At 41.5% G+C, this 72,089-nt stretch overlaps 1 protein-coding gene across 1 annotated transcript; it reads right to left on the minus strand.

Moving 5' to 3' along the window:
- Positions 1 to 20,669: 20,669 nt before the first annotated feature.
- Ccn3 (cellular communication network factor 3) lies at positions 20,670 to 29,247 on the minus strand. Its single transcript, XM_075961018.1, has 5 exons — positions 28,061 to 29,247; positions 27,706 to 27,931; positions 26,285 to 26,536; positions 24,963 to 25,177; positions 20,670 to 22,152 (listed from the first exon to the last, which is right to left on the minus strand). The coding sequence occupies exons 1-5, from the start codon at positions 28,142 to 28,144 to the stop codon at positions 21,856 to 21,858; spliced, it is 1,074 nt and encodes a 357-aa protein (XP_075817133.1). The 5' UTR covers positions 28,145 to 29,247; the 3' UTR covers positions 20,670 to 21,855.
- Between the last annotated feature and the right edge of the window lie 42,842 nt (positions 29,248 to 72,089).

A 72,089-nucleotide genomic window follows, 5' to 3' on the forward strand; every position in this document is an offset into this window, starting at 1 on the left:
ATTGCTCACTACCCGTGCTCAAAAAGAGCTTGGGGGAGGGTGGATATAGATTCATAAGCAAAAACTATTCCTTGTTGGGATAAACGTGAGCTTCTACAATACCGACAAGGAGTGCGTGCAGACAAAGAAGAAGATTAACTAAAGTGTGTCTCACCAGTGGTGTATGGACAGTGTGGCCCTGTGTAGCCAAGGATAGCTATGAAGGCAGCCCAGCACAAAGCCCTAAACTTGTTTAAAACATTGTGAGATGCTCTCTCTCTCTCTCTCTCTCTCTCTCTCTCTCTCTCTCTCTCTCTCTCTGTCTCTCTCTGTCTCTCTCTCTCTCTCTCTCTCTCTCTCTCTCTCTCTCTCTCTCTCTCTCTGTGTGTGTGTGTGTGTGTGTGTGTGACTTGATTGTATGGTTCAATGGCTCACTAGCATGAACTTTGTAGATGCCAAAACTTATGTAGTAATGTCTAAAGGGGAGATGCTCATGAAGGTGACCCTTGAAAGACACTTTGAAGGGGACATGCCATCTCTTAGGGAGAGCGATGGATGGGCGGTCCAGGTGGATAAGCTGCATGGCACAAAAGCCTTGATGGGGGAACCTTTCGTGGCCAACCAGGAACCGTTTGCAGGACCTTAGACTGTACAACTGTGCCTCAAGCACAGGCTGCCTCTGGGGCTCTGGAGGAGGGCGCTGGATGGGGGAAGGGCTTGGGTGTCCAATAACACCAAGACATGGGTGTATGGCTGCAGGTGGAAATGAGGAGGTTTGAGTGTTCATGTGTGTGTGTGGAGGTCAGAGGGCAACCTTGGGTGTCATTCTTCAGATTATATATATATATATATATATATCAGAATGTCCGGGCAGCAAGCCCTAGAGACCCGTTCTTCTCCATCTCTCAGGTGCTATGATTATAATTTTGCTATCATTGTCTAGCATTTTATGTGGGTTTCTGGGGTCAAGCTCAGGACTTTAGTGATTGAGCTTTCTTCCCAGCCTCACAGACAAATTTAGCAAAGTGGTTTTTTTTTTTTACTTTGTTTACTTAATTTAGTGTGTGTGTTATAGAAACAATTCCATGACAATAAATTAGTGTTAATTAAATAATTAACTTTATAAATAAGACTTGATTATTAGAACAATACCTTTCAGGGTGATTCTTGATTCAGCAATAGGTAAATAAACACTGGCCACCTGTAGCTTCAAGAGAGGGCTGAGTCTCTAGCTTGGTACAGTCCCATTACTATGGAAAGGAAGGAAGGTTTGAAATAAACTGATTTAACGGTCTTTCCCACCTTATACCAACAGTCTTGGTTTTTGATAAAAGTACAATAGTGAGCTTCTAGATTATGTTAAACAGAAGGATGGACTATTCCCGGGAAAGAACTATAGAATCCATAGGCATGTCTGCAGAGAGAGGAAATGAGATGACTACTTAGAAAACTTTGGGTGAGAAATGTCCAGATGAGAAATGTTTGTGCCTGGAACAAGAGTATCTGAGGCAATATGGAGGAGAATTCAGATGCTCAAAGCAGGCTTTGTCTGTAAAAGAAAGTGGTGAAAAAGTGTATTTGTTCAAAAAGTTCGAAAAATATGTGGTAAAGAGTGTGCTCTAAGCAAAGAGAAGAGGCCCTTGCCAAAAGCCCAAATGGGACAAGGTCTTCTGAGGTTAGCAGGTGAAGTGGTTTGGGGTTAAAAATCACTTGCTCAGAGGGAACCTTGGCTTCACAGGACTGTGGGTTCTCTTGCTGTAATTCCGAGGGTACCTGCTGGGGTGTTTCAGGTCACAGCACAGCACACGCATACAGCTTTCATCCCCAGAGCCAAGCTAGAGTGTGGGGAAGCTACTGCTTTCTGACCTGGCTTCTTACACTGTACATACGATCCCATAGAAGACTCACGACAGCTTCATGAGGCAGCTTTATTATTGTGCTTTACAGAGAAGCAATGTGTGGCTCAAACTGAGTGTCTTAGTGTCCTGTTGATGTGAAGAAACAATATAGCCATGGCAACTCTTATAGGAAGGGAAGCATTTAATTGGGGTAGGCTTATAGTTCAGAGGTCTAGTCCGTTGCCATCAAGGTAGGGAGCATGGTTGCACACAAGCAGACCTGGGGCTACAGAATTCTACACTGGTGAGAGTTCCACATCCAGATAGGCAGGCAGCAGGAAGAGAGAGAGAGAGAGAGAGAGAGAGAGAGAGAGAGAGAGAGAGAGAGAGAGAGACTGGGCCTGGCTCAGGCTTCTGAAACCTCAAAGCCCACCCCCAGTGACACACTTTCTCCAATAAGGCCATACCTAGTCCAACAAAAGCCCACTCCTAACAGTGCTAGTGTCTATGAGCCCATGGGGTCCGTTTTCATTCAAACTGCCCACATACAATAAATGACCTGAGCAAGGCAGCAGAGACTAGGTAGCATCTGAACCCAGGAGGGCTGACACTGATCCTTAATGTTTCTAAGACAGTTTCACTGTGTAGCCCTGGCTGTCCTGGAATTTGCTATGTAGACCAGGTTGGCCTCTAACTTACAGAGATCCACCTGCCTCTGCCTCTGGTGTAATGAATTAAGGATGGGCACTACCACAGTGCGTTGTGTGATATTTTCCTTGTGTTCTGACAAATAAAGCTTGTTTGGAGTCAGAAGGAGGAGTTGAAACAGGATCTTGTCCTTGTGGTCAGAGGAATGAGAAAGGCAGGACATGCCTCCTCCCCTGCTTCTCCAATCCTTCAGGTTTTTATCCCAATATCTGACTCCTGGTTTTTATTGATAAGATGAATTAATTCCATCTGACACCCATGTTGGGTGCCAACACCACCGCAGGGGCTCTGTTATTGAAGAGGGAATGAATAAGCGAATAAAGGGATTCTGCCTCCAGCTTTCCTTTGCCTCTCTTTTCAGAGCCCAGTGCCCCCGATTCTTCCAAGCAGCCGGGGTGAGAAATGCTACTGGCATTCTCAGGCTGGTTTGACAGTGAGAATGGAAGCTTATCTCAAGTATTATTTTCTGGACAAGTATTGACTCAGGGACATAGGGTTCAGATAGGAACAAATCCAGCAAGATTCCAAACAGTGTCAGTAGCTAGGTGACTAGGTTGTGACCAGATATTAGTGCTTGATTTGGAGAATTCTCAACATGAGGGAAAAGGGTGTGTGTGTGCGTGTATGTGTTTGTGTTTGTGTGTGTATGGGTTCCCAATGATATATTTGGAAATCCAGAAGTGAAATTATGACTATAGAGTTAAAGTCTCCATTTTCACCTGTAAAGAAGAACTCTCTGGTGACCTTGAGTTACCACAGTGCTAGGTCCTGGGAGTAATTTGTGCAGAAGTGAGAGAAGACATTGATCTGAACAAAGTTGAGCATATTTGAATACAAGAGCTTAGTCTTGGAAGGACTGCAGGCCTTTGGTTTAAATGTGAAATTTCTCTCCAGAAAGGAATAACTGCCATTGCTTTCACCCTGGCTTCAGGATGGTTAAAAGGGTACAGATACTGTTGGGTTGACTTTAAAACGTACAGCTTTTTATTTTGGACTTTTGTCATTTTTTTTTCTCTGATGGTACCGAGAATTTGAGTGAAGGACTTGACCTATAAATAGCAACCAAATGTTTTGGAACATCACAATAACAACGACAACTGCCACCTGAAAGTAGCAATGGAATTGTTATTTATTTTATTTGTTTCTTATTTTCAGTGCTGGAGATGGAACCCCAGGCCGTACATGAGCTAGGCAAGTGCTCTGTCACTCAACTACATCCCCAGCTCTGGCTTTATGAGACAGGGGACTCACTATGCAACTCCTATTGGCTTGTACGTAGTCCAGGCTGACCTTGAACTCATGACCTTCTTTTCGCTCTTTCTTGGGTGCTGGAATTACTGGCAAGTGACACCAGTTCTGACTTAGGTGATCTTTCTAATAGAAAATGACCTCAATTCATTATTTCTTAGCCTAATTCTTCTTAAATTTCTGATGGTATTATTTATTCTCATTTGAGTTAAATGACAGTTTGTGTTTTTATAAGGTAACTGGCTCCTAGTTTGGGCTGCTATTATGGAATACTGGAAATGTTTACTTATTGTAGTCTGTGTCTTAGTTAGGGTTTTTATTTCTGTGATGAAAAACCACAACTAAAACCAACTTGGAAAGGAAAGGTCTTATTTCAATGTACAGTTCACAATACAGTCCATCATCAAAGGAAGTCAAGGAACTCAAGCGTGCAAGAACCTGGGGGAGGAACCGATAGAGTCCATGGAAGAATGCTGCTTACTGGCTTGTTTCATGTGGATTGCTCAGTTTGATTTCTTATAGAACCCAGGACCACCACAGGTGGTCCTGCCTGAGGTGAACTGGGCCCTTCCACATCAGTCATTAAGCAAGAAAATACATCACAGGTTGCCCAAAGGCCAGTCTGCTGGAGACATCTCAACTGGTCCTCCTCTTTCAAAATGAGACTCTATCTTATATCAAGTTGACACAAAACAAGCCAGCACCATCTGATAGACAATCCAAGGTCCAAGTTTGGGCAGCTGTGGGATTTCCTGACTATAGATTACTATTTTTCTGTATTCTCTTATGCACAGAGCGGCACGTTTATACAAGAGAGTAGCTCTATGTTCGTTAGGCCACTAATTAGATTTATAGGCGGCATTCTCATGACCGGGTGGCCTCATCTCCCAGTGTCATCACACTGTGGTGTCAAGTTTTCAGAGCTGAGTCTGAGAAGCTGCAATATCAACAATGGAGAAGCTTGCGGTGTGGTGTTGTTACCGTGGTCCTTAGCACAGTGCCTGGGACAAGTTTAACAATGGCGGGTTACAAACAGGATGCTGATGTCCCATGTTTTCTCAGTGATGTTCCCAACTGTCTTGAAAAGTGGGCGCTGCAGAGGACACAGTTGCACATGCAGGTTGAAAGAACAGAGACTCAGCTGTCTCCTGCAAGGTTTGGAAGCCATGGCTTATGGAAGGAATCTGGCCCGCTTCCTGGTTCTGTAGATTAAGATTTTACTGCTGCCTGGGAAGATGGCTCGGTTGGTAAAGGGCTGGCCTAGCAAGCACGAATCCTCAGTTTGATCTCCAGAATCGATTCCTTTAAGAGTCAGACGTGAGAGCTTGAATTTATAATCTCAGTGCTGACATGATAGGGCCAGGCAGATCTATGGGACTCACTAACCAGGCCAGACCAGACTTCTTGGCTAGTAGCAGACTAATAGGAGGCTTTGTCAAAAAAGAAAAAAAGGCAGTGCACACAAGGAACAACATCCGAAAATGTCCTCTAGGCTCCGCATGGCTGTGCAGACACGTGAACATGCGCACACATAAATATGTTATTGGGACCCACCATGCTTGTTGGCATAAGTTCTAACGCTGGTTTTGCATGGGAACAGGAGAACTGAGTAGTTTCGATAGAGATCATCTGGGCTACAGAGTCTAAAATACTTGCTGTTAGGTCTTTATAGAGAAGATTAGTGCATTTACTCGTGTCCTTATTCTTCTGTGCTTTCAGAACTTTTACTGTGTGGATTATTGATCATGGCAAGAGGATTAGATTTCTAAACTGCTAAAAACCTCTCCAGTGAAAATAAAAAAAAAAAAAAGGCATGTTTTTTTGACCATCTCAGTGAACTTCTGCCACTGGGTGTCTCTCTTCCCTAAATTTCACAAAAGCAAATGTTGAAGCAGACATCGGCCAACTGGGGCTGTGACATACCCGACAAATATTGACAGTTGCTAAGGCAACCGGGGTAAAGTATTGGCCAGGGGATAGTATAGGCGCCAACTGTGCTTGCCATGTTTCTCACATAGGGGAGATACAGAGAGAGAAAATGAATGAAAAAACATGTCTGGAGGCCTCTCTTCCACCCTGGCTTAGGGGGAAGTCACAGCTGATGTTTGTCTCCACCTCCATCCCCTTCTTTCCATTTTTCTTGAACTTCACACTTTGGGGACTTGGGGACTCTTAAGTCAGCTAAGTGCATCACAAGAGGGATTTTTTTTTTTGAGTATCAATTCTTTCTCTCAGTGTGTCTGGAACTTACTTTTCTCAACTATAATGGTGATTGTAAGACCATGTGAATGTTTGGTCTGTCTGATTTTGCCACATGCCTGGTTCCTGCAGTATGTCTTTCCTTCCCTTGTTATCTGTCCTGCACCCTGTTCCCTAAAAGGATGCAAAGAGGCCGGGCATCTGGAGTACTACCTCATTTGAGGTGAAAAGGACCCAGAAGCCCTGGCTTAGGAGACTATGGGGAGACTACAGGACAGTTTGAGGTGAGGGGAAAGCTACATAAAGTGGTGACATCTTTTCCTACATCATAACCCATCTTTTTGCTCTCATTTCTGATGTTTGGAGTAAGCCAAGACCTAGGGGAGGCCTGCAGCAGGAAAATGTTAGCTGTGAAAAAGGGGAGGACCAGTTCTCAGAGAGGAAGAGCGAGGCTGTCCCCTCATCCTTCCTTCCCCCTTGGTGCTGACTGCAGAGCTATTGTCGAGCTAGCCTTCTCTTCCAAGGAGAGCCAGCCTGGGTTGTGTCTCAGGTTCTTAGATCTCCCTCTCCATCAGCTTCCTCCTCAATCCAAGACTTTGTCAAGGAAGCATCTGATCCAAAGTCACTCATGTTTGGATTGCACAGGTCAGTGTGGGAGTCGGGACTAGGAGTATTAGGGGCTGTGGTCTTCACAGGCTCTGATCCTCTGAATACCGTCATCCACTCTTCCTGTTGAGTTGCTTCAATCAGGTCAATTTTCTTCTCAATGACTCTGCTTTCTACCAGGGGTTGGTGGAGGATCCTGACTCCCAAGGTCAATCAGTCCTTCTCTCTCAAGCGTGATTACTTTCATGAATGAGATACTACCTTTATGTCTTTTTGCCTTCAGCCATAGGATGGAGCATGTATCAGTCACTTCTCTCTTGCTGTGATAACATGCCACAATCAAAAGCAACTTATAGGTCAAGTAGTTTATTTTGGTTTAGAAGGATAGAGCCCACCATGGCATGATAACGTGTGGAAGGAACAGGAACCTGAGACATTACACCCGAACTGCCAACGAGAAGCAGAGAGGAAACTGGAAGTGAGGGGACATTCCTCCTCCAGCGTAACTCTACTGCCTAAAGGCGCCACCCCCCTCCCCGGGCAGTGCCACCAGCAGGGGGATGCTCAAGCCCATGCACCTACAGGAGAAGGTCCTCATTTAAAGTAGTGTCCCCAACCTTACAGCCACATGGGCACATGGCCAGCTCTTAACGCAAAATGTATAAATGTATTTAGTCTGACATTACAAGCCCCCATAGCCTTTAACAGTCTCAATACTGTCCAAACACCCACAACTAAAACAAACAAACGAAACAAAACAATCCCCCCAAACACACCCAATATGGTACAAATGTCCTCGGGCAATAAAGTATCCTCATGGAATCTCTACCACTCTCTAAGTCTGCTGGAACTCCAGACCTGTGTCAGGATTTGGGTCAGTGTCAGACCTAACAGTGTTGCATGTCTGTCTGTCTGTCTGTCTGTCTGTCTGTCTGTCTGTCTGCTCCAGAGAGATGTTGTGGGCAGAGACTCAGAGATTTCTTATTGTTCGCTATTAGAACAATGTATTTGTTTTAGTCTTTGTTTCCTGTGACACGAAGGGAAAATAATTTTTATCCATTACACTTGAACTTTTACCATTGAGTAATCTAGTCTTTTACCATTATGCTAATTTGAGGTTCCCAGTGGTGACACTGTGGGCATTTTGGGGATAGATAGTTCCTTTCTGTGAAGGGACATTGAGAATCAGATCTGGTCTCTGCCCACTAATGCCAGTGACAGCTCTTCTACATTGTTATAATCCAAAGTGTCTCCAGACAGAACCGAATGCCAGTTTGGGAGCAGAATCATCTCTGAGAAGCATGAGTAGCAAGACTTCAACTCTGTCTTTTGGGGGTGATCCTCAGTTAGAACTAACATTTCAGATGCCAATGGTGGATATTTGACTAACAGCAGGGATTGAAAAATGTCAGGAATTAGAATTAGGGGATAGCTCAATGGTAAAATGCTTGCTACATAGACTTGATGACCTGGATTTGATCCACAGTACCCTTGTGAAGATGTCGAGTTTTGCAGTAAGCCCCTTTATACCAGTCCTGAGTAAGTTAAGTCATGAGAATCTCAGAGGCCTGATGGCCAGTCAGCCTAGCCAAACCAATAAGCTCAAGTTTCAGCAAAGACCCTATCCTGAGAAATAGCTTGAAGCGTGAGAGAAGACAGCAATAGTGTCAACTTCTGGTTTTCATTTGCACACTCACAAACACAAACATACACACACAAACATATATAGGCCAGAAATTAAAAAAATACTGATAAAATTAAAAGGTCCTCATCTTCACGGAATGCTTGTGCTCTGGGTAGGGAAGCATCATTCAGGCTGGCCTCTGAGCATGCCCAAACGTTGCTGTCTCTGGGTGTCTCTAGCGAGTAAGCTTGGCTCTGTGAGTGCGGAGCGCATGGAACTGATTATGGCATGGCATCTAGGAAAATCCTACATCTGACATTTGTCTTCTAGAAAACCATCAACCTGTCCGCTGGCCCCGAAGACTGCCCAGATTTGGAGTCTCTTTTGAGAGGCTGAGAAATTCCATTTTCCCCACTGGACGGGAGGGGCTGGCTGAGGTCATTATGACGCTTCGTAAGCAGCATGCTGGACTGTAACTCCCAACGGAGCTGGAAATATTGATTTTTCTGCGTGTCATGTTAAAGATCGAGAAGCTGCAGTTCTGCTTTGTATATTACTTCTCGATGTCCTTCAACAAGATAGCTCTGCCACCAGCACAGCTGACACATCCTAATTAATCTTTGTGGAAAGATTCTGACATGTTTCAATGAGCTCATCCGAATACCATCAGTTCCCCTCTGATACTGAGGATAAACTGGAGCCAGGCACGGTTTATAGGAAATAAGAGGATCACTCCCATTTCTTGGTTTTTCTTGGGGAGGTCAATCATCTGCAAAATGGGCTCTGATCTATAGGCTTTGTAGAAGTGTGCTGTGGAAATGAGATATTCCCAGCATATGGTGATCGACTGAGGTCAAGTGAACGGTGATCGTCTTTTTGAAGTTCCATAATGGACACTGAAGAACTTTCTAGAAAAGGGCCAGTGCCACAAAACCAAAAGGATGCCTTTTTGTTTTTTTAATTTGGGAAAGTAAGATAATTGCAGGTTAAGTCATTTGTGGGAAACAGGCTGATGGTTCAGATGAACTTATGCATGAGTTCCTTCAAGTTCACAGATTGTATGAATCATACAGTTTGCAAAGGAAGAAATGGCAAATGTCCAGTAAGAATGTCAAAAACTGTTCAGCATATTTAGCTACCAGGGAAAGGCAAAGCAAAACCGTATTGTGATTTTTGTCTTGCCCTAGCCAGACTAACTGCCCATTATGATAAAGAAGTGACAAATCCGGGCAAGGATGGAGAGAAAAGGAGTACTTGTGAACAGCCAATGAGCCTGCAAATGAGACGACCAGGAAAGTCTCCATGGAATGTCCTCAAAACAATTAAAAATGAAAATTCTATACAATCCAGCTGCAGCATTTCTGGGTCTGCCTCCAAAAGAATTAATGTCACTTTAGTATAGAGATAAGTGCATATCTGTTTTTATTGTGTTACCATTTATTATTCCCAGATGAATGATCACTTGAGTGCCCACCAGTAGAAGAATGGATGAAGAAACTATGATATATTATATGTATATACTATATATATGACTTATATACTATATACATATACAATATATGTATATAGACACATGATAGAGTTTTATTTATTCATTAAGAAGAATGAAAACTTAACAAAAGAACAAAGGGATACATGTGTCTGTAATTTTAGCACACTTGGGAGGCTGAGAGGCAGGAGGATCACAAGTTTGAGGCTAACCAGTGCTACATACTGAGGCTGTTTGGAAAAACCAAACAAACAAACACGAAGTCAGGAAAAAAGACATCGTGTCTTTTTCAAAGAAATGGATGGACATGGCTATTATCCCAGCAAATGAAATAAGCCAGGCTCACAAAGAAGGCATGACAGATTCTGTTCCTCAAGTAGAGTCCAGCGGGGATGAAAAGACATGACAGTAAAAACGAAACTAGAAAGAATATGGAAAAAGATAATCAGAAAAATGCATAAGAAAAAGCGGTGGTATGGGTCTGAAGGCATAATTTGCATACATTTGTGGACATGACATAATAAATCCCTTTGTTTCATAAAACCAAAAAATTTTCAAGGACATAAAGCAATGCTTGCTGTTTTGTCCTAACTTGGAGTGATCTATTGTATTAAGTGGCCTACATTGACCTAAAGTTCTCCTCTTTTGCCAAAGAATCTGTGGCCAGCAGTGCAATGCAATGTGATGGCCACTCTAAGATGACAAGAGGCCCCCACGGTAAGATCTTAGATAATCCCAAGATTTGCTGAGTGAAAGTGATAAATGGCAATTCAAGCCTTCCTGTACAAACATTGTAGATTGATTTTAAAAATGCCACGAGGCTCTACTAGATGAAGCGATTATTCTTAATATATTCAATGGGAATCATTGACTAATTAATAACTTGGGCTTCCAGAAGTTGTTTGGCCATAATGACCCATTTCTCAACTGGCCTGACTAATTTAATAAATCTGTCTATAAATCTTTGTATCTATGATGCACCTTGACATCTCCCATTGGGCGCCCTGACAAAGCAAGTGGTCCTATAAAAAAAACAAGTCAAATTTGTTGATGAGTAAAACATTAGTGACTTTTTACAGCCTTTGTCATTTCTGAAGATGCCATAAGTCCAGTTTTAACGATACTCTTACTACAAGCATTTATTCTGTGCTTTGAGAGGCCAGAATGCATCAGGATGCCATTTTGATGTTTTTTTTTTTTAACTGAAAAATTATTGTGATAGTATAGTGATCCAGATAAGTGTGTACCTGGCAGAGGTGGGATGGCAATAGAGTCAAGTACTCTGGGTGTGAATCTCTTTCTAGTCTTATCCATAAATAGGACAATAATACTTAACTTGGTAGAGCATAGTGAGGGAAAATCAGAAAGCACAGTATTTACAAGTATATTACTATGTCATAAGTCTTAACAAGTTTGGGGCCACAGAAGTTGCTGAACTGAATGTTTTTGTTTGTGGTCGAAGACACTCTAACAGGCAACCTTGACAAGGTTTGGTTTTCTGACTGCAAGCACAATGTTTTCTAATTCTCAGATCATGACTTTGCCTTTGTTGGCTTGTGTTGGGGATGATGAGACTCTCAGTAGAGAGTGTTTTGTTGTTGGTACTAAATAAAAGATAAGATTTCATAAAGCAACACCAGAGGAAGGAGGACACTCCAGGAGGAAACCACAGTAACATGGAGGGTGTGGTCACAGTAAGACTGGAGCCCTCTTGGCCAAAGGGAAAAGGAGCCATTGGTGAGGCCTCTGCATGGACCATTGAACTTGTTTGGAGTTAGAACTTTCCCTTCATTAGTGAAGGGAATCATCTGAAGCTCCTCTTTCCGGGCACACTTTCTGGAATCTTCCAGGTATATATTTAGAAGGTAGGAGGGGTTAGCCTTTCAAGTAGATAACCTTGTGTCACACCGGAAACTGGCATCCAAGGGAGCCTCATGTGAGAGGCTGGTTTACAGGGGCTGACCTGCCTCAGAGTGACCTTCCAGGTCTCAGCTTGAAGGTGTCTACTCCCATGATCATAATTCAAATGGCAACTGGGAGAAGAAAGGTTAAAATGACAAAGGAATTTGGTCATGGGAATCAAAGATGAAGGAAAAACTCATTTAACTATACAGGCGTCATGAGGACAGTATCGACTTCTCCCCCCATTCCAGTAGTTTTCACCAAAAGACAACACTTTTCCCTGCCAAAGGGCTCCGTGTGACCCCCACTGCTGCCGGAGCCCGTGAGGGTCCAACATAAATTCTCTGATTCCCTAACCCGACTGGAACGGAGTCGCGAGGAAAAGAACCGACACAGCTTACACCGTCATCATGGAAAAGGCCAGAATGTCCGTTTATTGTTCAAACATTTTATATACCCGCACCAAATTGAGCGGGGAGGGGGGAAAACACATTACGCCATCACCTAGGCAACCAGGTGCCTGGGCTCAAGTCAAGTCTGCAACTAGCAGTCAGGTAGGCCCTGAATTAGCATCTCTATAAGACACCTTCCAAATTATAAAAGGAAGGAAGCACCAAATATCTGAACTCCTAAGTCATCAGCTTCAGTCAAACATCTCTTCTCAGGTAATCCACATTTTAACAAAAGAAGCTAGGAGCAGGCATCCTGGCTTTTGTTAAGGGCAGAGACAGCTTGTCTGCAGAGCTACGCGATCAGCTCTGACCGGGCTAATAGCTTTTGTGCCATATCGAAATATGGGCCCACACACTGCCTCTGGTTGCGGAACTTTCTTTGGTGGGGCTCACTAGCTAGAGCCCGAATCCTTCAAACTCTGTGGCAGTCATTCCTGTTGTGGTTCCCATCACATGATGTTTGCTTCTGCCAACTGAAGTAGCACAGTCCAAGACAGAGAAAGTGAGGCAGAAGCATCCAGTCACAAGTATGATTTATTTATTTTCTCTTTTTTACATTACCACACAGATGAATAGATTTCACCATGACATTTCCATACATATACCATTATACTTTCTCTACCCTTGTCCCCCTACTGGCTTCTTCCATGTTAGTTGCTTCCCTCTCTGGTTCCTTTCCTTCCTTCAGATTGAATGTGCACATTTTAAGATGCAGAATGTGGAGGATCCAAATCTTGACTTCACTATATAATATATTTACAACCCTGTACAAGCTGTTTATATTTTAAAAATATGGTTTTCCTTAACAGAAGTTTTGTGAGACTGTAGCACCAGTCTGACATAGTACTTGGTAATTAGTTCCTTTTTTTCTTCTGCCTTTTCCCCATAGTCTTTCCTCACCTCCTCTTCTATGCTTTTCCATTTTATTTCTTAATTTCAGGTATTTTGAAATAAACATCGGATCTTTTGCTTTGTATTAGAGAGAGGAGACCCAAGTTTTGCAAAGAACAAGGAGTTCTTTTTTCCATTGATAGAATTTAAAAATTTCCTTTTGATATGTGGATTTCAGTTCATCTTAAAATCAGAAATGTCTGCAGTGTAATGTCTGGGAACTGTTGCTAGTATTATCAGGACTGATTTGACATTATGAGGTACAAATGAGGATGGGTGAGGTTTCAGTGTAAACATGGTACATTTTAAAAAGCGTTGATGTCATTTGGAGATTTTGGTAGAAGACTTTGCATACTCATGTCAAGAAAAAATGTTAGAGATTATTTTCATATTTTTTTAAAAAGCTAAAGCATGCTACAGAGAAATTATAATTGCCCGAATTTTAAAGAGAAAGTTACATGCTTCATAAACTTTGACCTGAGTTCTACATTTTTTTTTTTTGTGAGATTTCAGATGGCAGAGGCTCCACATATTCTGCCGTATAATGCATTGCTCTGGAACAGGCTGAGAAGTATCATGTAAAACAGTGGAGACAAAAACTATGTGTGGCTCCTGCAATCATGAATTGAAGTCTAGTGAGAGACAAATGTGGAAGTAGTAACAACGATAACTGTTACAAGAAACAGTTGAACACAAGGAAAGGACTGGGCCAGTGAGATGACTCACGAGATAAGAGCTCTTGTTGAGTTTGATGACCTGATTTTGATCCCATGTGGTAGAAAGAACTAACTTAGGTGGGTCATTCTTTGTGTTGGAGTATGTCTGTAAATAGTTTATTTTTGTTTTTTAAAAGAGGGGTTGTTAGTTTAGCTAGGTACAAAAGTGAGCTGGTCAAGAACTTGTCTTGGGTCAAGTAAATATAACACAGCTTAAATAAACATGACATAGAATCTGGAAGATTTTTGCAATTTTTTTATTCTCTTCCTTGTATGCTGTCTTACACAAAAGAAGAGCGATCTTCACTGTTGAAATTTCATAGAAACTAGAACCTCTTACAAGGGCCTTCCTATGCCAATACTCTCCAAGGCCCTAGCGGGAGGATTTGCTTCCTTAGGACAATCTGGGTCAGTCTGGAGCACAATGGCCCATATTTAATCCAAGTTAATAGCTTTGTAATCTCTCCCAAACTTCTGAAATGCTACAAGCGGAGCCTGCTTCTTAGATTTTGCTAATAAAATATAACTCCAAGTAACATCTTCTTCCTGAATCTCACAATGTTTATTTCTAAGCTCCTTCTAATGGAAGCTGGAGGCTGTCATATGAAGCCTTGGAATAGGCTGGAACTGCACATTGAATGTGGACTTTCTTGGACTGACATTCAGTTCAAAAGAGAAACACATCCGTCAGGGAGAGTAGGTCAACATTGCCAAGCTTGTCCTTTTCACCTCCTGATTATCCCAGGAACAGCTGGCTTAATGGATCAGTAATTTATGTCCCCAGCTGAAAGACGGCAGAGAATTCTTCATTATCCCTAGCAGGGCAAATGCCAACAGTTTCATGAACCCTCTGTGGTCCAGCCAGCGTAGCATTGCCTGTAAGGCTCTTGCGATGGGCTGAACACGAACACATGTCTAACGATAAAAGCATCCTTAGCCGAAGCTCGGTAGCACTCAGCCAAGAAGAACATACTGATTTGATGACTTGACTTCTGATAGGAGAGTTCTGGCATGGGTTCCATTCAGAAGCATGACAATGCGTACCTACAAGAAAGCGTGTTAGAGCGGAACCTAATATTTCCCAGAAATCTTTATCGAAAACTTCATTGAGAATTTCATCAAGTAGAGCTTTGCGAATGACAAATCGTCTCCTCGTCTAGTCAAGGGTATCCTTGCCTCACTCGTTAATTGAATCCTTGTGTGGGAAAGAGAATTCCTGAAATAAACCCTGCTGATAGTTCTCAATGAAATGTGTCTTATCACAGCTCGGGCGAGAGAGGGATTTCAAAGTTCCACACTCACGGAGTGACCTCACGCTGTCACTACTTTGCAATGCTGTTCCGAAAAGAGAACATTTATGGTTTGGGAAAACAACTCAGAAAATGAGAGCTCTTGGAATTGTTTTGGTTGCTGAAAATATCCTTGGCCTCGGTGGCCGTGGCAATCTTGAAAGGAAAGAGTTTTGACTCCGGGCTTCAGCAGACCCTGAGTTTGAATCCCTCTCATGCAGTCTGTCCTTAATAGGTCATTCAGCTTTTGGGTTCCCTTTCTCCTCCGTTACAAAACTGAGCTCCACAGGGGCTGTGGAAATGGCTCAGCTGGTCAAGCGCTTGCTGCATAACCATGAGGACCTGAGTTTGAATCCCCAGGCCCATGCGGAAAGCGGAGTGTGGCAGGGCACGCTGTAATCCTCATGCTGGATAGTGGGCGATAGGAGGGGCCTTGGGGTTTGCTGGGTAGCCAGATTAGCTAAGTCAATGAGCTCCAGGTTCAGTGAGAGACCCTCTCCCTGAAAATAGGGTGAAGAGCAATTGAGGAAGACACATAGCATTGATCTGGCCTCCCACACACATTCAGATACATCTGAACACACACACATACACACACACACACACACACACACACACACGCACACAGCTCAATAGTCTACATGTACATTAACTATATATAAAAAAAGGACTGTGTATTTTACAATACCAGCTATCATTTCCAAGCCTGCTATGTGACAGGCACAATCAACTGTTTGAGCACATATTGTCTTAGCTCTGTAGTTCCTACGTAGAGTGACTGTCTTGATCTGCTTTGTTTGAGGCTGGTCTGAGTTTACAAAGGACAGTCCTTGAATTTTCAGGACCATCTCAGCTGAGGACAAAGTAAAGCAGTTCTTCACCCACGAGTGTATGGTCTCACGGAGATACAGGCACAAACTGCCTCATGTCAGAGCTGGGAAAGAATGACTCTGGTGTTCAAAGCCAGGCTTGACTCCATCCCAAGTCAGTGCTGTCTGTGGCCCCAGACTCGGCTCGGTCAATGTTGGTTCTCCTTCTACGTTACAAGAACATTTTGAACTTTACAAAAATTCATACGTCAGATCCCATTTTTCTAACCTTTAATGATAATCTCAGGAATGCATGGGTAAGGGGGTGTTTGTGTGTCTTGGAGAGTGAGAGACAGTGATAATAATAACAGAAGTCTAGAAGTCTGGCCTTTATTAAAAAGCCCATCCTGTGGGCTGTGAATTTCATATGGACAGCATATGAGACTGACAAACTTTGAATTTCAGCTCTGAAATTTTCTTAGTGCTACTTTTTTATATTTTTTTCCCATAATTCTCAATTTTTAAATTTTTTTTTATTGAAAAAATTTCTGCCTCCTCCCATTTCCCTCCCCGTCTCCCACTCCTCTCCCCCTCCCTCTCCAGTCCAAAGAGCAGTCAGGGTTCCCTGCTCTGTGGGAAGTCCAAGGTCCTCCCCCCTCCGTCCTGGTCTAGGAAGGTGAACATCCAAACTGGCTAGGCTCCCACCAAGCCAGCACATTACGTAGGATCAAAACCCAGTGCCATTGTCCTTGGCTTCTCATCAGCCCTCCTTGTCCGCCATGTTCAGAGAGTCCAGTTTTATCCATGCTTTTTCAGTCCCAGTCCAGCTGGCCTTGGTGAGCTCCCAATAGATCAGCCCCTGAAGAATTGAGTAAATTCATAAATGATATCTTAGTGCTACTTTTAGAAAAAATAATAAAAATTTATCTTTGTTAAAATTTACCATACAACTCAACACTCATGGTAAAACACTAAAGAATGAGTTATCTTTACAAAAAATAAAATGAAAAAAGCCCATCCTGTGTTTTGTGGATACAGAAACCATTCATGAGTTATTGACTCAGTCACAGGCGTACAAGGAGGGGTGCTGTGTGTAAGGTGCTTGGGGAGATAACACAAAGGCTAATCCGCTCAGTGTGTGTGTGTAACTGAGTATGAAGAATCAGTTGTAAAACTTCGGTAATTGTGACAAGTGCCAATCCCATGCCCTGCAAGGACTTTGTCCAGCTACTCCTCATGGGATGCTTGTATTGCATGAAGCCACAGGCACCTTCCCTCATGCTTCTAGCTCCCCCTGCTTCTCTCTTCATCCCTCCGCCCCCTCCTTCTTTCTCTCCATTTGCATTAGCATTTATTTTGACTGTAGGGTTCATTCTCTTTTCCTTTGTTATTTAGATGAAATGTCAATTCTTTAGGAATAGCTGGAGAGTAGTCATTGGCTATCTGTGCTGGCTAGTTTTATGTCAACTTGACACAAGCTGATGTCATCTGAGAGGAGTGAACCTCAACTGGGAAAATGTCTCCATAAGATTGGGCAGTAGGCAGGCCTGTAGAACATTTATTACTTAGTGATTGACAGGGGAGAGCCCAACTCCCTGTGAATGGTGCCACCCCCAGGCTGGCAGTCTTGGGTTCTATAAGAAAGTGGGGTGACCACGGGAGGCCTGCCCCTTTCTGAATGGAGACTGAGGAGGAATAGGAGGGGAGGAGGGTAGATGGGAAGTGCGGCAGGGGTGGGGGCAGGAAGAAGAGGGAGAGAAAAATGCTGATCAGTATATAAAATAAATGAAAAAATGTTATTTAAATAAAATTAAAAAAGAGAAAGTGGGTTGAGCAAGTCATAAGGAACAGAACAGCAAACAGCCCTTCTCCATGGCCTCTGTATCAGTTCCTGCCTCCAGGTTCCTGTTCTATTTGAGTTTCTGTCCTGGCTTCCTCTAATCAACTGTGATGTGGAAATGTAAGACAAATAAACCCTTTCCTCCTCAGCTTGCTTTTTGGCCATGGTGTTTCATTGCAGCAATAGGAACCCTACTCTACCTCAAGATAAATTAGTCACTGTTTTGATTGTAGGACGTATGTATCCACTACCAAAGATTTATTTATGCTCACTGTCTTTTGCACTAGCTTTTCCAAACTGTAAATGCCAGAAAGAAAGGGTAGCCTATTTAATTCGGTCCTTGTTTCATCTTCAGCTGCATTCCCAGGATTAAAGCAGTGCTAGGCGCACAGAGGCAAATGGAGCATTCATTAGATGAGAAAAAAATGCATTTGTTAGCAGTTGTCTTTGACTCCCGAAGGGACAGCTTAACTCTATATGAAGCAGTCGTCAGAGGATGGCTGGAAGGGACATCTTCATCCAGCCGTTTTTTTTTTTTTTTCTAGTTACAACAATAGGGCACACCCTCAGTTTGAAGAATGTTGACAGTCACAAAAAATGCAAACAGCATTAATACTAATCTTTGTTACATTCACAATATTATGCTGTACCTTCTTTCCTAGATTTCCTTTGGTTGATGTTCACAGATGTTGTCTTAAGATAAAGTCTTGTTACAACACCAGCTGTCCTTGAATTTGTGATCTTCCATCGGAATTACACGTGTGTACTATCACCAGGTTCTCAGATATCTTCAAACCAAGCAGTAACAAATTCCTTTTCTTATAGTAAATACATTGGATGTGTGTGCTTTATCTTATTTTTCCATTCTCATTGTAAAGAATTCTTTGTTTTTCCTCAAAATTGATACATTATGATTTATCTAGTTAAATCTATGCTCTTGGAACTCATGATTAAAAGCATGGATGTAAAGGGCTCCGAAGGAGATAATCCAGGTGGGACTCATTCAGGAGCTTTACGCACAGTACAAAGAAGAAAAATTTGCCTACAATTATCCATTTTCTTTTTAACAGTGTGTGTGTGTGTGTGTGTGTGTGTGTGTAGATGTACTTGTGTGAGTGTATGTGTGTGAAGGTTTGAGTGTGTGAGTGTATGTGTGTGTATTTATATGTGTGTAGGTGTGTATAGGTGTGAGTGTGTGTGTGTGTGTGTGTGTGTGGAGAGAGAGAGAGAGAGAGAGAGAGAGAGAGAGAGAGAGAGAGAGTGTAGGTCAGAAACCTGTTGATTGCCTTTGGGTGGGCTACTCAGTCTAGGGTTAGTAACCCACCCGGCAGTTCAGTTATTCCAGGGTCGCGGAGAGGCACTACCTGGAAGATATGGGCTAGGAGACAGGAAGAAGGCCATGCAAAGTTTGTCAAAGCCTCCGTTTATTACAATGGGGTACAGCTTTATATATGGTAAAGAGTTGGGGGATGGGCACAGGGTTCTGGGCTCTTGCCGCGTGGTTCACGTTGGTCACATGGTCCGAGTTGGTCACGTAGGCAGGAGGTTATCTTCAGTCAGGTCACTGTAGGCCAAGAAGTCGCAACTAGGAGATGACACACCTAGTTCCCTAGATAGTTTGGAATGTGGGGTGGGTTCCGCTAACAGATAGCTCTCATTAACAGCCAATTTGGGTGTGGGGTAGGCTCTGTCAATAGAACCATTCTTAACACAATTAGGAGTGTGGGGTTCTCTGCAGACTCCCCAGGGTGATGGTTCCTGTAATGATTTTAGGAGGAAATTGGCTCCTGACAGAAACCAATGTCATGTGTCTTCCTCTTTTCCTTTCCACCTTATGTTTTTGATACTAGGTCTCTCGTTAAACCCGGATCTTGATGTTCTAGCTTGGCTGTCTGGCCAGTGAATCTCAGGGATCGTTCTGTCTCCCTCCTTTCCCACCAGTTCTCGGCACACAGGTGTGCATTGCTGCACACAGGTGCTCATTGCTACACCCAGCTTTTCACAAGCGCTGGGGATCCGACCTCGGAGCCCTATGTTTGTGTAGCAGACACGTGGCTTACTCTCGGGTTTTTCCATGACCCTTTCTTCTAGCTTTCTGTTTTTTAAAACAAGCTTTTCATGAATAACCAGAGGACACGGAGAGGACTGACTTCATGCTTCTATGCAAATTAAATGATGTAATGGAAGTGAAGTGCTTAGGCACAAATGCACTGTAGCAATGCACTGCGTGTTAGATGGCCTTTCTAGCCTGTGAACTGACTCCTAGAAGTCCGATTTGCTTCCCAGTTTATTTTGAAGGCGAACACAAACTAGCTGTAAAGATGGATGGGGAGGAGGCTACTCCAGTCTGAGGAAGTGGAGTTGGAAAAAGTTCATTTTTTTTAAAACATGGAAGAACTGTGGGTTCACCACTGCACCAGGCAGAAACTTCAAACTATAAAAGCTCTTATTATCTGTGGCTTGACTCTTTCATACCCAAATGGCAGCTCTGGGTTTGCTTCCACTTTGCATTATCCCTGGAAATACAGGTGCCTGTCAGCATCTCTGAGAGTCCCAGTCTAGGGTCTCCCATGGAAACCATAATCCACAGATGCTCAAGGCCTTCTTCATCCAGAACAGTAGTATTTGCATAGAACATATACACACCCCCTCTATAGCTAGCACCTTTGAATTATTCATAACAGCCAATATAACACATATGCTTTGTAGATAGTTGTTACCTGTTCAACCAATTGAAGCAAGATTGGCTGTGGCAGGTGCAAACTTGTCATGGTTTCACCTGGGTGATGGGGATAGAGGCTGGGATGTCCTTTAACTTGTTAAGTGGGTCAGAGAAGTGAATATTGATCCTCAGACAGCAAATTCAGACTTCAGTGTATAAGGATGTGGGGCGGAGGCTTGCGGACAATGACTGGGGCTGAAGATAATGCCTGAGTTAATGGCACGGAGAATATTTGAGACCTTGGTAATGGAGACCACGGAACACAGTAAAAGTTGTCTTTCATTTCCTCCTGATAAAGAGTTATGAGCTCATCACAAAACATGCAGTTTTGCTTTCAACAGATGCTACGGAGTGATGTAGGCTTTCATTCATGGATTTTATTTTCAATAAACACCATTAAACTTGTCACACGAACCTGATACCAGAGTCACGCACTGATAACATCGTCTCTTTAAAAGCTGTGTCTGACAACTAGAGAAATTAAAAAGAATATTTTACAAAAATCTATAATTTATATTCTTACAAACACTTGAAGGACAAAGTGGATCGCGTGTGGCAGCATTAGGGGGATGTACAAATTGTAGCACATGTTATGATCTTCATCTATCAGACACACATATGTACATATGTATATCCTGTGTTTTCCTAACTATGACCAAAGGTTTTATTTTAAGCAGGTCTTCAATCACTTTAAACATTCATAAAATCTGTGGATTCTGTCCTCCCTTCTCTAAATGGCACTAAAAGCACATTTGAAAGTCATTAGAGATCGTAATTAGGTGGCTTGGTCCTCAGTGTACTGTTTGAGTATGAGAGAATCCCTGCTGAATCACAAAGGAGTGAGCCTCAGCAGCCTTCAGGATACAAGTGATGGGCTGAGAGGTCCCGTCTTCTCTGCACTGGGAGGTTTTGGTTCAGCTTCTTTCGATTGGAAAGGAGTCAGTTTGTCTGCAAAGGAGGAAGTCCATGGCACTAGTCCCACTTAGTGAAAAGGCATTCCACTGCTGTAGATACAGCACGTTTTCTACCAGTAAGGAGAGAATCAGTCTCTGAACCTCATGCTCAAGAGCTGAATGCTTCCTTTGATCTTAGATGTGGGAGTGCAGAGTTGACCAATCCCAAGGAGCTCAGTAGAGGTCCCTCAAGTCAACCTCAGTATGCAGTGATAGATATGTACATGTTCAATGTGATCTTAGATATCACTGTGTCGTTTGTTTCTGTGATGTTTATTGGAATTGAACTGGTGCACAGAAAGTAATTGCAACGTGACACATTCTACAAATTCAACCATCTATGGACAAATTTACACTGGCAATAAACAGCACAGGAAAGTAAGTTACCCTTAAGTCATATCCTGAGCTTACCTCGATTCCAAGTTTACATTTGGAACCCCTTTTGTTCAAAAAAGACACATACAAATGACCTCACATGACCACAGAAACATACACGGGACACTTCTTCACTGTGTTTCTTATATGCAGGTGATGCTGGACCATGCAGCAGAAACGTTCTGCCTCCACCCAGGTGCTTGCTTTGATACCGGTCACATTTCTCCCCTGCTGGTCTTCAGCTCCAGCTCCTGGAGGAAGGCCTCATTGTTCTGAGGGCAGTTGGAGTGGCAGGTGCAGGTCCCAATGACCATGAGTGGCTTCTTGATGGTTTGCCCTGGGGAGCACTGAAACTGCACTTGGATGGTTTTGGTGTTGTGGGGGGTACAGCACCTGCCGTCGCTGCAGACCCCACAGAACCTGGGTTTGTAGGTGTGTAGGCTCGTGCAGTTCTTGTATTGCAGGTGGATGGCTTTCAGGGACTTCTTGGTGCGAAGACACTTTTTACCTTTCTGAGAAAGAGAAAAAGAAGAATGCTGAATGAAAATCCTGCGGTTCTGAAGGACCATGTTAGCAGTCACCCCATCCAACCTGTGCTTTTGGTAAACAAATCATTGACTTTATTTGGACAGTCTTGTCAGCTAAGATCAGTTGCTTCCCCAGAGTACCTGGGAACTCGTGATAACGTTTAACCAATAAACACATCAACCCAATATTTCTGGACAATCCTCTGCCTTTTGGACAGTTCTTATTTGTCTCTTACATTCATTTTCTTTTCTGCCTAGAATTTGAACATAATACTAAGTACGCAGAATTCCCATTTGTCATTGAGGCTATGAACACAAAGAAGAAAGAATCTCTCTCATTTAAAGCCATTATTTTATTTAGTTAAATGCATTCTTTTGTGTTATTAAGAGCGGGAATAAATGTGGCAATTATTAAGGCCTGTTAATGTTTCAGAAACTTTTCAGGCATAAATTCATTTAACTTCAACTACATTCATTCACATAAGAAATAACTGTACAACTGACCCAATTTTATTTGAAAAACAGAGTCTCAAAGGACTGAAATGATCAGAAAGTACCAGGCATTGGAATTTGTCTGATGCAAAGCCAATTTCTTCTAATACATTATGACCTTGGAAATTCTAGGACAGTGAAATTTAAGATTCTTTCTGTGAAAGTGCATTAGGTGAAGAGTTTATGCAATACACTACCAGTTCAAATAATAAATAAATTATCCAGGTTTTATTAAATAAGCAGACAAATGACTTTTATTTTCTACCCCACTTTGAGTTTGCCACCGTTCTCCTCTGCACCCTTTCCTGGGTGAGGCTCACGGTGTGTGGGGTGGTGATTAGGAATCCCTGCTGTCATTGCTTCCCAAACCCTCATGCACATCAGCATCACCTTGGCAGTTTGCTAGAATACAACTTCTGGTCCTCAACCAGAGTTAGCACCTGTGACGTGAGGCCTACGAATCAGAAGGTGCTACAGCGTTACTGGCGACGACACAAGAGCCTCAGTAATAGACGTAAAATCTCAGAAACAAGATTCCAAACACATTTCCAGACCTCGTATAACATATGTCCACTATATAAACACCTTAAGTATACTATTTCCCAACATAAGAGGAGGTGTTAAGTTCAAAGAGACATCAATTGTGCCAAGGAACACTACAAAAGATCAAATTCTAGGAGCATTGTATTAAAAGGACTTCTTCAATAACGAAGTAACTATGTTCATGCAGATATTGAAGCTCCTGTTTCTCCTTTTTTTTTTGTACTTATTGTTTAAGATATATTCTTCTCAATGACCATTAGAGCCAGAGGGAGCAACCTTGCTGTGCATGTTGTGTGCATGCAAGTAAATGTATGAATCCTTCTGTGGGCAAACATTCATGGTGAAGCTACATGTATGTTTCCTAAAGTGACAGAAAGTACATTTCTATGGTATAGTTTTGGAGAAAAGGTGTTCTTTCAAAATTTGCAGAAGGAATATAAAGTTGAAATAAGCCTCTAAAATCATATAGCTGAACAACCACATAACCAATGAGAACACAATGAACCCTTGTTTTAGTGGTAGGGAAAAAATTAAGTGTTTGATGGTTAACATCAGCAGAATAGTTAATCTGTGTCCAACATTTTGCAAATACATTTCATTTAATCCTGATGACCTCAAGATAGATGTTTTCTTTTTTCTTTTTTTTCTTTTTGAGGCAGGGTCTTTCTATGTAGCCTGGACTTTCATAGAACTCTCTATATAGGCCAGGCTGGCCTTGAACTCACAGAGATCTTCCTGCCTCAGCGTCCCAGGTGCTGGGATTAGCAGTGTGTGCTACCACTGCCCAGCAAGAGATATTTTCAATGGTCACACTCTATGGGGGAAAGAACTGAAAATAAATAAATAACACCACACGGTTAGCTAGGTCATGTTGAAAGGATTTAAAGCCAGGCTAAACAGGTCTCGTGATGTCCCCTTAAATGTTATAGGATATTCTTTAGAGTAGAGATACACAGAGCTTGCATTTCTAGGGGCTGTTCTCTTTTGGCCTCAGGCTGATATGTGGATCTATGCAATGGTTAAATCTGATATTACATTTATCTGATCCAGTTCTGCGACAAGATCTGTTATGTCATCAGGAACCAATTAGGACTCTCGATCTTCACACCTTATACCCGGAATCAACACACTGTGTTGACATATTCCACCTCTCCTCCAAAAAAAAAAAAGAAGTATGCTGTTTCATTTGGCTCATGCTGCCTTACTCTGGCAAACGCATTATTTCTACCAGGCTTTTAAAAATATTGTTGATAATTCACAGACACCCATTCAGGCATGCACGGATAGCTGTTTATTGTGTAGACAATATGTTCCAGGGTACATAGTGGGATCTGGAGACTTCAAGGCGAATAAAGCACACACAGAATCTATTCTGGTCCTTCCTATGGCTTGAACCTGATTTATTTAAAAAACGTAACCTTGCTAAATTAGCTCCACTTGACAACAGGAGAGCTGCTTTTTCCTCCAGGTATGGGATGGAATTTACTTGAGCATCCATTTTGGATAAAGTATTAGAGTGATGTGCTCTTTCCCTTTTGTTTGCACAACTGCTGTAAGTTGCTTTGGGGGGGGGGAGCACTTATGTATTTTAAAAAAGAAAGATAGAAAGTACGGTTTTGATTCAGGATGTTCCACACTCTTTGTCTGGGTTAATGCTCAGCTGGAGCAGATTTTTCACTAGGTGTGACAGTGGCTTTCTGAAGGCCAGGCTTCAGGGAGAAGGACGCTATATACGCGATAGGACTCCTCTAGGCTCCTACCTTGTCTGTTGATGGTGTGGGCTCTTGTTCGCAAGGCCGAACCATACAGAGGCGACTTTGTTTCACCATCTCACACTGGCGATTCCTGTTGGTGACCCGGGTGGACAAGCCCATGCCGCAGCTCTTAGAACACGCGCTCCACTCCGTGGTCTGCTCAATGCAGTTGATACTGGAATCAGAGACTTCCACCCCTACGGTGGCTTCTGGCCTGTAGGCTAGCGAAAGGGTAAATACAGTTATTTTAGCAAACTGTGGGGGATCAATAAGTGTTGTCCCCTAGAATACATTAGACAGTGGATTTTAATTCTGGAGTTAACATAGATCAGTTTTTGAAGAGCACAGAACTTGGTCTCTTTGCAAACCCCTAACAGGACTTCAAGAAATCTTTATGCACTTAACTCTAAGCTTAGGACAATTTGTCATAGGAACTTAGTAATTTTATGAACATAGGACCATATATAGCCTCATAAGCTGTATGTTTTCAACATGTGACTTGGTACACAGAAAGGTCATGCTAACAACTTAATTTTGTGTGTATATGGCCGTGTGTGTGAAGGTTTACATGTATCTGTATGTATACACATGTGTACAAAGGCCATAGGTCTAGCTCAATTATTGTTCCTCAGGCACGCATTCACTGAAATCGTGGGCTAATTAATTGGGCTAGTCTAGCCGGCCAGTGAATTCAAGTGACCCACAGATCTCTGCCTCCTCAGCATTAGGATTGCAGGTAAGGGATTTTTTGATTTTTTGAGACAGGGTTTCTCTGTGGCTTTTGGTTCCTGTTCTGGAACTAGCTCTTCTAGACCAGGCTGGCCTCGAACTCACAGAGATCCACCTGCCTCTACCTCCTCAGTGCTGGGATTAAAGGTGTGTGCCACCACTGCCCGGCAAGGGATTTTTTTTTTATGAAGGGTCTTGGGGATCCAAGTAAGGACCTCACAATAGCTCTACCAGTTGAGCTATTTCCCCAATGCTACATATTAATTTTGATGAGTAAGTAGAGCCACCCAAACCAAAAATCCAGAGAAGGGATTTTCTCAGGTCAATCAGGAGAGAGAGGGCCAAAGAATACCCACCAAATAATGCACAAAAGAAACAAAAGTGACTGATTCAAGGGGACCCTTTTAAAGAGGAGCTGTGTGAATATTTCTGCCATCTAGCTCAGACTTAAATAAATGATGCATTTGATCTCGGTTGGCGATCTGACATTCACAATAGAATGGCCAGAAGTAAGCCAACTTCTCATCTCAAATCCCAGAGCCAATGTCTGTCTCCTGACTACGCTTACCCTAACTCCCCATGACTGTGGAGATCCTCACCTGGAAGGGCCAGGCCTCCCAGTGTGCCCTGCTCATTTGGGCCACAGGTCCACTTTTCACAGCACTCCCCAGGCACGGCAACTTTTCTTGGAGCTGGGCAGTCGGGACCGGGCAGCAGTACATCCAGCTGGCAGCGGGGCACACAGCCAATCTGCCCATCTCTGCAGGTACAGTGGTACTGACAGTTTGGTTCAAACTTCTCTCCGCTGCGGTAAATGACCCCATCGAACACACAGTTGTCACCCTCTAGAACTGGGATATTCAGGAAGGAAGGCAGAAGGAAAAAGAAGAAGAAGGGAGAGAGAGAGAGAGAGAGAGAGAGAGAGAGAGAGAGAGAGAGAGAGAGAGAGAACAGTTTAACTGGAAAACTATGTGAGATTGGTAGGACTTGTTAGAAGTTGTTCCTTTTCTAGTTCAGATGACAGGCTTATAAATCTCAAGGAGAAACAGGTCCTTTTAGATGCTTCCAGAGCAAGGATAAGGCACAATCCCACCGGGTCTTTTTTTCTTCACCTAGTTCTTATGAATGAGCAAAGGGATGGACTCTGGACAGTGCCACTATGCATGTCCTGGCCAACTGATGGCTTCTAACACGCCTCGACTTCCTTTTCAAATCTCCTACCCCGAAATGACTTCATTTCTAAGATAGAACAAAGGCAAGAACAAATGGTGATGTCACACTCCAGAGACCCTATCTCCAAAGATAAGATTATTTCCCAAGAACCAGCTCTGAGTCTTCTCCTGCAGTACTAGTTTAGGATTTAAAACCCAATAGCTTCACCAGTCAGACTGGGGAGGGCATTAAGAGTTCTTGGCCTTAAAGCCCAGTAAGTCATCAGCAGCTTGGAGGGAAAAAAGAAAATGCTTACTTCAAACTCTTACCAAGGGAGGTAGGGGATAATCCCGATTTCAGCCGTGCACCGCGTGGGAAATTGACCTCCCATTGATTAATTTTCATGAGTCTGCATTGGCTAGCTGCCTGCGGTTTATTTTACTGTACCCCAGACAGGAGTGACATAGTCCTCCCAGGAGACAGGAATTGCTTTGGCTCCAGTAGGATAATTACAGGTGTGAAAACATATACTGGACTGCAGTCAGGGGCAACTGTAAGTCTGAGTAAGCCCCTGCTTCCGTCATCCTAACGGTCCCCCGGAAATGGTCATTCAACTCTGCTTTGGTCCCCTCTCTAAGCGACAAGTGATGTACCTATGCTGAGCTGGTTTCTTTTCAGTCTGATGCCTGGCGTACAGTAGGCTCTCTGTATATGTCACTTACTGTACTGGACTATTGCTACACATGTTCTTGCTTAGTTCTCAACGGGAAAGGGAAGAAAAGGGCAAAGGGATGGAACAGTTTCACCTGGCTGCCCAAGGAGAGGTCAGGCCACGGAGGGGATAGCAGGCTGGGGCAGACAGGATTACCCATGCATATGCCAGTCTGGTTGCTGGGGTCTGCGCTGCGGTCACAGTAGAGGCCGCTGCTCTGGTCGCAGGGTTTCAGCTCGGAGCAGCTTTCTCCGCGCTGGCGGGCGCACACCAGACAACATGAGCAGCCGTCTAGCACCGAGCGCACCCCAGGGGCGCAGGTCGGCGGTGTAGTGGGGCACTGAAGTGGGCACGAGGATGGGCAGCGCTGGGTTGCAGATACCTAGGAAGAGAGACAAGAAAAGGAACCCCGGTTATCGGGGACAAACTAAAGCAGAGAGAGCCCAGGACCGACTAGGGGCAGTCCAGGAGAGCCAAGTAACCAGGGGCATCTTAAGCGTGCACCACTTACTTGATTTAAGAGGAGGAAGAGCAAGAAGCCTAAGCAGAGGCATCGCTTTCGCAGGAAGGTGCTCGCGATCTGCATCCTCCACATGCTAAGGCTGTCACAGGCTGGAAATGGGGACTGCCCCTTCACTCAGGTCAGGCTGAGCAGCAAGAGCCACCCGTGCAGGTTTTATAGCGCGCTCCAGGGACGCGCACAAGCCGGTTGGCTGCGCTGGAAGGGAGGTGTAGGGGGGAGTCAGCTGGGTGGAGAAGTGGAAGGAGCTCCGCTGTTGCCATGGCGATGGGCCCCAAGGCTGCTCTCCTTAGGGCGTGGCACCCGGGCTGCGTGTGCCTGTGTGTGGCGATGGACTTTTCCCAGAGCACCGGGAGGGGCAGGGTGGAGCCCCCAGGCCAAGACCCAGAGCCAGCTACAGCTCGTGGGAAGGAAACGCCCTCTTCCTCTGTGTAGTTGTTTCACCTTCCCCCAGGAGGAAGACACCGCTACTCCCTCCGCCCTCGCTGTCACGCTGTTGGAGAACTAGGGCTACGAAGGAGGAGCCCTTGACCAGGATGCCTGAAGTTTGGGGCCATATGAGCAGGGCAGGGATTGGCCAGAGGCCCAGACGTTTAGTCATAAGGGAAGCACATGCAAGTTTGTCACCGTTTATTAGGGCACTCTTTGAAATATGTTGAGCGGGTGGGGATGAGGAAAGGACACACACACACACTCACACACACACACACACACACACACACACACACACACACTCCGTCAGAGTGGGAGATGCTTTTGGCCAAATGGCCAAATTCTTCTGATTGTAATCATTCCAAGATTTGCAAAGTCTTAAGACTTTCTACATGTTCGGTAGAAATAAACACAGCAAAGAAATTCAAAGAAAAAAAAAGAGGGCGGAGGGTTGGGAGAGAATGTTTCTTGGTAGAGGAAAAAAAATCTTGAAACACCTGCCTCATCGCATTCAATGTAAAACTGTTCAAATAGTCCAAGCTTCTAGGAAAGCCTCCCTGGGTTGCACTCAGCACCCTGATGAACTGAGGCTTTTGCTTGTCTTGATTGATGAAAGCTCTCCAACCTGGTATTCCTCGGCAAGAAGGAAAGGAAAGAACAGGTGGTCTGCTGTGGTTTGCTGGTCCACCGTGAGACAGAAAGAGCTGCTTTTACTCCATCAAAGGTGACAGGTTTAAAACAGGTCCGTGTCTCCCCCCCCCCCCCCCCTTCAACATTGCTCCTGAGAAAACTATGCCCCCTTGAGGCCAGCTATTTTGGAAAAACACTTTGTGAGAGAAATTACATAGGGCTGTGCTGTAAGTCTAGTCTTTACAAAGAAACAAATTGCTCCCACGATACTGACCTTTAGAAGAAGGGAAACCCTACGGCAGCTTGTTTAGTGAACTGGGGCTGTCTCTGCAATGTTCCACCACCTTCAAGGTAATATTTTACAGCTTGGAACTGCCCAGATGCACTCCCCCAGCGGCAGCAATTCTGCTTTCTTTGAGAAGCACTCAATGTTTCCAGGGAGGTGGGAGAGCTAATTTGCACAGCTGATGGGGGGGGGGGAGTGGGAGCATTCGCATCCTTGTTAGGTTAATGGGTTTCCTGCAACACCTGGCTTGGTGATGGCCCCATCTGGCTGCACATCAGAGACAATTAGACTGTATGCTTTCCCAAGTTAGAGATTCTTGGGCCGGACACTTGCCCCTCTCCCAGGTGCCTCTTGGTGCTAAAATGAAAACCAGTTTTGGGGAAAGCAGGTAGGAGCAGCGCTAGGGCAGAGGCGTGTTGGCCATGCTTTCAAAGTATGCAGAGCCTAAGATAGGACGAGGGCAAACGCCTAGCACCAGGTTGGGTTAACGCTGCCAGGAAAGGGTGGGGAGGGTGAAGAAAGGTGAAGCCAATAATGGAAATGGCAGAGTCTCTGCTGCTAAGACTCGTGCTCATGAAAGAAAGTAAACCTGAGCAAATTTTGCCTACAGGAGGGTTTTGTCAGAAGGATGTTGTGAAGTTTTCTTAGCAACTGAACTGGATCAGCGCAAGTTGGTCTCAGAGCCTTTAAGGCTGTCAAGGCCAAGTCTCTTTAACAGTCCTCCCAGCTTCTCTGTGTTGTGACAACATAAGCCAGTTTCTTCTCTTTAAAGCAGTGGTTCTCAACCTTTGTAACACTGGGTATTGGGCATACAGTAACTTCTTAAGGTTTCTTTATAATCCTTAATACAGTCCCTCATGTTGTGGTGACCCGCCAACCATAAAATTATTTTTGTTACTACTTCATAACTGTAATTTTAGTACTGCTATAGATTGTAATGTAAATATCCAATGTGGGGTCGCAACCCACAGGTTGAGAAACTCTGCTATTAAAGGTGACCTAATTCTTCTAAGTCTCTATTTTTATGACTACATCCATTTTCATTAGATTCAATTTAGAGAAATTGAGGAAAAGGGAATCCGGGAACCAATCTGGGCTGGGCTTATCTGAGGAAGTGAGAAGGTGAGGTGTGACGGGAAGGTGAGGTGTATTGGGTAACTAACACGCTGTAAGGGAGAGCCATGGTGGTTTCTTGGGAGAGAGGGGGCTGCTCTTTAGGAAGACAGTGAACTTAACAAATGAAACAACTAAACAATATGTTAGATATAAACAATATATCTAAATAATAGATATAGAATATCAATTCTATGCTTTGCTAAGAAGGTTGGAATAAAGACCCTCAAATTGAAATAACTATAAATTAAAGACAAGACCGTCTGGCAGTACCCACGTCACAGGAGGCTTCGTGTTGTCCTTGGAACCAGCCTGGAATGGCTTGCTGGTTTCTTACCTCACTTTATAATTAAGATTCTGTGAGAGTTGAGATCTCTGGGAAGAGAGTGAGTCCTTGTTAGAAATTCTTGCTGAGTTACTGACCTAGGCAGCCAGCCAAGGTGGTATGGGGTTAGAAGCTACAACTTTGATTATTTTTTCCTCCTTCATCTCTTTTTCTATTCCCTTTTCCTTCTTCCATATTTGACACCAGAAGCTCTTTTCTGCATCAGATACAACCTCATTACTTATCAGTCAATACTCCTACCCAGAATGCTCTTGGAGAACCTTCCTTACTTTTTGCTTGTGACGTACTGTTGCATTATCTTTCTCATGGTTATAAAAAAAATTTTAGAGAAGACTGGAGCTTACTTCTACAGTAGACAACTAAACCAAGAGCCTTCTTCCTTAGAAATGGGTGAATTAAAAGCCGTTATTGATGTTATCATCTTTAGGACAGCATTTAGCGCTCTCTCTTCCTCAGCCTGGTGTTTTCTGTAAAGCGACAGACACTCGCGGTGTTTGAAGCCAGTTGTTCTTTAACCAAGCCGCATGTACTTAGCTAGCATAATGGACCTAGTAGGTCACCCTCACTGTGTGAGAGATAGGTATTCCACGAGGTCCCCTGAGACCAGGTTCTTAGCACAAAGGAGATCTGTTGGCCCCAGAGGAACAAAGGGCAGAGAATAAGAGACAAAGACAGGAGATAGAGGATGCAGGAGAAGGAGAAGGGAACAAGGGAGTGGGAAAGAAAAGGGGCAAGGGAGAGGGGTAAAGGGCATTTGTCCTGAGGGATAAATGACTGCCTCTGGATAAAAAGGAAACAGACGCAGCACATAGAAAAATGGTGGTTTATAAAGGCAAAAGGGAAAACCCCGTGTTAGGGTGAGGTGTTTAATTTTAACTGGGCATGTTATTAGGTGAGCCAAAGGGGGCTTCTGATTGCTGAACTTCGGTACTTTGATAGCTGGCCCTTGGTAGTCAGCCTCAAGAGGAGGGAGAGGCTGAATAAGGGAATGGACCTTGGTGGCTAGCTTTAGGAATGCAGTCTAACAGTGTAGTCAGGCAGAGGGAATGGGGGAGAAGGGCAAGGTCTCAAGTAGGCGAATGTCCCTTTGCATGACTCCTTCATCATTGTCGTATTTCTTTCTGAATTTCCTTCACATGTCCCCTTCCTGGGGACTCAGGGAGTTGGTAATACACAGAGCAATTCCCATCTTATCTGAAGCAGGCCACTTGCAGCCGATGTCATGTTATACACATCATGTCAGTCAAACGTTCATGCTTTTTAAACACATTCCTTATTTTTTGTTTTTCTAGGAATATTACAGGACACTTTTAAATAAACGTTTATGGGAAATAAAACATTGAATTTATAATATTTATGGTCTACAGAGATGGCTCAGTGGGTAAGTGCTAGGTTTGCAAACACAACAACCTGCGTTCAGATAGCCTGCACCCACATTAAAAACTAGGCTTTGTGGTGTGCTCCTGTAAGCCCAGCAGGGCAGATAGAATTCATGGATCCTAGGCCAGCCAGCCTAGCCCAATCAGTGAGCTCCAGGTTCAGTGAGACCCTGTCCCAAAAACACTATGTGAAAAAGTGATAGAGGAAAACTCACCCTGACCTCTGATTTCTAGTCTACACACACACACACACACCCCTTACATTTAATTTTCCCTTTTTAACAGAATTTTTCTATTGCCTATGCTATAAACAAAAAAGAACAAAATTTAATGAATTTCTTAAAGAAAAAAATGTCCAGAGATTGAGAAAGGATTATGCAAGTGAAAATTGTTGGATGTGTGAAAAATAAGTTAGCTAAGGACTTCCTTTTAGGGAAACGGCACCAAATTTAGGTATTCAAATCATGTTTTAAAACTCTTCTTTACAGGAGAGGACTCTGGGTGTCTTATATTCAGGCCACACTCACGGCTCTTGCCTACCACAAACTTTCTCTCTCTCTCTCTCTGTCTCTCTCTCTCTGTTTCTCTCTCTCTCTCTCTCTCTCTCTCTCTCTCTCTCTCTCTGTCTCTCTCTCTGTCTCTCTCTCTGTTTCTCTCTCTCTCTCTCTCTCTCTCTCTCTCTCTCTCTCTCTCTCTCTCTATCAAGATAAGGTTTTTCTGAGTAGCTCTAGCTGTCCAGGAACTCACTCTGTAGACCAGGCTGGCCCTGAACTCAGAGATCTGCCCGCCTCTGCCTCCCAAGTGCTGGGGTTAAAGGCGTGTGCCACCACTGCCACCACCACCTGACCAGAACTCCCCTTCTTTGTGGACAGCTGAAATGGCTTTGGGCTACTTGGTAGAGTGAAACCAGTCCTAATTCTAGGACTTGAACTCTTGAGACTAGGAATTGGCACTGGAGACAAGGCACCCTTCTAGGGACCACACATCAGGTTGTCCGATAGCCTGTCTACAGTGTTTCATATTGATTGACGGAAAACTCACCTCATTAATGCTGGGGACAAAATGTATATCAAAGAAGGAGGTAATTGTTAAGTACAGGTAAAGTGCCAATTAATTTATTGTCCTCAGGGAAAAAAAAGATAAAAGTCACATTCTGTGTTGGAGAGAACCTGAAAATACTTACATAATCTCTCCCACCCTAAAATTTCTGAATTTTCAGCTAAGGAGATGTGTGACCACAAAACTTTGGGGGGAAGTTGACAATGTGAAGGTTCCCACTGTCCAGTCATTCATAGATAACTGTTTTATATTTCATGACAGAAATCAAGGACACCTAAGATGCTTTGTCCCGAGGATTTTATAACTTAGCAGGGAAATGAAGTAAAAATAGCTGCTGTGTGAGGCAGCATGCGACAATTCCTATAAATAAACAGAAGCAAAGCAGCATCACAGTGGAGAGAAGAAAGAAAGAAATTTCTTTGCTGTGTGAACTCGAGAGTGGTGGAGCCTGGGAAGAGACTGTTGGGAAAGACAACTCCATATGCATTCTTTCCACTAACGGACATCTCTTCAGAGACTGAATGTCATGAATTTTGGTTAAGCTTGGACACGTGTGTTAGTCACAAACAATGGGAACAAAGTATGAAGTGGGAAACCTTGACCTTGTTCAGAAGATCCCAGGTGGTTGGATGTGTCTAGAGCAATTGATGGCAGCAGGAGATGAGGTTGGAAAAGAGGCCACAGTGGTCTCCTACTGTGGAGAGTTCGTGGGATGTTCAGGAAACTCTTTCTTCAGGGATTCATGCTGCCCTGCAGGAGGTTAAAGGGGAAGGGGAAGGAATTACAGCGGATGTGTTTCTGCAGTTCCTTGTCTAGGCTGAGGTGCCCACCCCTTCCCTCTTTGCATTAGCACATCTACTGGTGTCATCCTTGTTCCGGTTCAACATTAACCTTCACTTTCTGTGAGCGCCCATTGAAAGGCTCCTCAGTACTATTTATTTATCCCCCAGTTTCCACCCCTGTGTCTTTCAACACTATTTCCTAAAGTGGCTTATAGTATTGCTTCTTGCTTTTTCAAATTTCTACATTTTGAACTCATTTTCCTTTTCCTTTTGTGTTTGTGTGTGAAGGGGTACTTACCTTGCTTATATCACAAAGGACAATTTTGTGCTTCCTTTGTGCACCCGCCAAATCTCCATTTTGAAATTTGAGAAGAATTTCTGTTCAAATAAATGCTGTTAAATAAGTAAGTTACTGTTAAATAACTATCCACTGTGATAATCTGTTATAGTTGGTGGTGCATCACAGTTATGGTCCCTTTCTTATGGAGCTCTATATTTCTTGACTTACTACTTACTTTTCTTCACATCCCCTTTAAAATCACTGGATAGGGTCACATAGCGAAGGGGGAGATTAAAACAGTAATAAGAAGTCTGACTAGATGGCTAGAAAAAATGAAATAAAAAATTTCAGGCCCAGATGATTTCACAGAAGAATTCCACCAGACTGTCAAAGAACTACAACCACTCCTTCTTAAACTCTTCAAAACATAGGAGGATCAATGTCCTTTATTTATGGCTAGAAACCAATTATGAGTGAGTACATCCCATGTTCCTCCTTTTGGGTCTGGCTTACCTCACTCAGGATAGTGTTTTCTATTTCCCTCCATTTGCATGCAAAATTCAAGAAGTCATTGTTTTTTACTGCTGAGTAGTACTCTAATACGTATATATTCCATACTTTCTTCATCCATTCTTCCATTGAAGGGCATCTAGGTTGTTTCCAGGTTCTGGCTATTACAAACAATGCTGCTATGAACATAGTTGAGCATATACTTTTGTTGTATGATAGGGCATCTCTTGGGTATATTCCCAAGAGTGGTATTGCTAGATCCAGGGGTAGGTTGATCTCGAATTTCCTGAGAAACCACCACACTGCTTTCCAAAGTGGTTGCACAAGTTTGCATTCCCACCAGCAATGGATGAGTGTACCTCTTACTCCACAACCTCTCCAGCAAAGGCTATCATTGGTGTTTTTTATTTTAGCCATTCTGACAGGTGTAAGATGGTATCTTAAAGTTGTCTTGATTTGCATTTCCCTGATCGCTAAGGAAGTTGAGCATGACCTTAAGTGTCTTTTGGCCATTTGAAGTTCTTCTGTTGAGAATTCTCTGTTTAGCTTAGTGCCCCATTTTATAATTGGGTTGATTAGCCTTTTACGGTCTAGTTTCTTGAGTTCTTTATATATTTTGGAGATCAGACCTTTGTCAGTTGCGGGGTTGGTGAAGATCTTCTCCCAGTCAGTGGGTTGCCTTTTTGTCTTAGTGACAGTGTCTTTTGCTTTACAGAAGCTTTTCAGTCTCAGGAGGTCCCATTTATTCAATGATGCCCTTAGTGTCTGTGCTGCTGGAATTATACGTAGGAAGTGGTCTCCTGTGCCCACGTGTTGTAGAGTACTTCGCACTTTCTCTATATCACTATAACTTCCCACAAGAATCATAGACTAACAGAAGCCTCAGTCAGAGGCAGAAGAAACTTCATTCTGAAATGTTGGTCAGGGTTGTCTGAGTAATTCCCCAAACAGTATAAATTATTGATGCAGCCTTTGATTGCCTCTCATGGGTGAAGTATAAACCCCTATTGCTGAAGACACCACACGTTTAGGACACAGGACTCAGAGGACTTGAACTGGATCTGACCTGAGAGCTTCTTTCCTGTAATCTAGTTTCTATGGCTCTTGAAAATACTATTCTAGCCTCCAAAGGAGGGAAGAAATTAAAAAGTTCAACTCAGCTGCAATAACAATGAATCATAGCAAAGGACAACATTTTCATTAAGGTGCAAAAAGTGGCACTTAGATACAGGTGGCGGCCAATAGCTGTCTAGCTGGACTTAAAGCCCACTCAGCAGGAGCCAAACCTTGGCAGCTTCCCAGGGTTAGGGAGGCCATGGACCTTAGAAAAGGATCTACTACTGCTACTTAGCTAGACCTGCCTAGTTCTTTACTACACTCTAAAACTTACACTAATACCCTTACAGGTAAGTGCGGCTACAACCACCCACCAAAGAAGCCTCTTTTCACTGCAAATGCAGACTCGCACACAAAACCACAGCTGCACACAAGACAGAAATCTATTGGTTGTGGGGGTGCCCAGACCCAATAGGCATAGCTCCTGCGTCTGCGACTCAGGAAACATTGCAGAAAAGGAAGAAGAGAGATTCTAAAAACCAGAATACCAAGAAGTCTGTTGTAAAACAGTCTTTCCTAGAAATGGCTACATAAACCAGACCAGAAACATATCAAAGGACATACTACAAAGGAAGGGGAATATTTCCCCAGGGCCCCACCCATAGACAAAAACCTACAGGCAACTAATAATTGCTGGCAGAAGGAGAATTAGTCTCTTCTAGAGTTGAGCCCAATTATTGATTGTCCAATGCAGATTACTGCATGTAATCAAAACCACAAAATCAACAAAAATGGATCCAGCAGGTTACTTATACATGTTTGTGCATATGTGTGTGCATGTATATTTGTTTATATGCAAAATGATAAAGATAAAGAGGCTGTCGACTTGAGAGATGGGTAGCATGGGAGGGGTGGAGGGAGAGTATCAGGGAGGGTTTTCAGTGAAAGGAAAGGGAGGGAAAAGTGATGTAATTCTGTTTCAATAAAAAAAATTATAGGGCCAAATCAAAGCATTCCTTAAAAAATGTCCAAGAACACCCAATGAACTGTCACTTTCCCTTTCTCTCTGCTTGGCTTTGTTTTGCTTGGGGCCTGCAGCCTTCTCCTCATGTGCTGTTTTCCAGATATGCTGATTTCTGAGTTCTACTGAGGCCACTCTGCATCTGGGAGCTCCCATTACCACATTGTAATGCTGGTTTTCCTGTTCTGGGAAGCCAAACAGCACTACCTCTTCAAAATTTATTTTCTTGTTTAGGTGGAATGGCTCTGCTAATAGAGTTCACTGAGTGGGCATGCAATATATATATATATATATATATATATATATATATATATATATATATATATATATATATATATATTTGCTAGAGCACGTAATCCTTAAAATATCCTGATAATGTCTTTGGGGATGGTATGCCTGGGATGTGGTTGGAATCTATGAACTCTCTGAATTTTGAAGTGATTGTCTCTACTTCCTTCCTTCCAGCTTTCAGTTTTCCTCCCTATACTTTTACAAGGTATGTTATCTTTCTTTGAAAGTTTCTAGAATCTTATTTTCAACCTAAACTTTTAAAATTTCATTAAGCCATGATTTTCTTGGTTTATCACCTGTGCATGCATCATCTACCTGTGTATCTATCACCTATGTGTGTGTATGTATGAATGTATGTATGTATCTATCTGTCTGTCTGTCTATCTATCTATCTATCTATCTATCTATCTATCTATCTATCTATCTATCATCTTCTAACTATCTGCATATCTCTCTGGTTTCATTTGGTATTCTTTGTGAATCTGCTTATACTTTTAGTTTAGAGATATTTATGTTCACTTTCTGTGAGGTGTTGGAGATAATAGAGATGAAATCTGTTGCTGAGCTATATCCCCACCAGCCAGTTCCCCATTTCTGCTGTCTCAAAAACCAACCAACCAACCAACCAACCAACCAACCAACCAACCAACCAACCAACCAGAACTGATGATCAGATTATAGAGGACTTTCTAGACCTTTCAAACCTCTTAGCAGCTTTTTTGCTCAACTTTCTAGAAAGTTCATACCTTGACTTCATATGCAGAACTTTTACTGAGTTTTTAATTAATTAATTAACTATTTTCAATACATCCCAATGGTGGTTCCCCCCTCCATTCCCCTGCCCCACCCTCTCTCTTCTCTCTTCCAGATCCTCTCCTCCTCCGTTTACCTGCAGAAAAGAGTAGGCCTCCCAGGAATATCCACTGAACATAGCATAACAAAGTAGGAAAAGACTAGGTACATATGTCATATCAAGGCTGGGTGAGGCAACCCAGTCAGGGGAAACGGACTCAAGAGGAGTCAAAAAAGTCAGAGGTATCACAACTCCCACTGTTAGGAGTCCCACAAAAGCATCAAGCTAACAACCATAACATATATGCAGAGGACATAGCCCAGGCTCATGCAAGGTTCTGATTGTTGCTTCAATCTCTGTGGATCTCTATGAGGCCTACTTAGTTGAAGTCTGTGGGCCATGTTCTCCTAGTGTCCTTGACACCTATGTCTCCTAAAATTCTTTCTTCCTCTCTTTTATGGCATTCCCCAGCTCCAAGGGAAAGACCCAATATAGATCTTTAATTTGGGCTTTGTGATAGTTTGAGAGAAAATGCTCCTAAAGGGAGGAGAACTATTAGGTGTGGCCTTGCTGGAGGAAGTGTGTCACTGTGAGGATGGGTTTCGAGATCTCTATTGCTCAAGCTTCCCTCAGTATGACTGTCAGTCAACCTCCTGTTGCCTCTGAGTCAAGATGTATGACTCTCAGCTCCAACACCACATCAGCCTGCATGCCACCATGCTCCCACCATAATGATAATGGACTGAACTTCTGAAACTGTAAGTGAGCCCCCTCAATTAAATGTCTCTTTACAACAATAAAAACCCAAGATAGGCTCTCTAACTATCTAATGTTTGACTGTGAGTCTCTGCATGTGTTCCCCTCAACTGCCCTTGGTAGCCTCTTTTATGATGATTGAGCTAGGCACTGATGTATGAGTACATTTGGATATCATTAGGAATCATTTTATTGTTTTTTTTTCTATCATAGGTCTCTGGGCGATCCAGTCTCTGATTCCTGGTCATCAAAGCATTGTCAGGAATGGGCTCCCTCTTGTGGTTGGGCATCAAGTTAGACCAATCATTGGTTGCTCATTCCTACACGTTCTGTGCCTCAATTTCCCCAGCACATCTTGCAGATGGGATAGATAATAGGTTGAATGTTTTGTGGCTAGATTAGTGTCCCAGTATCACTTCTGGAGGCCTTGCCTGGTTACAGAGGATGGCCTGTTCAGGTTCTGAATCATCTATTATGAGAAGTCTTCTCTTGGGTCACTCTCATAGAATCCTGAGAGTTTCTACTGTACTAGTTTTCCATATCAACCCCAACCTGGGAAATGCCCTAGGGAACTGTTGTTAGAGGCAAAGTCTCCATACTCAGTTTAAAGTGGTTTGGTGCTTAGGATCCTCATGCTTCCATTTCCCAGGTACTGGACTGGGTGTACAACACCATTTCTAGTTTGGAGTGATTTTACACAATTAAAATCTGCACCCATTTTTTATGCCCAATTCCAGGGCATCTCATAATGGTTATGTAGTCATTACTGTACCAGGACACAGAAAAGCAGTCCTGTCACACCACAAATGTGTCCCTACATTGTTTAGGTAAGCTCTCTTTTTACAACCAGATACAGACTACCACTTGTCTTCTGTGTCTTTATAGATTTGCTTTTCTAGAATGTCACTGAAGCTTCAGATGCTTCGGGTAGCTGCTCATTGTATTCCATGCAAAGTTTTCATCTGGGAGAGACAGAGAGGCTGCCAGCTTTTTCCGTGTTGACTGATGTGGCTATTTTCTCCTGAATTTGGAGAAATCATTATTTATTTTCTCCTGTAATATGTTAATAATGTAATATATTATGTAAAAGTTACTTTGATGGTCTTTCAAATGTTAAACCAGTCTGGTATTCAAAGAGAAATCTCATTTGGTCATATTTATAATACTGTATTGGATTCAATTTGCCAGTTTTGTTGAGAATTTTAGTAATTATACTAATGAAAAATATTGCTTTGTTCTTTTCTTGCTTCTAGCTTAATTATTTGTCTAGCTTTTGTAGCAGAAAAATGCCAGCCTCAGAGATTGTACTGGCAAATATCCCTCACTCTTATTTGTTATAGAAGAGATTTGAGAGTTGATATTGATTTTTTAATGTAATGCATTTGCAGAGCTTATTGATAAAGCTGTTTGAACTAGGACTTTTCTTTAAGATTTATTTTTTGCATGGAAACAGATAAATTTCTTGAAGTCTGAAGAATAATCTTTGAGAGTTATATGGTACAGAGTCCATAAATGACAAATCCACATGCTTACAGACATTGTTATTTCATAATTGATTCACATTTTCTCATAGTAATTATGAATTATGCAATAATATATAGTATACAATAAAGCTACAAAGATAGAAAACTTTAAAAGTAAATATTTCCATCAGCTCAATTAACTATATGGTCGATTTTGTTTGATAGGACATTTTTTTCTACTGTGCCACTTTCTGATAATTTACGTTTGCTTTTCTAATTTTAAAGTTCCATAGAACACAAAGGAATCAGCAGACCAGATTTTCTTTCATTATTTAGATGCAATGTTAGCATCACTCCAGCAGACTCATTTGTCCATGCCAGCATTGCACTTGGGGCAGTACTCGCAGCCCATCAGTGTTCTGAGTTTATGGAAGACATCATTCTGGGGAGTTCGAGTCATTATTTCAGGGAGACAAGCAAGACAGCTGTATCATTCTCCATTGCAACACATCTTGAATCAGCATTTGGAGGTTGTTAAAAAGCTATAATCATTTTTGTCAAGCTTATAATGCCCTGTGCCTGAACCACCTCTTCTACATCTGGAGCTCCCTTTGAGTTGTAGAGAGTCACATTTTTCACTCACATGTTCTTGATGTTCCGAAGAAAGGGACATTTTTTTCATTTCTTCTGGATTCCATTTCTTCTGATTTCAATGTAGATCACTATGTGGGAGGCAAGTACTCATGAATGGTGACCTTTCTCATCTTTTATAGTGATACACACATTGTGTGCAGATAAATCTCTGTATGATTATCACCTTCAGAAAAACAAAGTCACCGTGGATAGGGTACTCTATAATGCAATCTTGTTTTATGCTCTCAAGAGTCCCCAAAAGCTTTGTACAAACACGTGTACAACCAGGATTTTAGGATTAATTTTTTATCATTATTGATTTTGAGATTATCATCAAATTTTGCTTAAGTCAAGCCTCTACTGAAATCCATGTTAGTCATTTTTACCTCTTTTTGCTGTCTACATAATGAATCATGGCTTCAGAGAAATGTTTTAAGCCTAATTGCTCTGATATTTCTTTAGACAGTTTGCTTTTTCAAATACAGATTGCCGTGTGTGGTTATCACTTTGTTGGATGTTGTTAGGTTTTTGGTTGTATTTTTACCAAGGGTAAACACCAAAGGTCTACACCACAGGTGGCATTGTATGATGGTATTCATTCAACCCATGTTTGAAGAACTGGCCCCTAGACCACGTTTGCACTGAGGCAGGGAACACAGGAATCCTGGGAGCCTCACAGTCCTGTTACCCAGTCGACTCAGGTTTAAGGACCCCAGGAGAAACAGTCCTGTCTTTAAAGTTAGCAGTAGAAATACTTGGGCAATTTAATTCTTACTAATTCACTGAACTTTGGTAGTATGCATCTATTGGTAAGTTTGTTTATTTTCATCGAAGCTGTGAAATTTATGTGCACAAAACTGTTATAATATTCCCTTATTGTACTTTTTGGTCTCTGGTGTAGTGAAAATTCCATTTTCATTTCTGATATTGGTACTTCCTTTCTGCTTATTGATGATTCTGAATAGAAGTGTATAGCGTTATTGATGTTTCCAATGAACAAACATTTAGATTCACTATTTTCCCCTGTTTTCTTTCTTTTTCTTTTTTCAAATTTATTTATTTTTTATTGAAAATTTCCGCCTCCTCCCACTTCCCTCCCCTCCCCCCACTCCTCTTCCCCCTCCCTCTCCAGTCCAAGGAGCAGTCAGAGTTCCCTACCCTATGGGAAGTTCAAGGTCCTCCCTGCTCCCCCCAGGTCCAGGAAGGTGAGCATCCAAACAGACTAGACTCCCACAAAGCCCATCCATGAAGTAGAATCAAAACCCAGCGCCATTGTCCTTGGCTTCTCTGTCAGCCTCCACCGTCAGCCACATTCAGAGAGTCTGGTTTGATCACATGTTCCATCAGTTCCAGTCCAACTGGCCTTGGTGATCTCCCATTAGATCAGTCCCGCTGTCTCAGTGGGTGGACGCACCCCTCGCGGTCCTGACTTCCTTGCTCAGGTTCTCCCTCCTTCTGCTCTTCATATGGACCTTGGGAGCTCAGTCCAATGCTCCAATGTGGGTCTCTGTCTCTATCTCCATCCATCGCCAGATGAAGGTTCTAAGCATATTCCCTTCTGTTTTCAATGACATTGGTTTCTGTTCTTTATTATCTCTCCATCTATCTAATTTATGTCCATTTCCCTTTCATTTTCAGGTTCCTAAAGTGGGTCTTCTGTTTTTTGAAATCTTTCTTATTTTCTAGTATGTAGGTTAATGATATTTTTTCTGAATATTGATTTAGCTGAATCACAAATATTTTGCTATACTCACCTCAATTTAAATTATCAAATTTCTTGAATGACAGTTGCTTTCACCAGTAAATTCTTTATAATGTTTAATTCTTTAATATTTGGGGGGATTTCTTAGATAGCTTTTTCCTATTTGTTTCTAGTTAAATTAGATTTGATTTGTGTGGTGGTTTGAAAGAAAATGGTCCCCATAGGGAGATAGGGCCTTGCTAGAGTAGGTGTAGCCCTGTTAAAGGAAGTGAGTTACTGTGGAGGCTGACTTTGAAGTCTCATATATGCTCAAACCATGCCCAGTGAGACAGTTCACTTCTGCTGCCTGTAGGTCAAGATGAAAAACTCTCAGATCCTTCCCCAGCACCACATCTGCCTTCATGCCCTCATGTTCCATCCTGATGATAATGGAGTAAACCTCTGAAACTGTAAGCCACCCCAATTAAATGCTTTTCTTTAAAAAGAGTTCCAGTAGTCATGGTGTCTCTCAACAGCAATAGAAATACTAAGATAATTAGAGACTGTACTTTGTATAATTTAATTATCTTTTAAAACTTTGGTGTGTGTTTTACCATTAAAACTTTTTATAAGTCATTATAAATTTGTTTTAAGGTATCATTATTCACATATTTAATAAAACAACCTGATTTTTTAAATAACTCTGAAGTGAAGGATTTTTTCTTTTATTAAAAATAGATTTTTTTCCTTACATAATATACACTGATAACTGTTTCCCTTCCCTCTATTGTTTCCAGTTACCCCCTCCTATTTAAACCCTTTATGTCTCTTATTAGAAAACAAATAAGCTTCAAAGGGGTAATAGTAAAATATAATGAGACAAAACAAAACCTAATGCACCAGAATAGGATAAAACAAACAAACAGAAGGAAAAATGCCCAAGAAAAGACACAAGAAACAGATATAGACACAGAGACCCACATGTTCACATACTCAGGAATCCTGTAAAAACACAAAACCTGAAGCTGTAATAGATACTCAAAGGATTTTCAGGGTGAAAGAAGTGAAAAATAAATAAATTAATTAAAAATAAAAAATATACAATTAAAAGGAGAAAAGAAAAAAAAAAGAGAAATCCCTGACACAGAATTATGACACAAGGAGCCTCCAAAGACACCACTGAGTTCATTTTCTGTTGGGCATCTCCTGCTGGTCTTATAGCCTACCCTTAAGAGTAGTTTGGTTCCCCAGCAAGACTTGCTTGCAAGCGGTTATCCATTGTTTTTAGGGATACAAGTAGAGCTATATTAATGACTATTTTGTGTGCACTTGAAAAAAAAAGTGTTTACTCATTTTAAAACTGGAAATAATTATTAAATGGCCCCAAGGGGCTTTTTGAAGAATAAATGATGTAATGTTTATAAGAGTTTAAGGATCCTCATATATGGGAAGAACCAAAATAAAACCAAAAAAATCCTCTATTTTTATTGTTATGATTGTTTTCTTCTCCACCCAAGAACACGCTATGACTTAACTTCCTTTTTTAGTAGTTTTTTTTTTCAAAGTAAACATTTACCTCATTAGAGCCTAGTTTTTGCTGGCTAAATTTGTTCTTAGCTATATCATCTGGATACTGTCGCAAAAGTATTTTGTAAAACATCACTTGTGACATCTGATATATGAGACTTGTACAATTTATTATTAGTTCTCAGTTCTCATTCAGTGGTCTTCCACCAGGAGACAGTAACTGCCAATCCAGGTACCGCGCTCACTAGTTCCTGCTCCTTTTATTGCTGTCTTCTTGTTCTGTTGTGTTGTTTAAGATCTCGTGAGAGTATTAGTTACTGGGCCAGTGGCAAAAAATTTTGTATTCTCTCAGACTTGCATAACAATTTTTCTAATATTTTGTAACCAGGGCCCTATGGATTTAGAGAAAATGTTTTAAATTCAGGCTGTTTGTTCAACGTCACTGAGTCCATTTGTGGATGCCATGAAGTAGATTTGCAGAAACTGCATAGATTTTTCCATTAAGTGACGTTACATCACACTAATAGGCCTTTTGGTTATTAAATGATTTTGTATTCTTGGAAAAGGCTAAGTTGGTTCTAGGATATAATGCTAAGTTGATTTATTAGCTTTCATTTAGAATTGTTGTCTCCATATTCATAAATAAAATATTATTTCTTTCAAAGGAATTAGAAAGTTCTTCTAACATTTTGGAAGTTTATTTTGCCTGAGGATCATTTTTTTCTCCTTAAAGTTGAGCAGAAGTCACTGTAACTTTGCTTATCTTTCAAAGAATTTGAAAAGTTTATTTTCTAAGTTTGAAACCAGCACAGGAAATTAACTTTATTCCTCATGTTTCAAAATTCCTCTATATTAATACTTTATATTATTAGAATCTATATTAATGCTTTACACACACTGGTGCCAAAAGAGTGCTAGTATTTTCCATAAATTTATTGTCATCCTTTGAATATTTATAACCATTTTCAACATATCAAATGTACCATACATTTAACCAATTTCTTTATAATAAATTACATATTTTTTCTCCATGAAATTTTTCTTTTGTGTCTTTTCTTCTTCTTCTTTTTTTTTTGAGACATGGTTTATCTTTGTAGCCCTGGCTGTCCTGGAATTTACTCTGTAGACCCTTGAACTCAGAGATTCCCCCTGCCTCTGCCTCCTGAGTGCTGGTTTTAAAGGCCTGCACCACCACTGCCCAGTTTTTGTTTTGTGTCTTTATATAAATTTTTTTTGTGTTCTCTTTTTGTCTGGGAAAAACATTTTAATTCCTATCTTCCTTTTGTTTTTCTGATGCAATTTTGATGATTTTTTTGATTTTAAATACCCAGAGTCATCTTTTTGTGTACATATGACTTTCCATTTCAAATTCTGCTTTTCTATTTCAAATAGTACACAGAAACGCTATTATAGTGGAATTATTTTTCAAATTCCTTCTAGAATCATTGTTTTCATAGTGATACTCATATGTCTGTATATTGTCAGCATCGCCAGGGCTTTCCTTGTCTATTGACTTGTTTTGCATGCACTAATATTTACAATGCCTCATTGCTTTGTTCTAGTGCCTTTCCTTACTTTTGTCTTCTCCAGATAATTTCACTGTTGTTACTTTTAAAAATCAGCACACCTTCCATGTGTTTATTTGGAAATTAAGTTGCTCAGTTTATTTTTTATCAGTCTTTATTTTGAAATGAAAATATCTATTTTGTGTCATGAAGCTAAACAGTGAGTATTTGCCCTTAAGTAAAAGAGCATTTTTTGAGTCCTTGGTTTTGTTTGTTGAAATTTTTATATAAAATTTCAAGTTACATTTAATGTATTGTTATACATTACGCAGTTTTACTTTTATGTCTTGATGTTAAATTGGTTTCTTTGGGTAAAATCACAGAGCTTTTAACATTCAAATGTATTTTTTCTGCTCACATATTTTTAAATTATCTTTTTATTATAGATTATCATATCACTTTCTTATCATGTATAGTCTTATACTATGTATTTAAAAACAAAGTTAAACTGAAAATTATCATTAAGGTTTCATAATATTTTAAGTATTATAATGTTCCCTCACTCCTGAGTTGCACAACTCGGTTTGGCTCATTTCTCAGATCTCTGGAGTATAATATCACTAACTTTTTCAGGAGGCCTGGCTGAATTATGTATTTTCTTAGGAGCTTTTACATATAGAGCCATCCTTTTCCACTTGAGGGACAATTTAGCTGAACACAGAATTCTTGGGTAAAAATGTTCACTTTGGGGCTGGGGAGATGGCTCCATGGGTAAAATGCTTGCTTTGTAAGCATGAGAACCCAAGTTTGGATCTCCAACAGCCTGTCAAGACTCCATTGATGGGGCTGGAGACAGAAGGGTGCAGCGGCTTGCTACTCAGCCAGTTTCACTGAAACAGCTAGCTTTAGCCTCAGTGGGAGACCTACCTGAAAGCCATAAGGTTGGAGATGTTATTAACAAGATGCCTTGTCTCAACCCTGGTCTCCACAAGGCCCTCATAGTGTGTGCACACCTGCATGTAATGCAGAGAGAGAAAGAGAGAGGGAGGAAAGGAAAAGAGGGAGGTGGGAAGGGAGGAAGGGGAGAAAAAGAGAGGGAGGGAGGGAGAGAGTCATTTTATACAGAGCTGTCCTAAGTAGTTCATATATATACTGCAGATATCAAGTCATTAGGAACCTACGTGAAATCCTGCACGTGTTATCCTGGTATGAAGATGCTTCATGGGATGAATACGTTGTTTAGGTAACTCGTCACAGGTTTATCACTGGCAAGTTGAGAAACTTAAACCCAGGGGATTTTGTTTCAAACACTATGCAAATAACCACTAGGCATTCAGTGCATTAGATGGTCACTTGTCAATTATTGGCTCTAGGTATTTGTAGATGTATATGTTAAGTTTATAGACGAGATCACTGAAGCAAGTTACTTTCTTTCATGGGATAGGAAAGAACAGAAAGGAAAGCTAAGTAGCGAGGGCAAATGCATGATGACAGGTGGACACGGTGAGTTATAGACCGGGTAAGGGACAATGAGCTGTGGGAATCGTACTGTGAATTTAGAAACTAGATAAGTGAGTCTGTGTGCTTTGTGTTAAGAAGTTTTGCTTTTCAGCTTTATTTGTAACAGCCAGAACCTGGAAATCACCTAGATTTTTCTCTGTGAAGGAATGGATTAAGCAGGTGTGGTACTTTTACACAATGGAGTATTACTCAGCTGCTAAAAGCAAGGACAGCAGGAATTGAATTTGAGGGTAAATGGATGCAACTAGTGAGCGAGGTAACCCAGACGGATAGAGACAAACATGGCATGTCCTCACTCGTAAGCGGATGTTACCTGTAAATAAAGGATGGCTATGTTACAATCCCCAGACCCAGAAGACTAGGTAACAAAGAGAGCTCGTGGGGGGACACCCAGGTACCCCTGGAAAGAGAAAATAGAAGAGATTTTGGGAGTGGACTGAGGTCAGGTGGGGATGGGGACATGAGCAATTAGGCTGAGGGGACACGGAAGGGGAGAGTGCTGAGGGGCATTTCAGGGTAAGGGAGAAGCCTGACATGACACGGTAATCTCCCAGAAGTCTATGGGAGGACTCCAGGTTAGATTTCTTGCTGTAGTGGATAAGTAGCCTGAACTGGCCATCTCCTGTGACCAGATTGGAGCCTGGCCCACTTGTCATCAGAGAGGCATCATCCAGCACCTGATGGAGGCAGATGTAGAGACCTAGAGCCAAACATTAGCTGGAGTTCGGGAATCCTGCTGAGGAGGAGGAAAAAGGAGTGTAGAAACCAGAAGGGTCAAGAACACCATGGAAGGCTCACACAATCAACTCCCCTGGGTGCACAGGGGCTTGCAGAGACTGAATCGACAAAAAGGGAGCCTGCATGAGACTGATCTAGGCACTCTGCATATATGTTACAGTTGTGTAGCGTGGGCCTCTTGGTGAACTACTAACAGAAGGAACAGGGGCTGTCTTGACTCTTTTACTAACTTTTGGGACCCTACTTCTCATACTGGGTCACCTTACTCAGCCTTAGTACATGGGGAGATGATTAGTCTTATTGCAACATGATATGCCATATTTTATTGACAGCCATAGAAGACCTGCCCCTTTCCTGGATGGAGATGGATGAGGAAGGTTTGGGGAGGATGGGGGCAGAGGGACTGGAAGGGGAGGTTGAGGGAGAGGCTGCAGCCAGGATGTAAAATAGATGAATATTGCCTGGCGGTGGTGGCACACGCCTTTAGTCCCATCACTTGGGAGGCAGAGGCAGGCGGAGCTCTGTGGGTTTGAGACCAGCCTGGTCTACAAGAGCTAGTTCCAGGACAGGCTCCAAAACCACAGAGAAACCCTGTCTCGAAAAACAAACAAACAAAAAAAAAGATGAATTTTTTTTTTTTGCTTTTTAGAAAGGAGAATTGGCAGTTTTTTACACAGTAGGGTTTGATAATTTCCAAATATTCTACCTGAAGAATGGATTGGGCAGAGAACACGGGCAGATGAGGAACACATTCAGAAGGGTGTGCAGCTAATAGATGGTAATGACTGGGGCCAGTTTCTGACAATGAAGACAGGAAGAAAACACCATTTCAGAAGTGATTACAAACCAAATATTCCATATATACAGGTTGGTCTGATTTGAGTCTTGATAGGGGTTTTAGAAGGATGCTATATGAAGATTCTGGGGCTAAGCCTTGGATTAAGGGTGTTCATAAAGAAGTTGTAATTCAATAACTTTATCTCTCATGAGGCAAGCTGTAGTGAGAGGTATAAGATGAACGAATCCAAGTTTAAAGGTTTGAAATGACAACTCCGCGATGATGAAAACAACAGAGTGTGCCATGCAAATGTTGAGGTCAACGTATTAAACCATGGCTTTAAGTTTTAGATTCTGGCAAAGATGGACCACATGTACTAAGGATGAAGATATTTGTGGAGCCAGGAAACTTCTGGGATAAAGAAATGCCCTGTAGTTGGAGAGCTTGGGAGAGTTTGAGACACTGTGAGAAATTAAGTACGAGATGAAGTTGCAGGTTGGCTTCGCTGTACTCTGTACCCACCACAGTGCCTGTGGTGGCCAGGACATGTCCATATGCAGTAAGTCTGCAGTACCTATAAGATGCCTGAATCCTGTCTTAGCTGTGTGGTCACTAATTGTTTCCCTCAGTTCTTTAGAGGAAATTCTTTAGCTTATTGATTGGGGCTTCTTAATATTAAAAAGTTGCTAAAACATTCTTGGTTTCAGTTCCTTTTCTATAAAATATGGATATAATAATAATACCTGCCTCATAGGTACCTGTGAAGCTTCAACCTAGTTATATGTACGACGTGTTCAGCTTCTGAATTAGTAATCAACCAATACCCGTTAACAAGAGAATTATTAAATTATTAAAATTTTAGTGCTATTTTTAATGGATCATCCTTACAACCTGTGAGTTGATCTGTCTTTGTGATGGTCGCTTTTCTTGTTGCTATGTCAAAAGATCTGGGAGAAAAACCTAAGAGAGGATGTACTGGGCTCAAAGTTTCAGAGCAGCCAGTCCATGGTTGCTTGCTCCCTGGCTGTAGTTGCACGTTCGCCACTTCATAGTGATAAGGAAGCAAAGAATAAGATACAGGAAGAGGCTAGGGCAGAGACTGTTCTCAAGAACATATCACAGTGATGGTTTTCTTCCAAAATTGCTAGCTAGATTCATTCAACAAATATTTACTTTATACATGTTATGTATGGATAGTAAATTGGTCTACTATTAATTGAAACAGTAGGTTCAAACCCTCAGAACCTAATTGTCTCTGTAAACCCTTTACAGACATACCTGAAGATGTACTTTATTAGTCTCGTAGACTGTTGACATCACTGTCTTAATCAGAAATCTTCCAATTTTGACTAAGTTGGGCAATTGGGAGGACACCAGCACCCTTTTCCATCCTGATTGTATCACACACAAGCTGCCAATTCTGAGTCCACGTTGAATGGGATATGTAGCTCTAGTTTCAGGGCAGGAAACCTGGAGAGTGTGTGAGCGCCCATATTTTCTCCTCTTGATCATGGTGGATCAGAGTGTCCAAACAGAGATAATAAAATTGTGAATTACTCTGAAGACACTTAAATGATTAAAATACCTTTGCCTCACCCAGCCGCGGTGGCACATGCCTTTAATCCCAGCACTCAGGAGGCAGAGGCAGGTGAATCTCTGTGAGTCTGAGGCCAGCTTGGTCTACAAGAGCTAGTACCAGGACAAGCACCAAAGCTACAGAGAAAACCATGTCTCGAAAATCAAAACGAAAACCAAATCAAACCAAACCAAACCAAAACCAAAACCACCTTTGTCTCTTCTCTGGGGAAACTATGTAGATCTTTAGTTGTTTCTTATAGCTGAACGAGGGAAGTAGGACTGTGATGTGTGTGTCTGTGGAAGCCGTCACTCTCACACGAGAACAAGGAAACCTTCAGAGGAAGCCCATGAAAGGACCTAGCAGAGAGAAGACAGAGTGATGTGTGGGTGGAATATTTTGAACTCCTGGATTAGACCCACATAAAAGGATGATTGTATTCCAGATGTCCCATTATGTGAATTAGCACATTTAATTTACTGCTTAACGTAGTTACATTAGGGCTTGATTGTAGGTATTGTGCATTCATAATTGATTTACAATTTTCATTGCAAAAGTAATTTCTTTACCTCATTCTTATATTGAGTGAAGAAGATTTATTCTTTTAATAATCTCATGTGGAAATTCCATTTCTAGAATAATCGATAGATATTAGGTCCTTAAGTGCTACTTATATTTATTATAGAATAAGTTAAACTTCTAGATCAAAGGAACATTTTGAAAACTCATTGTCTTTTTGAGCGAATTATGCCATAATTCTCACAAGCTATGACTAGGCCAATTATATTTCTGCATACAAATTACTTTTGCTCAATGAGTTATTTCAGTTTTAGAATACAAAACAAGCGTATCACACAAATCTATTTTATTATTCATTATAAAGCCAAGTTCAACATTTTGCTGTTTAATGACCAGTATTAAATGTCTATGTTTCTACAGCCTTTAAAATGTGAGAGAACATGCTTTTTATTATCCAGAGAGAACCTTTGAAGGAGGGAACAGATAGAACTCGGTTCTGAAATCAACCTTGCTTACTCAGTGAACTTACTTGCTCAGTGAACTTGAATGAGTTACTTAACTCTGAGTCTCAAGTTCACAAATTGGAAATGCCACCATAGTTATCCACAAGGCTATGCAAAGAAGAATATACAGGCAGGTGAAGCCCCTAGTCTTAGAAAGATACTTCAAAGCTCAGAGGACCCCCATTCCCCTCATTCCCCTCCCCCCAGTTAAAATGCATAGTACTTACCGTAAGGGCACACCAAGTAGTTTTCTTTTGTTAGTTTTTTTGTTTTTGTTGTTGTTTTAGTTAAATAGGCATACTAGGGGATGGTGGCTACACACGTTTTAATCCAATACTCAGGAGGCAGAGGCAGGTTGATTTCTGAGTTCAAAGCCAGCTTGGTCTACAGAAAGAGTTTTAGGACAGTCAGGGCCACACAGAGAAGCCCTGTCTTAACAAGCCCCCCACAAATGTATTAAATGACTTATTTATTAGATTCTAAACATCCACAACAAAAGGCTGATAATAGATTTTTACTTTGGCTTTAGTTCTGTGGAATTTCATGTCACCTCTATGTATGTTTGCTTTAAATAAAGCATATTTAGGAATCATTATAGAAATGCCCTTGGCTCAGGGCTCACTGTACGGTTCAGAGGAACAACTATTATGATTTAGTTCCTCTATTATGATATCTAGACATCAGTTTATTTGGATATTGTCTTGTTTTGTTTTTTTGTTGGAGGGTTCATGTTGCTTCATTTAGATTTTGACCTCATATTATTTTGTGTTGCTGTGCAGCTCATAATAAGGAAATTGAAAAAATATGTGTGCAGTCAAGCCGAAAGCTGCCCACTTAACGCGAGCACACAGAGAAGTACCTCCTCCCTTGTTTTACTCTCATTTATGATGCAATTTCAGCACTTGGACGTGAAGTCTGGTGAAAAGATTTGTCTTTGATAGTGCCTTTCTCTTTCTTTCTATAAATGTCTTGAATGATTGTCACGTGAAAGGTGTTTTGCTTTCCTTCTGGATCTCAGTTCTAACTTAGACAACTGGAAACCATTTTAAGATCTTCCATTTTGCTACCTTGCCCAGAGTCCTCAGGCCTTGACATGGTCATGCCAGTTGGATCCTTTCTCGGTTCCCAGCTGGAGGCTGAGCAGTAGCTAAGTAGCTCATCAAACACAGGGATAAACATACCCAAGTCTGGGTCCATCTGAAAACTGGTATACCCACCCAAATGACTGTGCTTTCCTTTTTATTGTGCAAGTTGAATTCAGGAGGGAGAAATGAGCTTCAGAAAGGCAGCAAAGACAAGAGTCGATAAACAAAACATTGCCTTTTGTAATGCTTTTCTCTAAGCAAGAATCAAGATAGGGTCATGACTAAAACCTAGATCTGGTGTCTAGGGTTCGATTCCCCAGCTGCTACTTACTCACCATGAGACATCAGGAAGAGGCAGACTCTTTGCCTGCCTATGTGTTACAGCAGAAATAAGCAAGAAGCTAAGGTAAATAAATCAGGAGAGCTTGTAACAAAGACGGTCTTAGTCCTTTTCAAGTGCAGTGCCAACACATGATGACCAAGGCAACTCATGAAAGGAAGCATTTAATGTGGGGCTCATGGTTTCAGAGGGTTAGAGTCCACGACCATCAAGGTGGTGAGAATGGCAACACACACACACACACACACACACACACACACACACACACACACACACAGCAGGGTGGGGGAGGATGAGCTTTTGAATCCTCAAAGTTAACCCCCAAGTGACATACCTCCTCCTACAAGTCCACACTGCCTAGTCCTTCTCAAATAGTTCTACTGTGGACCAATATTTCAAACATATAAGCCTGTGGGGCTATTTTTATTCAAACCACCAGAAAGCCCTACATTGTAAATTCTAAAAATATTAATTCTGCCTGCTATTATATTCCTGGATGTGTGTGTGTAATTTAAGAATATTATGAATAAATATTTCACACGAATACGTTAAAATTATATTGAGTTGATACAAGGTGTAATGTTAGGATTGTATAAATCTGATCATGTGGGAATCAGTGAAAACATCTTATTTTAACTCAAACTGTTGAAATGATGACTGTGTCTCGTATAAATCTTACTGACATCTCTCATTTAGAAATTTCTTTATAAGCACAAGAAGCATGCTTTATAAGCAAGACCTAAAGAGAAAAGAGATCAACGTGCTGACTTGCCAAAGCAGTGCTTTTGCTATTGTCCTGCGCACTGCTGATAGACTCTCCCCGAACCACTCCAGGCTTCTCTTGACCTCCAGCTTAACTGAGATTCTTGAAAGGACAGTTTCCATTGGACCTTACAGCTTATTAACCACTTTTCTCATGGATTGAACACAGTCATTTGACTGCCTGCTGCAGCTTTCTGCTGCTAAGACAAACTCACCATCGCCACCACCACTACCACCACTGCAAATCGCAACATGTGCGCATGTCTTGACTGATGTAGAGTACAAAGAATCACATGTTGTTTCTTCTTCCTTCCTTCCTTCCTTCCTTCCTTCCTTCCTTCCTTCCTTCCTTCCTTCCTTCCTTCCTTCCTGAAGCTCCTTTATCTCTCTGGCCTTCTTTATTCCTTATTTGTCCTGCTTTCTTGTTCTCTTCTTAATCTTTCTGGATATCATTTGTTGTTATTTATTAAGGCCTCCAATCTAATAGGGAAGTGTTCCATTATTGCATCAGTGGGCATATCTTGCCGGCAGGTAGATATTACAGCATGCAGGAGGAAGAGAGAGCTAGGTAAGATTATTGATGTCTCTTTTCCCCCCAGTAGACTACATGACAACTTCTGGCACCATAAAATCTCTTCAGCAGGGAGGGAGTTTGCAGGTCACTTTGAGATAGATTTTTCTATGTCCTGAGGCTCACATTTGTGGTGTTTTCAGTAATAGGGTTTTACCATGTAGTAGTTATGCTAGGTAAGCAAGAGCAACAGCAGCAGCATGCATTGGTTTGAGTTTCTCTCTGGTGAATAGAGATATCAAAGCAAGATGGTAGAGACACAGTCATCATTTCAACAGTTTGAGTTAAAATAAGATGTTCTCACTGATTCCCACATGATCAGATTTATACAATCCTAACATTACACCTTGTATCAACTCAATATAATTTTAACGTATTCGTGTGAAATATTTATTCATAATATTCTTAAATTACCTTGAAAGATCCAGACTGAACCCCTTTTCTGCCACTGAGAAGCTGTGACCTGAGTAAGCCACGTACCCCAGACAAACCTCCTTTTAGTTTCTGTGTTACAGGTAGAGTTGCCATTCCCCCTTCTGGAGGTCGGCGAGAGAATAAAATAAACGAGTACAAAGTGTACAAAGTGATTAGGACAGAACCTGGTCCATGACTAGTGCTCAGTAGATTTTAGCTACTAGCTTGCTGTTACTGCTATTAGTTCACTTAGTCACATGTGTCTATTTCTCCTTGAAAACCTGGACTTCCGAGTGGTTAACACTGTCTTTTTTGACTCTGTATTTAAAATACCACCACTGTGCCCGGTCCACAATAAACACAGAAAAAGAAAAAACCAGAAGAAAACTTTTCCCTGCCCTAGAAGTGCACTTAGATTCCCTTGCTTCCTGCCATAGGGCATCCAAGCAACTTTCATTGTTGCCCATATCAACTTCATATTTAACCCTGCTGTTTTTCATTTACTTTATAATTCAATCATAATGAATTTGAAAACCCACTCTAACTTCCAAGAATCTCTAGGGATTCGCTTCATCAGTCTGACATCACAGTCATTTACATTTCTGATTTTTTTTTCATTTCCTTGTATGAGGTCTAAGCACGGTTCCAGTAAAAGACTTTTAAGATTGCATTACGCATACCTTGTGCTATTTACTTCTGGCTACATATTCAAATTAACAAGCAAGAAATTGCTTATGTTCTGGTCAGCGATTGCAAACTGTAACGCTATATCTACGGCAAGAGAAAAAAAATTGGATCCTGACTATTCCTTTGTAACATCTAAGCTAACAGTCTAGATGGAAAATATTTACACGGAAGCATAGCCAACTTGAGTTCATGGAGAAGTTGATCACTTTCCCAAGATGGTAAATTCTTCTGTAGTCTCCATGATAAATAATTATCTGTCTTTGGCAGAGTTGTTCGGGTAGAGCGAATACATCACTTTCAAAGGCATCTTCTTTTGCTGCTTTATTTTGCTTGGTGCGAAGTTATTTTTTATATTGTCCTGAAGAATACTTTAGGGTTGAGTAAATCACCCTCTTCTAAAGTAGCACCTCAAAAACTTGAAAAAAGGTATTTTAATTTCTGATAGGAGTCAATATTTTTATATTGCTTATCTGGATCCTGGAAAGTATATAATTTCATATTAGTTTATAGGTAAAGAAATAAAAACAATTAGATTTAGAAAGTTGCCAATCATCACACACTTGTCCACCGAATTACTCTGTGTACTCAACAACAAGTTTAAGAAATCTACATTTTTAAGAGACCATGAGTTATAAAAAGAGCAAGGAGGGTATATGGGAATGTTTGAAGGGAGGAAAGTGAAGAGGGAAAAGACATTATATGTTGGTCTTAAAAATAAAAGGAAGTAATAAAAATTTTTAAATAAATTTTCATTTTTAGGTGCCAGTGAGAGGGCTCATTGGTAAATCTTGTTGCCAAGCCTGAAGACCCGCATTAGACCCTGGGAACACACATGGTGGAGAGAGAGCCAACTCTCACAACTTGTCCTCTAGAAGTCGCATGCACAGCATGGCACATGCCTTCTTGCCTCCTCCCCAGACAAATAGATGTCAAAATTTCCACTTTATATTTTATAACATACAGAATTTTATAATGTAGTAAGCAATTAAACCATGAAAAGACTTATATTTTGCTGCAGGATACTTGATCACACATGTTACTGTTTTATTTTGGTTGGTTTAATAAAAAGCCGAATGGCCAATAGCTAGGCAGGAGAGGATAGGTGGGACTTCTGGGGAGAGATCGGGAGTCTGGGCAGAATATGAGGGATGTGGATTCTCCAGTGAGACACTGACTGACCAAGTTGGACGTACAATATGGAGGAAAGGTAATGACCCACATGACAGAATGCATATTAATAAAAACTGATTAATTTAAGTTATCAGAGCTGGTCAAGAACAAGCTTAATATAAGGTCAAGCTTTCTTACTTATTAAATAATAAGTCTTTGTGTCATTATTTGGGAGTTGGTGGTCCAAAGAAACTTCAACTAATACTTTATTGTACAAACAGTGTGGAAGATCCTGACAAATCCTGGCCAGTCCATATTCTCCTCATTCCCCAGAAGCTACCACTAACACACACACACACACACACACACACACACACACACACACACACACACACACACCTCTTAGCATTTAAACAAACGCTATCAGTTAGTGTCCTAGCAAGGAACAAACCTATGTTGAGAAATATGGGAATTAGATATTCCGTGGTTGTGGGAGCTGACAAGAGGTAGAAAACTCCTGTTTCTGCCTTCTGCCTGCAGCTGTAATATGAAGTTGCTGTAGTTTAGCCAGACTGGCTATAAGGAAACAGTGTAGGGACAAATGAACACTTACATCCATCAGTCTTTTACTGCTTCCAACCTTGATGATGAGGATACCATAGAAGAAGAGAGTCCTTTTTGTCCTGAAGTGGTGCCTGTCTTAGTGATTTTCCCATTGCCAGTTAGACACCATGACCACAATAACTTATACAAGAAAACATTTAAGTGGACTTATGGTTTCAAGGGTTAGAGTCCATGGTGGATCAATGACATAGTGGCAGGGACATCTGAGAGCTCTCACTTCTTGATCTGTGAGCAAGAGGCAGAGAGAGAGAGACTGCCACGAATGACTTTTGAAATTTATTTTCTGACCCCAGTGGCACACCTCTTCCAATAAGGCCACACCTCCAATCCTCTGTAAACAGTTCTGCCAACTGAGCCCTGTCAATCAAACATGTCAGTCATTCTTACTCAAGCCACCATAGTGCCTGTATGAGAGAAGCTGCAGCCCTGCAGGAGGTGTGAGCCTACCCAGTGCTCTGTGACAAGGCCAGCATCTCTCAGGCACCACGCATAGGAGCTATCCAGGTTCCTGTTCCAGTTCTGACCTCTGGAGAGAAAAGGGGGCTCCTTCTGTCCCTTTCGAGTGAAGAGAGGACTATGTGTCACCAATTTAATATACCCAGTTAGTATTTGTCTATAAACGATATGCGAAACTGTTTCCTGTGTTCTCAAGGTTTGCATTAATGGTATCATAGATGTGTTCTTCTGTAACTTTTGACCTTTTGCTTCTGTTGGTGAGCTATAACTATGTTGACAATTGTTCTAATGCATTTACATTTTATTTTATTCTGAATAATGTGGCATTGAAGAATGGAGTGTAATCTGTCTGTTATCAATATTGAGATTGTTCACGAATCTCCAATATTCAGTAGAGGCTCCAACAGCTTTCAACATGCCCCTGAGTATTTATGAGAGTTCATCTAGTGAGACAGTTCGTCCATTTTTCTAGTCTTTCAGCTTATATTTTGACTTTTTTGTCTTCTATTTTATTAAAAGTGTGATTTTTATTTTATTATGACAAATTTAATCGTCCTTGAAGGGTTTTTTAAAAAAATTATACTCAAAACTCATTTTCTTGCTTTCCTTCAGACATTCTTAAATTATTATTTTCATATTTTAGTCTTAATAACTTTAAATTTATTTTTATGCATACCACAAGTCATTCTTTTCATATATAACTAATAAAATATCAATACTTTCTTGGGGGGCTATTTTATTTTTACTTTTTTATTCCATTTGTTTCCCTATCAACTTTATTTCTTGTCATTATTTTAAAAAAGAAAAGTTTCTTGCTGTCTGTTTCTATTTTTCTAAAAGTCTTTTCTCTACTAAATTGAGTTCTTGCATTTTTTGGTAGCTTGCTCTCACCCTTCCTTTCTACATTACATGCCCATTTTGAAGGGCTAAAACTGCTACAACTTATACCCCATTTCCGCTCTGTTTCTGCTGCTCACCCCAGCTTGGTCCATTTGAAAGACCAGAGAAACTTTACCAGCAGCATTTGTCCAACTTCATTCAGTCAGTTTCCTCTCTGCTCTTCTTCCTGGATTCCCCCATTTTTGTGTTCTCCCTTTGGTGGTCTAGGCATCCAACAAGGGACCCACACTGGAGCTAAAGACCACCCTCACCTCAGACTCACAGGGTACTTCTGGTACTTGGTTGACTCTCAAGAAATTAACTCTTGGCCTTTGAATTGTACGTGTATTTCTTCCCTCCCAGACAATTTAGGTTGATCTTGGCCATTTATGTTTTGATAAAAGGACCAGAGTGACCATCCTAGATAATTTTCCATTTAAGAAAAAGGAGACTTCCTGCCACTTCTAGTACATATAGCCACACACTGGGGAGACATCTTGATGGGTTTGTACATTCCAGGGTAGGGGCTTGAGAATTAGGAATACAAGGTAAGAGGAACGGAAATACAAAAGAGATACAGAGACATAGGATAGTACAGGGAGGGCAATCCAGTGAATACTGAATGCGCCTGGGTTTATTTTTTATGATCTTTAAATACCCCAATCCTAAAAAGGGGGAGAAATCAAAAAACTTTTTTTTTCATCATGATACAAGGAACAAAGTGATTACTATTTTAATACCCAAAACACCAAGTAACCACACCCTTGGTCAAAATATCCCGTTAGTAGCCACACCTTAAGTTAAATCTCCTGCCAATAGCCTTGAGGGAGCATGTGTAGGCCTGAACTTTCTGACCTTTACTTCTGTGGGTTCCCACATGTTAGTCAGCAGAAGTAAATGGATGCAGATCAGGGACCCATTCATTATCATCATCTCTAAATTCCACATTGCTGTCTTGGTTCAGTATTTAAACTCTCTCTGCAGGATATCCATGACCAGGGCTAATAAGCGAGGATGTCTCCCTGTATCCTATTGACTACATCCAATTGTGTTCTTTCTGTAACTGTCTTGCTTATTCTGTAGTACTAAGCCGGAGGTTTTCAGACAAAAAGATCCCTTTTCTCCCTTCCAGCCAGAAGCCCGAGCTTGCAGAAGTCCGCCACCTGGACAAAGGGATTCCCACCAGAAGCCAGTCTCACAAAAGCCTGTGCAAAACACCGGACAAAGTGGACACTTAGTTCAGGATTCCAGAGTGACCACTAGACCCAGGGCATACCTACCAGATTCCTAGCCCAGGCAACACTCCAGTACCTTATAAAGTATGTGACTGCCTTCCACCCCTCTCCTACAAGAAGGCCCTAACCCAAACCTGCCCAGCGATTTCATGTATCTTCTGAGACTGAGAACTCACCCAGGAGTGACTGATCCCTATATAAACCTGCATTTTACTTTTTAATTGGCTCAATTGGATTTATTGCAGCAGTAATGGAGAAGCCATTCATATAGGACTGATGGACTAGACATGGTGCCAAAACATACTCCTTTAATCACTCATAAATGTTGAGTAGGTATCAAACGAGAGTCAGGCAGAGTTAACATTGTCCTGATGAAATGAGATGGCATAGTTAATTAGACAAGAAATAGGCAAGGGTTTAATAAAATAATAGTAAATAGTAATGTGTTTATAGCACCAGAGTTCTTACTGTGTTTAATTATGTGTTTCACAGTTAACTTGTTTTCTAAAGTGATAGCTGAACACACCTCTACTCTCAGCACTCAGGAGTCAAAGGCAGGAGGATCTCTGTGAGTTTGAGGCCAGTCTAGCCAAGACTGCCTAGTAAGATCCTGTCTCAAAAAAATCAAAATCAGAAGCAAAATGAAAGAAAACAACAACATAACAACAAAACAAATAAAAGATGAACAAAATAAACTCTGGTAATTCAGTCTCATCCCATAGATCTAGTTTCATTTCTATTGTTCTGATACAATACCCTGACAAAAGGAATTTTGGGGAAAAGGACTATATTTCTGTTTATAATTCCAGTAAGTAAAGACAGAAACTTAAAACAGTCACATCATAGCCATAGTAAGAGCAGGGAGAAATTACTGAATGCATGCTCACTCACTTGCTTGGTTGCTTGTGCTCCATTTAATATCTCTGCTTTTATACATACAGTCCAGGACCTCCTGCCAAGGGAATGGTACCACCCACAATGGACTGAGTCTTCACATATTAAGTGACATAATTAAATCAGTCTCCCACAAATGTGCACATATGTAGACACCCCTGATTGAGAGTGTCTCTCCAGGTGATAGTAGTTGTGTCAAGTTGACAGTTGCCATTAATATCATGCATAGCCTGGTTTAGAGCATGGCCTATAGAAAGTATTCTGTACTTGGGGACTAAATGAATTCCCAGAATCAATGCTTACTGAAAAGGACTTGGTAAAACTCTCTTTTTGGAGGTTTTGGGAGGAGGAGAGGAAATCATAAGACCACTACTACTGGGAGAAAAGTATTCAAATATCAGCCATACTATTTGTGTGAACTCTTGAGATATCAGATTGTAAGATGTTCTTCATTTACTGTGTAAGTGGTGTTGGTAGAGCTGGCTAGGAATTTGGAAAAAATAAAGTATATCTCTATCTAAAACCATATGGTAAAATAAGATCCAGATGGATTAATCATTTCTGTGGAAAAAGTAAAACCACTAAATTTTGGAGAAAAACAGGGGTGAGTGAGTATTCAACCTTGAGCAACAATTTCTAAGAATGCCACCAAAGAAGGCTTTGTTCTGATAAGTTAGTTTGAAAATATAAATGGTTTTTTTATCATTATATATATATATATTTTAAATTTTAATATAATCCTATCATTTTGCCCTTTCCTTGCTCTCTCCAACTCTTCTTCTTGCTGTCTTTCAAACCGATGGCCTCTTTTTATACAGAGACATTTTTAAAAAAGAAAAACAAATTGCTAATAAAAGTGGGGGGGAAAGGTCACCCTTAGTGATTCTAAAATTTCCAATTAAAACAAAGATGCATTGGGAAATAGGAGCAGGAGCCTAGAGAATGCAAGGCCAGCCTTGGCTACATCATGAATCTGAGGCCAGCCTGACTCACATGAGACCTTAAGAAAACAAAGGGAAAACAAGCTTCTAGCCTCCTATTTACCAACCAAATCCAAGAAAGCCAAAACCTCACAGCAAATAGAAATGATAATTGTAATTGTTTGTTTCTTAGGATGGAAAATTCTCCAAAAGGATCACTAATATCACAAAATATATACGTTTAGTTGTTAGGTAAGTAAGTTGCAGAGAGGTCTGGTTACTGATAGTTGTGATGGCTATTCTTGGTTTTCAGCTTCACTATATCTGGAATGAGTGACAATCCAGCAATGAAGGGTACACCTGTGAGAGATTTTCTGCTGACTTGAAGTGGGTGAATTCACTTATACTACAGACCTTTGAGGTAGGAAGACACACTTCTGATCCGAATCTTGAGGTGGAATGACAAGCTTTAATCTAGGTCACACCTTCTGCTGGCAGTCTTTCTAAGGGCATGGGAGAAGGAAGGTTTTTCTCTTTGCCTGCTTGCTCTCGCCTTGCTAGCACATCCACTCCTTCACTGACACTGGAGCCTACTATTTTTGGGATTCTAGCAGATGCAGAAGACCAGCTGAGACACCCAGCCTTGTGGGACTGAGCAGCTACTGGATTCTTGAACTTTCCATTCACAGCTAGCTAGCCATTGCTGGAGTAGTTGAATTTCAGCTTGCAAGTCATTCCAGTAAATTCCATATATATATATGGGATGTATATATTCATTCGATAAGTTCTGGGACTCTAGAGAACTCAACCTAATATAATAGTTAAGAATAATATGTTGTATTAAGAATGTGTTACATATTTGAAATTTGATAAGACAATAGATGTTATGTATTCCTCCAAGAAGAAAAAAAAATAATGCAACTATGTGAAGACAAAGATGTGGGATTATTTCTGTCATTTGGTTATGTTAATTAGCATATGGTTAATTAGCATATGGTTAATTAGCATGTGGTTAATTCACATGTGGTCATTTCACAGTGTAAAGAAGAAAGAGGCTTCACTCAAACTTGATGCGGTCTTTGTGGGAATCAATTTGGCAGTCTCCATCAAAAACCTTAAATATGAACTGTTTTTTTTTATCTTGGGAAATTAACTCAAGGCATTTATCATATTTTATCCACAATTTAACTGCAAGAACATCAAAGTGTTAGTGAAAGGAATTACAGTTGTCTTTCACAATGATGCTAGTGCCCATGTGGGGATTCGTGTCTTAGTTTCTTGGATGGTATGTAGGTCAATGTGAGTCAGGACCAGCCAGGATGGTTTTATACATCAGTACTATGAGCTTGGCCAATGAGAGTTTGAGATACGTCTGGATCTATGAAAGAAAATGTGTTTCTGAGTCTACAAGTCTGAGACTTCGGATTAGGAATATGGCAAATTCCCCAGTGTAATAAATTCTACTCCAAGAAACCTCTTGGGACACAGCCAGTCTCCTCAGATGACAGCTCCTCTGCCTCTCCATCTGGCCCGCAAGGATAAATTTTCTCGTTATTGAAACTTCTGCAATATGTATTCGTTGTCTATTGCTCACTAACCCAAGACCACAGCCTCGCAGCTTGCAAACAAAGCATCCATTATAGCTCACAGCTCTACGACTCAACAACAGAGCTCAGGTGTCTTCTCTAGTTAGGGTTTTAGGAGGCAGGCTCAGTGCTGATTGGCTGGGCACATAGACAGGACTCAGGAGTTCATTCCTGTAGGCATGCAAATTGCTAGCAGAATCCACATGCTTATTAACTATGGAAGCAAGGTCCCTGTCCTGACTGACTCTCAGCAGGATTACTGTCAGGTTTATTACTGTCAGGGCTCTGGTCCTTGGACATGTTCCCTTCCATTATCAGAGTCCCCCACAGCTCACCAAGCACTTTCCTTTCTCTGAGTCTTTTTTTTTGTTTGTTTGTTTTTTTTTTGCTTCCCTCCTGTTTTCAGTCAGAGAATTCTGGCTGTAGTTCTGTTGTGTTCATTATGATTATTTCCATTTCTATTAATGCAGTCAATTGATTGATGGCCTCTAATTTCATTCCCAGTCCCTGTTTTTTTTTTTTTTTTTTTTTTTAGAATAATAATATTCCTACCCTGGGTGTTAGGATAAAGGATCTTGGTGGGGAAAGCATCTTTGGATTCTGGTGCCACATGATGTCTCCCTGTGAATTGCATTGTTTTCAATCTCTTTTTGAGACAGGGTTTCTCTGTGTAGCCTTTGGCTATCCTAGAACTCGCTCTGAAGACCAGAGTGGCTTCAAATTCACCGAGATCCACCTGCCTCCCCGACTCTGGGATTAAAGGCATGCATCACCACTGCCTGGCTGTTATAAATCTTTGACAAAGAATAAAATTTTAGACTGTAGGGGGCAATCTTTATGTATAGCGGTGTGACCACACATTCTTTGTGTACTTGTGTGCATGTGTGTGCATGGTGTATGCTCACGTATGTGCGCGCGCACACCCCTGCACATTCAGAGACCAGCAGAAGACTCTGGGTAGTCTGCCTTACCACTCTCTGCCTTACTCCCTTAAGAAAGGGTCTCTCATTGAACCTAGAGCTAGGCTGGAGTCCAGCAATCCCCAGAGGTCCTTTAGTCTCCATTGCTACAGTCCTGGGGTTCCAAAGTCTCTCCACCATAACTGTGCGTTATGGGGATTTTACATGGGTTTTAAAATGTGGCTTCTGGGGGATTTGAACTCATACTTGAGGCAGCAAGAGCTGTAACCCACTGAAGCATCTCCTCCCGCTAATAGGCGGCAGCACACATTCTTACAGTTTGAAATTATAGGTCCAGATAGGGAGCAGCGCTGGTTGAGGTTGGTTAGGTGGAGACTGTGGAGAGTTAGCCCTGATTATTGCCGGGGGGGGGGGGGGGGGGAGCAGTGCTATCTGCCAGAGCCTTCACATTTCCAAGGCTCCCGTTTACATACACATTCTTGATGTTTAACAGAGAACAGCTCATGCAGACTAAATCCAATTTATGTACATCACCTGCTTTCGGGCGTTGCTTTGGTAATTCCCCTGCCACTGCAGTTCTGAGGAAATCCAACTGGAAAGACGTTAGATGACATACCCAAAGCCACCTAGGTATCTGATGGCAGAGCTGAGAAGGCCGGGTGAACTAACCCAACTCCTTTCATTTTTTTCTTTTCTATTCCGTTTCTTTTTTCTTTGCAAATGTCAGAATTTCAGTTTTCTTTATGGCCAAATAACAATCTCACGGTGTACAGGAATCACACTTTATTTATCCATTCACCTGCTCGTGTAGAGTTCAGTGGTTTCAATTTTTTAGCTTTTGTGACTAAAGCAACGATAAGCATGGATGTGTGGGCGCCTCTGTGGGGAGACTCCCAGTCTTCTGCGTTTAGACCTGGGAGTTGGGTTAGTAGCACATGAAAACAAGGAACGGAGTCAGAAAGATGGATACTGCTGGCTGCATGTGTATGTATGTATCGGAGGACAGTTCATAAAACTAGACAGAGAAACACTGGCGATAAGAAAAAGGTTTTAAGTCGGGGGAGAGGGTTGCAGAAGGGGGGCCACTGGGAGAGGAAGGAGACTGGTTGGAGGTATATAGGAGAGGAGGGAAGAGGAGGAGAAGAGGGGAAGAGGAGGAGCAGTAAAAACAAAGTACCTATAAAAATGCTCTAGGGAGACCCATTATTCTGTCCACTAATTTAAAAAGTTGAAAAAAGTGGAGTCTCTGTTTAGCTATTCTCATTTTCATTGCTACTATAAGAAACCACAGTAAACTTCGTGGTTTAACAACCACAAATACATTCTCAGATACCCCTGGAAATGAGAAGTCTAAGTCTTATGAAGATAAAATTGAGGTTCTGTTTGGGTTGGATATTGTGGAGGTTTCAATAATAAAAAAAAATCTTGCCCTTGCCTCTTCCAGCTTGCAGAGGCTTCCAGCATTCCTTGGCTTGTGGTCTCATCATTCACATCACATGGCTCCTCCTGTATTTTGTTTTAATGATCCCTGTAGCCTTATAGGTCCCATCCAGGTAATCCAAGAGAATCTTGAGATGTTAAATCCTTCTTGGACAGTCCCTCTTCTGTGGAAATCAGTGTGTCCACAGGCTTCAGGGAGGCAGATGTAAACACTTGGGGAACATCCCCCAGCCTATTGTACTAGCTTAACATTAACTATCTCCGGAGCTCCTATTTCTCTGCTTTGAGTGAAAACCAGAATCCCAAGATCAGTCAGAGAAAGGGTTTGCCGTGAAACCTCGTCAAGTACCTAGGCTGACTACCCCACCACAGGTTTCTCATGTCTCAAACGGAAGTCAGTTTCTCCGAGCGTCGGGTTGAAAAACAAAAACGAAAACAGGACTCTATCAAGAAACCAGACATCTAAGTATCTGGGAGGTTGAGGCAGGAGAATTACCATGAGTTCAAGGCCAACCTTGGCTACCTAACAAGTAGCAGATCAGACAAGGTTACATAGCAAGTCCTGTCTCAGAAAGAGAGATAGAAAAAAACCCCACATCATAAATATTAACGTTTCTGCCTTCTCTTCTCCCATCCCTCAGCTTTATGGTGTGTTGAATATTGTTTTATACTCAAAACCATTTTCGTTTTTCGTGGGTATTAAATTTAGGGTCAAAACAAAGAGAAACACTTCATCAGGGCATAATGGGTTTACCGTGCAGTCAGAATGAAAAAATTCTTTCTGATCCAGGCTTGCCGTGGCCACCATCCTTCTTAATCGATTTTACACTTCTACTTCCTTCATAGACTCAGAAATACTTGATCACAAACAGGAACGATAAATCACAATGGCCTGCCTTCAAGGTTTGTGAGTCAGCGTGGATTTCTGAGTTGCTCTTAAAAGACAACAGATTAAGTGAGAGACAGACTGGTGGCAACTAGGCCTGGCCTCAGTTTCCCCTTTGGCAGCTGAGAAGAGCTTCAATTGCTATTATCATGCTATGCAACTTGAAATTTTGAAATGTTTGGGTCAATGGGATTTAAAGTTTTTAATCCCTATTCATGCAGCCTGACATATGTAGAGACCTAGAGTTACAGTTTTATAGACTCTCGGTGTTTTGTGGTCTTTCATTGTTCCCAGCATTTGGTCTGTCTCTCACCTGCCGGCTTTCTCACAAGCACCTGGTGTTTCAGCAAATACTTGCTGATGTGTTTCCTTGGCGATGCAGCAGGCTGGAGTTTCGTAGGCAACATGACCACACAAGTTAGACAAGTACAGAGATGCCTGGATGTGGGCAAGCTGTCAGCATAAGTGCTGCAGGAAGTTATTAGGAAATACTAGAGTAAACAAACGCGGCGGGCTGGGACAGATGTGAGGAGACAATTCACACACCTGTGTGGACTCTAGCCCGCAAACAGAAAGGAAAATGATCCCAGGCAGCCATTTCAAATCATTTCTATTTTTATTTCAACCTGATGATATTCCCAATAAAAAACGAATTGGGACTCTCTGCCAAGTTTTCCTAAAATACACACACACACACACACACACACACACACACACACACACACACACGGGGAGGGGGTTGGGCAGGAGTGGATGGACTCAGTGCTGAGCGCTCTAGAGCAGAGTGTTGTGTGATGCTCACTAGCAGTCCTACAGCGATGCAAACTTAATTTTTTTTTTTTTTGCCAGTGCTTGGTCAACTGATTTTATGGAAAGCACCAAGATTAAGAGGGAGATACTCTGGGGTCCAGAGCTTCCAGTTAGAGAGTAAACCCTGACGTACTGGGGGAGGCATAAGGAAAGTACCTACAGTTGCCATGGGAGTCAGGGCCAATGGCCATGAGAACTTGAGGTTCGTGTCTTTCATTATAAAGAGCTTTGTTTCTCTAATTGTTTGCTTCCTGGTTGTAGCCATTCACTTCCTTTTAAGACAAGGGTCTTGTAAGTTTGGTCATCCATGTATTGACCCAGGTAGGTAGGCATCCTGCATCAGTTGACTCTGACATATCAACAATCTATCCTACTCTATCGACGAGGAAGTTCAACAATTTCCCTCTCTCTTGTTGGTGAAGATATGTGGTCAGAAGTGCAAATTATGAGTCCGAAGCACACAGCCACTGAGGAGCATTTTGTGAAAAGCTGGAAAGGAGGGATCAAAGAGAAAAACTGAGATGATGATCCTGATGAAATCGCCATCCCACTGAAAAAGAGCAGAAGAGGAAGGTGGCGGAGCCAGAGGAGGGGCTTAGCACTGACCCATTTCATCTCTTCTGCCTAAGATCTTCCTCCAATGGGCAAAGAGAAGAAAATTCTACCCAGGGTGGTGGGCTATGGAGGACTAGGTAGCAACAGCTCCACGTGATTAATTACAATGTTTTCTAGCATCTCCAGAATATATATAATCTTCAAAGTGAATAGCTTAGCAGGTAAGCTTGGAGGCTGTGGCTGGAAGGACTTCTAGTTACAGTCTCATTGGCTCTTATCAAAAGGCATAGGAGAAGTCCCTTGCTTTCTCAGAGGCAGTGTTCTTACGAATGAAACGAGAAAGATTCTATGAGCATCTGCCTCACAGAGATATTACGAGGATGAAAGGAAAAGAAATGGGTAAATATCTAAAATTGTGCAAGTGCTGGATAAATGTGATATTTTTTTTTTTATAAAGACAGGATCTTATGGCACCTAGGCTGGCTTCAAACATGCTGTGTAGCTCAGTTTGGTCTTGAACTTCTAATCTTCTTATTTAGCTTCCCAAGTGTGAGGATTACAGATCGCACCCCATGCTTGGATGAATTGTTTTTTGTTTATTATGGTTACCTAAAGGCTTAGTTTTCTCTCTAGTGCTATATTGTAATTTTATAAAGAGATAGTGATGCCATATTATATATGAAAAAAATAAATGCCACAGTAACATTGCAAAAACCCACAAATTATCCTGACTCATGTACAGAGATGACTGCACACAACCCTTGGTGGTATCTTCATGTATTGTATGAGCTTCTGGTTTGGAGGTGTGGTTCCTAGTGTCCTTGGTTTCTAACAGAAGATAGACTATCAAACTAAGGAATTTATCTTCATTTTTAGGACATTTCTGCTGTGGAAAAGCCATGAATATCCTATAGCAAGACTTCAAAAGATAAGGAGAGAAAAGTGAGCTTTAGATTATAAACAGAATTTTGCTGTAGGGTTCTTACAAAGCTTGGGTAGAAGGTGTGCCGTCAACCTGTGGCTAAAATGTCGCAGGGGTCTTAGACCCCCTTTAAGCGTGACTAGTCTTCTCAAAGACTCCCCAATGCAAGAAACATGAAATCACCAACCCTTTATTTGCCCACCTTAGCCTCTTACAATTCCCGCAAAGCACACAGCTTGACTAAGTTTCATAGGCTTGGTGTCACGAAAGTACCATGAAGTCATTCACGCTCACTTACCCTAAGTGCTGCAGAGAAAGCAACCATGAAATCTGTCTATCTAAAGAAATGGTCATCACTTCTTGTTTGTGTGTAGACAAGGGCAGAGGAACCATGTTTTCAGTGAACAGTGATTGCCACCTTATCCATTTGTAGATCATCCTTGTTTGTGATGACTACTAAAACGTGGCTTGATTGAAATAAATGATTGAAAGGATGCCCAACTTCACTGCAAGCTGTCCAGACTCCAGAGTAACTCTGGCACGGATAACAATGTCATTACACCATAGTAGTGCCTTTGGTTTAAGGAGGAAGTGGGATATTGCTGAAGTATCTAAGTGTTTTATTTGATGTGGATGTTTGTTTATATCTGATGGCAGTAAAGCAGATTTCAGAGGTCCTGGATATCTAGAAAGGTTAATTTACTTGTGTCTCAGACATATACCTAGGGTATCCCTGATAAGATTGGTTCCTGTAACACCAAGACCAAGTTTTTGGTTTTTTTTTTCTTCTTAAAGAAACAGCTTGAAAAGATCAGAGCTATGTAGTGAAAGGGAATTCATTCTTTAGAGCAATGTGGGCTTTAAAAGATTCTTCGTAAAGGAGTCCTATTGCAAAGAAAGAATACAAACGCAATATGGTGGAAGAGAAGCCTATAACATGCGTTTCTCTGTGGCACAAAGTTTTATTTAATGTGTCAAAGTCAGAAAGGTAGAATTGGCTTGGAACATTGAGAAGATTTTATTCCGAATTCTTCATACTTCACATCAGAGGAGTGCGGCCACAGTGTTGAAACGACTTGTCCAGAGCAATGCAGGGAAGCAGCAGCCATGCTGGGACTGCAAACCAGCACAGCCAGCTTCTAACCAGTGTTCTTTCCACTCTCGGGGCTGGCTGCCCAGCCTGGTGCAGGAGAAACCACTTGAGGGGTGATTGGGAAGAGCATTTGTCATCTGGCTGCCGCACTCACGGGAAAGCCAGATTACTTGATGGCAGAAAAAAGGGAATGGAAACGCAACTGCTAAGATGGAACTGAGGACTTTATATGGAAAACATGAACACACTATGGTGTAGAATATTAAAAATAGGCGAAATTCAATTTAAATTCTATTGGACAGTGACTTTAAGGTTATAAACACACCGTTTGGGAAAATTTATTGAACAATATCCCTTTTTGGTTCATGAGGCTAATTAAGAGGAGTGCCCCCTCCCTCCAGTAACTCATCTGAAGGCAGAAGAGATTAGCTCTAATAGAGAAAGTGTTACTGGGTACAGTCTCATCTCGGTGGTATAGCTCTAGTTCCTGGGCTGGACATGAAGGAAGTGGATTCCAATCCCACTTAAACCATGGCTTCATTCAGTTCAACAGTCCTTTAGAGTCAATTTATTTATCTGTAACTCAAGGAGATTGGGCTATGTGTCAGGAACAGTCTCTTTCAAGTTGATCATTCAAAGATCTACCTTCTGTCCTGGCCTATTGGGATGGCTGCAACCTAATACCGCAAACTGTGAGGCTCAAACACAGCCGTGCTTTTCTCATGTGGAGTCCTGGAAATCTGTGCTCATGGAGCCAGTCTTTATAGTTACTCCCCCACCCCCGCATTTCCAGTTGATTTTGCTTACTGCACCCACACCTTTGTGTACAAGATGTTGCTCTCCTGTATCTTTTCCTGAGGTAACTAATGCATCATGAAGGCTCCATCCACACAATTAATAGCTTTCTAAAAGCCACACCTTGATATGCCATCACACCCAGGATTCAGTAACAAAGGAATTTTAGGAAGTTAGCCCCCAACACGTTTTGTTTGATAGTTTTCAAACTGAATGAAGGACACCTGTTTGTTTATTGACTGCCTGGTATTTGTCAATCATTGTACCAAAGTTTGTGCATCTGTGGTAATCATGTAAGATAGGGTCCCTGAAAGCTCAGAAATTATATGATAGATGGAAATACAATGAATAAACAGAAAGCAACAAGAAAACATTTACTGGGGGGCTGGGTTAGAAGATGGCTCACAGGGAACAGCACTTGATCTTGAAGCATGAGAACTTGAATTTGAATCCCCAATATCCACGTAAAAACCTGGGCATAGCTCCATAACTTATTACTTCAGCATCAGGGCCAGAGACAGGTAGACCCCAAGAGCTTGCTGTTTAAACCATAACCGTGATGAGTTTCTAGCTGATGGACAGGCCAGGCAATAGGTGGAGAGTGATAGAGGTAGACCCCAGACAGCCTGCTCTCAATGCAGCATGGGCATGCATAGGGGCAAGCACTCCAATACTTGTGTGCATACACCTCACACAGTGCCCTACCCCCACAAGAAAGAAAGGAAACACCCATAGGTATAACTGTTTGCACACAGATAGTCCCTGTTACATTGGTTTGATGTGAAACTTCTTCAACTTTCTGATGGTGCAAAAGTGATAGGCTCTCAATAGAAATCATACTTTGATCGTTATCTTTGCTTGGTGATATCTATATATCTATATATAACATACCAAATAGTTTTAAGTCTGGAGGCCAAAAGAATGATTTGCATTGGAGAAGTCTTATTTTAAATGACCAGAGTATGGATTAGAGTTGAGACTATGCAGGTATATGGGGGGAAAATGGAAATAGGAAAGAATGCTCAGGAATTGTGGAATAAGCAAAGGAGTCACAATGAAGTAGAAAAAGGACTAGAACTCATATAAACCAAAAAAAGAGAGAACATCCCAAGGAGAAAACAGTCTAGGTGAAGAACTGCCAAGGACTTGGATAAAATATAAAACTGAAAAGTTGTCTTTAGATATTAAATCAGAGGTCACTGGTGACCTTTCTAAGAATCCTTTAGTGTTTGCTCAGTATCTGGCAGTGGAATGGAAACCACATTATATGGTTTGAAGGGCAATTGAAAGATGAAGATGCAGAATTAATGGGCAAGGAAGTTTTCAGACGTTTTGTTGTGAAAGTCAATGGAAAGGTAATACAGAGAACCTTGAAATACTTGGAAATTCAAAAGGTAATGTTTTTAAGAGATAAGATGTAAAAAGTATGCAGAATGACTGGTTGTCAATCATTTGCTGAGCTTGAAAGATTAATCATGTAGAACAAGCATTGAAAAACGAGGCTCCTTAGGCCATATTTGGCCTAGGGTTTATTTTTGTATTATAAAGGATTAAGTCTTTGCAAGCTAAGACTAGTTTTGACATTTGTAAATGGTTCAAAAACCTTAAAAAATAGTATTTCCTGCCATGTGGAAATTCTATGAAATTCATATCCTAGCATCCATAAATAAACTCCCTTGGAACACTGTGCTATTCTTTTATGTATGCATTGTCCAGTCTTTTCATGTTCTGATGGCAAATGTCTAGAGTCATGACAGAGTCTATGGCCAAGAAAGTGTAAAGCTTTATCTACTCTCTTAAAGGAAATGCTATTGATGGATGACATAGAAGACAAAGGAATTATCTGGTGAGATGTTGA

This window comes from Microtus pennsylvanicus, chromosome 2 (genome assembly GCF_037038515.1).
Source record: "Microtus pennsylvanicus isolate mMicPen1 chromosome 2, mMicPen1.hap1, whole genome shotgun sequence".
Taxonomy (NCBI): domain Eukaryota; kingdom Metazoa; phylum Chordata; class Mammalia; order Rodentia; family Cricetidae; genus Microtus; species Microtus pennsylvanicus.

Coding starts and splice junctions, on each gene's coding strand:
- Ccn3 (XM_075961018.1), bottom strand. CDS start 28,144: ATGTGGAGGATGCAGATCGCGAGCACCTTCCTGCGAAAGCGATGCCTC. Junction 27,932..28,060: donor TCTTCCTCCTCTTAAATCAA/GTAAGTGGTGCA, acceptor CTCTCTTCCTAG/GTATCTGCAACCCAGCGCTG. Junction 25,178..26,284: donor GGGAGGCCTGGCCCTTCCAG/GTGAGGATCTCC, acceptor CCCTTTCGCTAG/CCTACAGGCCAGAAGCCACC.